This window comes from Panulirus ornatus, chromosome 1, assembly GCF_036320965.1.
Source record: "Panulirus ornatus isolate Po-2019 chromosome 1, ASM3632096v1, whole genome shotgun sequence".
In the NCBI taxonomy this organism is placed as follows: Eukaryota; Metazoa; Arthropoda; class Malacostraca; order Decapoda; family Palinuridae; genus Panulirus; species Panulirus ornatus.
In genome coordinates this window covers 47,737,218-47,809,306 of record NC_092224.1, presented here as the reverse complement: position 1 = coordinate 47,809,306, position 72,089 = coordinate 47,737,218, and positions in this window count along the sequence as shown.

Here is a 72,089-nt window from a genome sequence, read left to right as displayed (position 1 = left end):
TGACCCAACCCTACGTACCTAATATACCTGCTCTTGTTCACATTTACTCTAACATTCTTCTTTCTCACATTATCACTTTACCAAACTCACCAGCTCCTCAATTTCTTACCATGAATCAGCCCCCAGCGCTGTATCACACCGAATAACAAACCTGACTTTATTTTCCTAAGCTCTAATTATCCACAACAGAATCACTTCATACTGCACGTCCTTTCCAAAACTCTTTCTATCACCTCCCAAAACCCCATCCATAAACAAATTAACAACCATGGAGGCATCACACAAGGTCAAGTCCCCTGCCGCAAAACTACCATTCACGAAAAGCAATCACTCTCCTCACTTCCTACACTAACACATTCGTTACATCCTCTGATAAAACGTTTCACTGGCTTATCTCACGAGTCAAGATTTGCCTATTCCCACACCAATCTAGTTCGGCTCAATACCTTCCACAGAGCATTTCTATCCAACTCTAACATATGCCATCCATGCAGAGCGTTGCGATAAAGGAACATACAAAACCATTTGCATTTCTAAGATTTCCTCTCACATACATTCTCCAAAGGAAAACAACCTGATCCTCACATCCTCCACCACCTTCTGAAACAACACTTCTTCCCCATCTGATGCTCGGTAAATGCTCACCCTCACAATCAATACCCTCCCATACAATTACCAGAATGCACAAACAAACGTATACCTCTGTAATTTTTGAGCACTCAACTCCTACCCCCCTTTGCTTTGTACATATGGCACTAGCAAGCATACCGCAATCCGAAGGCACTCACCATGAATTTTACATACATTAATTAACCTTAACCACCAGTCCAACAATACATTCACCCCATTTTTCTAACAAATTAAACTGTAATACCAGCCAAAACCTCTGCCTTGCCCGGCTTCATCATCTTCCCGCTAAGCTTTTACTACCTCTTCTCTGTTTACCAAATCTATATCCCTAACCCTCTCACTTTGCACACCACCTCGACCAAAACACCCTATATCTGCCACTCTATCATCAAACACATTCAACAAACCTCCAAAATACTCACTCGATTTCCTCATATCACCACTACTTGTTATCACCTCCCCATTAGCCCCCCTTCACTGAGCTGTGGTTTCGGGCATTATTCCATGACAGCTAGAGATTGAGTGTGAACGAATGGGGCCTTTGTTGTCTTTTCCTAGCGCTACCTGGCACACATGAGGGGGGAGGGGATGGTATTCCACGTGTGGCGAGGTGGCGATGGGAATGAATAAAGACAGACAATGTGAATTGTGTACATGGGTATATAGGTATGTGTCTGTGTGTGTATATATATGTGTACATTGAAATGTATAGGTATGTATATCTGCGTGTGTGGACGTTTATGTATATACATGTGTATGGGGATGGGTTGGGCCATTTCTTTCGTCTGTTTCCTTGCCCTACCTCGGAAACGCGGGAGACAGCGACAAAGCAAAATAGATAAATATAAATATGTGTGTATATATATATATATATATATATATATATATATATATATATATATATATATATATATATATATATATATATATATATATATATATATATATATATAAATAAATATATATATATATATATATATATATATATATATATATATATATATATATATATATATATATATATATATATATATATATATATATATATATATATATATATATATATATATATATATATATATATATATATATATATATATATATATATATATATATATATGGCCCAACCCACCCACATACGCATGTATATACATACACGTCCACACGCGCAAATACACATACCTATACATCTCAATGTACACATATATATACACACACAGACATATACATATATACGCATGTACATAATTCATACCGTCTGCCTTTATCTATTTCCATCGCCACCTCGCCACACATGGAATAACAACCCCCTCCCTCCCCCCCTCCTGTGTGCGAGGTAGCGCTACGAAAAGACAACAAAGGCCCCATTCGTTAACAATCAGTCTCTAGCTGTCATGTAATAATGCACAGAAATCATAGCTCCCTTTCCACATCCAGACCCCACACAACTTTTCATGGTTTACCCCAGACGCTTCATATACCCTGGTTCAATCCAGTGACACACGTCGACCCCGGTATACCACATCGATCCAATTCATTCTATTCCTTGCACGCCTTTCACCCTCCTGCATGTTCAGGCCCCGATCACTTAAAATCTTTTTCACTCCATCTTTCCACCTCCAATTTGGTCTCCCACTTCTCCTCGTTCCCTCCACCTCCGACACATATATCCTCTTGGTCAATCTTTCCTCACTCATTCTCTCCATGTGACCAAACCATATCAAAACACTCTTTTCTGCTCTCTCAACCACACTCTTTTTATTTCCACACATATCTCTTACCCTTACATTACTTACTCGATCAAACCACCTCACAACACGTATTGTCGTAAAACATCTTATTTCCAGCACATCCACCCTGCTGCGCACATATCTATCCGTACCCCACGCCTCGCAATCATACAACATTGTTCGAACCACTATTCCTTCAAACATACCCATTTTTGCTTTCCGAGATAATGTTTGCGACTTCCAAACATTCTTCAACGCTCTCAGAATTTTTGCCCTCTCGCCCACCCTATGATACACTTCCGCTTCCATGGTTCCATCCGCTGCCAGATCCACTCCCAGATATCTAAAACACTTTACTTCCTCCAACTAATCTCCATTCAAACTTACCTCCCAGCTGACTTGACCCTCAACCCTACTGTACCTAATAACCTTGCTCTTGTTCACATTTACTCTTAACATTCTTCTTTCACACACTTTACCAAACTCACCAGCTTCTGCAATTTCTTACATGAATCAGCCACCAGCGCTGTATCATCAGCGAACAACAACTGACTTATTTTCCTAAGCTCTATTATCCACAACAGACTTCATACTTGCACGTCTTTCCAAAACTCTTTCTTTCACCTCCCTAAGAACCCCATCCATAAACAAATTAAACAACCATGGAGGCATCACACACCCCTGCCGCAAACCTACATTCACTGAAAAGCAATCACTCTCCTCACTTCCTACACTTACACATGCCTTACATCCTCGATAAAAACTTTTCACTGCTTCTAACAATTTGCCTCCCACACCATATATTCTTAATACCTTCCACAGAGCATTTCTATCAACTCTATCATATGCCTTCTCCAGATCGATAAATGGTACATACAAAACCATTTGCATTTCTAAGTATTTCTCACATACATTCTCCAAAGGAAACACCTGATCCTCACATCCTCCACCACTTCTGAAACAACACTGCTCTTCCCCAGTCTGATGCTCTGTATATGCCTTCACCCTCTCAATCAATACCCTCCCATACAATTTACCAGGAATGCTCAACAAACGTATACCTCTGTAATTTGAGCACTCACTCCTATCCCCTTTGCCTTTGTACAATGGCACTATGCAAGCATTCCGCCAATCCTAAGGCACCTCACCATGAATTTTACATACATTAATTAACCTTACCAACCAGTCAACAATACATTCACCCCCTTTTCTAACAAATTAAACTGTAATACCATCCAAACCTGCTGCCTTGCCGGCTTTCATCTTCCGCAAAGCTTTTACTACCTCTTCTCTGTTTACCAAATCATATTCCCTAACCCTCTCACTTTGCACACCACCTCGACCAAAACACCCCACATCTGCCACTCTATCATCAAACATATTCAACAAACCTTCAAAATTCTCACTCCATCTCCCTCTCACATCACCACTACTTGTTATCACCTCTCCATTAGCCCCCAGCACTGAAGTTCACATTTGCTCCCTTTTCTTACGACCACTTTATTTACCTCCTTCCAAACAACTTTTTATTCTCCCTAAAATTTATTGATACTCTCTCACCCCAGCTCTAATTTGCCCTCTTTATTCGACTCTTGCACCTTTCTCTTGACCTCCTGCCTCTTTCTTTTATACATCTCCCACTCATTTGCATTTTTTCCCTGCAAAAATCGTTCAAATGCCTCTCTCTTCTCTTTCACTAATAATCTTACTTCTTCAACCCACCACTCACTACCCTCTCTAATCAACCCACCTCCCACGCTTCTCATGCCACAAGCGTCTTTTGCGCAAGCCATCACTGATTCCCTAAATACATCCCATTCCTCCCCCACACCCCTTACCTCCTTTGTTCTCACCTTTTTCCATTCTGTCCTCAGTCTCTCTTGGTACTTCCTCACACATGTCTTCTTCCAAAGCTCACTTACTCTCACCACTCTCTTCACCCCAACATTCTCTCTTCTTTTCTGAAAACCCCTACAAATGTTCACCTTTGCCTCCACAAGATAATGATCAGACATCCCTCCAGTTGCACCTCTCACCACATTAACATCTAAAGGTCTCTCTCTCGCGCGCCTATCAATTAATACGTAATCCAATAACGCTCTCTAGCAATCTCTCCTACTTACATACGTATGCTTATGTATATCTCGCTTTTTAAACCAGGTATTTCCAGTCATCAGTCCTTTTTCAGCACATAAATCTACAAGCTCTTCACCATTTCCATTTACAACACTGAACACCCCATGTATACCAATTATTCCCTCAACTGCCGTATTACTTACCTTTGCATTCAAATCACACATCACTGTAACCCGGTCTTGTGCATCAAAACCAGTTCTTATACTATATTTCTTTTGCTTAAGTCTAACAGAGAGATCCTTACCAGACTGAGCAACATAAAATTTATCACAGTTTCCACAAGGCACTCTATAGATACATCGAAGAGAATTTTCTGGTGAATTCCTGATTAAGATATTCTTTATAGTATTATTGTTGCTAAAGGCAACATTTACATTAAAGGATTTAAGGAACATGGGAAGCAAAGTGAAATTATTATCAAAAGGGAGGACTAAAAGATTCTTGGTGTCAATGGGAGATTTCTTTGGTAACTTAAGGGATTTATCAAAGAAAGGTCTAGGGTGCTTTAACTTAGATCCAATAGAATATATCTTTTCAAACTCATCATCAATAAACTCTGGACTGCAAATACGTAATGCCCTAAGGAACATAGATTGAAATGATGATAATTTAACTCTGTCATGTTGAGATGAGTAATAATGAATATATGAGCATACATTGGTGGGTTTTGTGTATATCCTAAACTTAAACTTGTTTCCTTGTCTATGGATCATGCAATCTTATAATGGTAACATGCCATTACTTTCATTTTCTACAGTAAATTTGATGGAAGGTACTAGATTGTTAAATAAGGGGAAAGATATTTATAAATTTTCATTTGTTGGCCAACACAAAGAACATCATCTACATACCTAAACCAAATTACATTAGAAGGTAAAATATCATTTAGTAATTTTGTTTAAAAAAATTCCATGTAAAGATTACTTAGTACAGGTGAAAGAGGGTTACCCATTGCCATACCAAATTTTTGAGCACAATAATATCCATTAAATTGAAATACACAGTCTTTTATACACAATTGTATCAATTTAATGAAATTAGACTTTGAAACAGGTAAATGAACATCATCCAAGATATCAAATAAATATTCTAAAAGGTCGTCAACTAGAACTTTACTGAAAAGTGAGGAAGCATCAAAGCTAACTAGTTTGAAATCAAAATTAACATTGATATTCTTTAGCTTGTTGACTAAATCTACATTCTTCATGATATTAGAATATGATACCTTACCCACTAAAGGGCTTAACAAAGAAACTAACCATTTTGACAATTTATATATGATGGAGCCTACTGCACTCACTATAGGTCTTGCTGGAAAATTCTGTTTATGTGTTTTGATAAGTCCATACATATATGGCAATAAAGGGGAAAAGATGACAAACTTTTGATAAGAGAAATGTTACTTTTCAACAACAATTTCATTTCTTTATTGAAATGAGAATTAACTGCTTCTAAGGGATTTTTACTAAGTTTAGAATATGTTGTGTCATCATTTAGAAGATCGTTCATTTTAGATAAATAGTAACTTTTGTGTAAAATCTCAACAGTGTTAGCCTTATCTGCTTTAGTAATATGTGTACCCTTGTCTTTTTTTAAAGTGTTGATAGCTCTTATGAATCTTTTAGGGCTTTAGTAATAGGTATATCCTTGTCTTTCTTTAAGGTGTTAATTGCTCTTATGAATCTTGGGGCAATTAGTGGAAGCTAATTGGTATAGATCTCTCTGTTAGACTTAAGCAACATAAATATAGTATAAGAACGGGACAAGATCAAATGCCTTGTTTTATCACTTAAAAAACTTTGATCATTGTATTGACTGGAGTAACGCCATCTCAGAAATTAACTCTAACTCTATTACCAAGAGAAATATCAATGACTCTTCTATTATCAAATACACAAAGAATTATAATCTTAATATTAGTGATGGTCTATACAAATTAGATAACTTTATTTTTGATAAAATTTGTAAAATGATAACTTTATGAACGCTCGTTGTATGGTTTGGACAATCACATGTTTACCAAATGACGTCCTAGCTTGGTCGCTTCGATGTATATCAACTGACTGTTATACATCTCACTGTCTTCCCTGATGATGTGATTATTACACGTATGTGCACTTGGGAACTTACAGTGTTTCATTTTCCTGATGGACTCATAGGAATATATTTTTATTTATTTATTTATTTTGCTTTGTCGCTGTCTTCCGCGTTAGCGAGGTAGCGCAAGGAAACAGACGAGAGAATGGCCCAACCCACCCACATACATATGTATATACATACACGTCCAAACACGCAAATGTACATACCTGTACATCTCAGTGTATACATATATATACACACACAGACATGCATATATACACATGTACAAAATTCATACAGTCTGCCTTCATTTATACCCATTGCCACCTCGCCACACATGGAATAACAACCCCCTCCCGCCTCATGTATGCGAGGTAGCGCTAGGAAAAGACAACGAAGGACCCATTCGTTCACACTCAGTCACTAGCTGTCATGTAATAATACACCGAAACCACAGCTCCCTTTCCACATCCACGCCCCACAGAACTTTCCATGCTTTACCCCAGGTACTTCACATTCCCTGGTTCAATCCAGTGACAGCACGTCGACCCCGGTATACCACATCGTTCCAATTCACGCTATTCCATTCACGTCTTTCACCCTCCTGCATGTTCAGGCCCCGGTCACTCAAAATCTTTCTCACTCTATCTTTCCACCACCAATTTGGTCTCCCGCTTCTCCTCGTTCCCTCAACCTCTGACACATATATCCTCTTGGTCAATCTTTCCTCACTCATTCTCTCCATGTGACCAAACCATTTCAAAACACCCTCTTCTGCTGTCTCAACCACACTCTTTTTATTTCCACACATCTCTCTTCCCCTTACATTACTTACTCGATCAAACCACCTCACACCATATATTGTCCTCAAACATCTCATTTCCAGTACATCCACTCTCCTCCGTACAACCCTATCAATAGACCACGCCTCGCAACCATGCAACATTGTTGGAACCACTATTCCTTCAAACATACCCATTTTTGCTTTCCGAGATAATTTTCCCGACTTCCAAACATTCTTCAAGGCTCCCAGAATCGTCGCCCCCTTCCCCATCCTATGATTCATTTCCTCTTCCATGGCTCCATACGCTGCCAGATCAACTCCCAGATATCTAAAACACTTTACTCCCTCCAGTTTTTCTCCATGCAAACTTACCTCCCAGTGGACTTGACCCTCAACCCTGCTGTAACTAATAACCTTGCTCTTGTTCACATTGATTCTTAACATTCTTCTTTCGCACGCTTTACCAAACTCGGTCCCCAGCTTCTGCAGTTTCTCACATGAATCAGCCACCAGCGCTGTATCATCAGCGAACAACAACTGACTGACTTCCAAAGCTCTCTCATCCACAACAGACTGCATATTTGCCCCTCTCTCCAAAACACTTGCATTCACCTCCCTAACAACCCCATCCAGAAACAAATTAAAAAACAATGGAGACATCAAACATCCCTGCAGGAAACCTATATTCACTGAGAACCAATCACTTTCCTCTCTTCCTACACGTACATCTGCCGTACATCCTCGATAAAAAATTTTCACTGCTTCTAACACCACATATATTCTTAACACCTTCCACAGAGCACCTCTATCAACTCTATCATATGCCTTCTCCAGATCCATAAATACTACATACAAATCCATTTGCTTTTCTAGGTATTTCTCACATACATTCTTCAAAGCAAACACCTGATCCACACATCCTCTACCACTTCTGAAACCACACTGCTCTTCCCCAATCTGATGCTCTGTACATACCTTCAACCTCTTAATCAATACCCTCCCATATAATCTACCAGGAATACTCAACAAACCTATACCTCTGTAATTTGAGCACTCACTCTTATCCCCTTTCATTTTGTACAATGGCACTATGCAAGCATAGGAGGAGGGTGGATGTGCTGGAAATGAGATGTTTGAGGACAATATGTGGTGTGAGGTGGTGTGATCGAGTAAGCAATAATAGGGTAAGAGAGATGTGTGGTAATAAAAAGAGTGTGATTGAGAGAGCAGAAGAGTGTGTTTTAAAATGGTTTGTTCACATGGAGAGAATGAGTGAGGAAAGATTGACCAAGGGGATATATGTGTCAGAGGTGGAGGGAACGAGGAGAAGTGGGAGACCAAATTGGAGGAGGAAAGATTGAGGGAAAAAGATTTTGAGCGATCGGGGCCTGAATATGCAGGAGGGTGAAAGGCGTACAAGGAATGGAGTGAAACGGAACGATGTGGTATACCGGGGTCGAAGTTCTGTCAATGGATTGAACGTTTGCATGCGAAGAGTCTGGATGTGGAAAGGGAGCTGTGGTTTCGGTGCATTATTACAAGACAGCTAGAGAATGAGTGTCAACGAATGGGGCCCTTGTTGTCTTTTCGTAGCGCTACCTCACACACAAGACGGGGAAGGGGGATGATATTTCATGTATGGCGAGGTGGCGATGGGAATAGATAAAGGCACACTATGAATTATGCACATGTGTATATATGTATATGTCTGTGTGTGTATGTACATGTATAAGTTGAGATATATAAGTATGTATATTTGCGTGCGTGGACGTGTATGCACATACATTTGTAAGTGGGTGTGTTGGGCCATTCTTTCGTCTGTTCCCTTGCGCTACCTCACTAACGCAGGAGACAGCGACAAAGCAAAATAGATAAAATAATTAAATAAATGAATATATATATATATATATATATATATATATATATATATATATATATATATATATATATATATATATATATATATATATTTATATATATATATATATATTTATATATATATATATATATATATATATATATATATATATATATATATATATATATATATATATATATATATATATATATATATATATATATATATATATATCCCTGGGGATAGGGGAGAAAGAATACTTCCCACGTATTCCCTGCATGTCATAGAAGGCGACGAAAAGGGGAGGGAGCGGGGAGCTGGAAATCCTCCCCTCTTGTTCTTTTTTTTTTCATTTTCCAAAAAAAGGAACAGAGAAGGGGCCAGGTGAGGATATTCCCTCAGAGGCCCAGTCCTCTGTTCTTAACGCTACCTTGCTAATGCGGGAAATGGCGAATAGTTTGAAAGAAACAAAGATATATATATATATATATATATATATATATATATATATATATATATATATATATATATATATATATATATATATATATATATATATATATATATATATATATATATATATATATATATATATATATATATATATATATATAAATATATATATATATATATATATATATATATATATATATATATATATATATATATATATATATATATATATAAATATATATATATATATATATATATATATATATATATATATATATATATATATATATATATATATATATATATATATATATATATATATTCTCTTTTTTTTTCTTTTTTCTTTTTTTGGCTTTGTCGCTGTCTCCCGCGTTTACGAGGTAGCGTAAGGAAAACAGACGAAAGAAATGGCCCAACCCACCACCATACACACATATATATACATACACGTCCACACACGCAAATATAAATACCTACACAGCTTTCCATGGTTTACCCCAGACGCTTCATATGCCCTGATTCAATCCACTGACAGCACGTCAACCCCGGTATATCACATCGATCCAATTCACTCTATTCCTTGCCCTCCTTTCACCCTCCTGCATGTTCAGGCCCCGATCACACAAAATCTTTTTCACTCCATCTTTCCACCTCCAATTTGGTCTCCCACTTCTCCTCGTTCCCTCCACCTCCGACACATATATCCTCTTGGTCAATCTTTCCTCACTCATTCTCTCCATGTGCCCAAACAATTCAAAACACCCTCTTCTGCTCTCTCAACCACGCTCTTTTTATTTCCACACATCTCTCTTACACTTACTCTGCTTACTCGATCAAACCACCTCACACCACACATTGTCTTCAAACATCTCATTTCCAGCATAGTGCCATTGTACAAAGGCAAAGGAAATAAGAGTGAGTGCTCAAATTACAGAGGTATAAGTTTGTTGAGTATTCCTGGCAAATTGTATGGGAGGGTATTGATTGAGAGGGTGAAGGTATTTACAGAGCATCAGATTGGGGAAGAGCAGTGTGGTTTCAGAAGTGTTAGAGGATGTGTGGATCAGGTGTTTGCTTTGAAGAATGTATGTGAGAAATACTTAGAAAAACAAATGGATTTGTATGTAGCATTTATGGATCTGGAGAGGGCATATGATAGAGTTGATAGAGGTGCTCTGTGGAAGGTATTAAGAATATATGGTGTGGGAGGCAAGTTGTTAGAAGCGGTGAAAAGTTTTTATCGAGGATGTAAGGCATGTGTACGTGTAGGAAGAGAGGAAAGTGATTGGTTCTCAGTGAATGTAGATTTGCGGCAGGGGTGTGTGATGTCTCCATGGTTGTTTAATTTGTTTATGGATGGGTTTGTTAGGGAGGTGAATGCAAGAGTTTTGTAAAGAGGGGCAAGGATGAAGTCTGTTGGGGATGAGAGAGCTTGGGAAGTGAGTCAGTTGTTGTTCGCTGATGATACAGCGCTGGTGGCTGATTCATGTGAGAAAATGGAGAAGCTGGTGACTGAGTTTGGTAAAGTGTGTGAAAGAAGAAAGTTAAGAGTAAATGTGAATAAGAGCAAGGTTATTAGGTACAATAGGGTTGAGGGTCAAGTCAATTGGGAGGTGAGTTTGAATGGAGAAAAACTGGAGGAAGTGAAGTGTTTTAGATATCTCGGAGTGGATCTGGCAGCGGATGGAACCATGGAAGCGGAAGTGGATCATAGGGTGGGGGAGGGGGCGAAAATTCTGGGAACCTTGAAGAATGTGTGGAAGTCGAGAACATTATCTCGGAAAGCAAAAATAGGTATGTTTGAAGGAATAGTGGTTCCAACAATTTTGTATGGTTGCGAGGCGTGGACTATGGATAGAGTTGTGCGCAGGAGGATGGATGTGCTGGAAATGAGATGTTTGAGGACAATGTGTGGTGTGAGGTGGTTTGATCGAGTAAGTAACGTAAGGGTAAGAGAGATGTGTGGAAATAAAAAGAGCGTGGTTGAGAGAGCAGAAGAGGGTGTTTTGAAATGGTTTGGTCACATGGAGAGAATGAGTGAGGAAAGATTGACCAAGAGGATATATGTGTCGGAGGTGGAGGGAACGAGGAGAAGTGGGAGACCAAATTGGAGGTGGAAAGATGGAGTGAAAAAGATTTTGTGTGATCGGGGCCTGAACATGCAGGAGGGTGAAAGGAGGGCAAGGAATAGTGAATTGGAGCGATGTGGTATACCGGGGTTGACGTGCTGTCAGTGGATTGAATCAAGGCATGTGAAGCGTCTGGGGTAAACCATGGAAAGCTGTGTAGGTATGTATATTTGCGTGTGTGGACGTATGTATATGTATGTGTATGGGGGTGGGTTGGGCCATTTCTTTCGTCTGTTTCCTTGCGCTACCTCGCAAACGCGGGAGACAGCGACAAAAAAAAAAAAAAATAAAGAAGAGGTAGTAAAAGCTTTACGGAAGATGAAAGCTGGTAAGGCAGCAGGTTTGGATGTTATTGCAGTGGAATTTATTAAAAAAAGGGGGTGACTGTATCGTTGACTAGTTGGTAAGGTTATTCACTGTATGTATGATTCGTGGTGAGTTTAATGTGGATTGGCGCAATGATTGCATAGTGCCATTGTACAAAGGCAAAGGGGATAAGAGTGAGTGCTCAAATTACAGAGGTATAAGTTTGTTGAGTATTCCTGGTAAATTATATGGGAGGGTATTGATTGAGAGGGTGAAGGCATGTACAGAACATCAGATTGGGGAAAAGCAGTGTTGTTTCAGAAGTGGTAGAGGATGTGTGGATCAGGTGTTTGCTTTGAAGAATATATGTGAGAAATACTTAGAAAAGCAAATGGATTTGTATGTAGCATTTATGGATCTGGAGAAGGTATATGATAGAGTTGATAGAGATACTCTGTGGAAGGTTTTAAGAATATATGGTATGGGAGGCAAGTTGTTAGAAACAGTGAAAAGTTTTTATCGAGGATGTAAGGCATGTGTACGTGTAGGAAGAGAGGAAAGTGATTGGTTCTCAGTGACTGTAGGTTTGCGGCAGGGGTGTGATGTCTCCATGGTTGTTTAATTTGATTATGGATGGGGTTGTTAGGGAGGTGAATGCAAGAGTTTTGGAAAGAGGGGCAAGTATGTAGTCTGTTTTGGATAAGAGAGCTTGGGAAGTGAGTCAGTTGTTGTTCGCTGATGATACAGCGCCTCTGGCTGATTCATGTGAGAAACTGCAGAAGCTGGTGACTGAGTTTCGTAAAGTGTGTGAAAGAAGAAAGTTAAGAGTAAATGTGAATAAGAGCAAGGTTATTAGGTACAGTAGGGTTGAGGGTCAAGTCAATTGGGAGGTAAGTTTGAATGGAGAAAAACTGGAGAGGCATGGATCATGAGAGGCAAGTGTTTTGGGGGCAGCTGAGTGTGTGTTAGTAGTTTTGATGCACAAGACCCGGTTATAGTGGCTGGTGATTTGAATACAAAGGTGCGTAATGTGACAGTTGAGGCAATAATTGGTGTACATGGGGTGTTCAGTGTTGTAAATGAAATGGTGAACAGCGTGTAAATTTGTGTGCTGAAAAAGGACTGGCGATTGGGAATAACTGGTTTAAAAAGAGAGATATACATAAGTATACGTATGTAAGTAGGAGAGATGACCGGGGAGCGTTATTGGATTACGTGTAAATTGATCGTTTCGGGAAAGAGAGAATTTTGGATGATAATGTGCTGAGAGGAGCAGCTGCAGGGATGTCTGATCATTATTCTGTGGAGGCGAAGGTGAAGATTTCTAAAGGTTTTCAGAAAAGAAGGGAGAATGTTGGGATGAAGAGAGTGGTGAGAGTAAGTGAGCTTGGGAAGGAGACTTATGTGAGGAAGTACCATGAGAGACTGAGTGCAACATGGAAAAAGGTGAGAACAAAGGACGTAAGGGGAGTGGGGGTAGAATGGGATGTATTTAAGGAAATAGTGATGGCTTGCACAAAAGATGCTTGTGGCATGAGAAGCGTGGGAGGTGGGCAGATTAGAAAGGGTAGTGAGTGGTGGGATGAAGAATTTAGATTATTAGTGAAAGAGAAGAGAGAGGCATTTGGAGGATTTTTGCAGGGAAATAATTCAAATGACTGGGAGATGTATGAAAGAAAGAGGCAGAAGGTCAAGAGAAAGATGCAAGAGTCGAAAAAGAGAGCAAATGAGAGTTAGGGTGAGAGAGTATCAGTAAGTTTTAGGGAGAATAAAAAGATATTTCGGAAGGAGGTAAATAAATTGCATATGACAAGGGAAGAAATGGGAACATCAGTGAAGTGGGCTAATGGGGAGGTGATAACAGGGAATGGTGATTTGAGGAGATGGAATGAGTATTTTGAAGTTTTTTTTTCAATGTGTTTGATGATAAAGTGGCTGATGTAGGGTGTTTTGGTCGAGTTGGTGTGCAAAGTGAGAGGGTTAGGGAGAATGATTTGGTAAACAGAGAAGAGGTAGTAAAAGCTTTGCGGAAGAAGAAAACTGTCAAGGCAGCGGGTTTGGATGGTATTGCAGTGGAATTTATTAATAAAGGTAGTGACTGTATTGTTGACTGGTTGGTAAGGTTATTTTGTGAATGTATGACACATGGTGAGGTGCCTGAGGACTAGTGCAATGCTTACATTGTGGCATAGCACAAAGGCAAAAGGGATAAGAGTGAGTGCTCATATTACAGAGGTATAAGTTTGTTGAGTATTCCTAGGAAATTATATGGGAGGGTATTGATTGAGAGGGTGAAGGCATGTACAGACCATCAGATTGGGGAAGAGCAGTGTGGTTTCAGAAGTGGTAGAGGGTGTGTGGATCAGATGTTTGCTTTGAAAAATATATGTGAGAAATATTTAGAAAAGAAAATGGATTTATTATGTAGCATTTATGGATCTGGAGAAGGCATATGATAGAGTCGGTAGAGATGCTTTGTGGAAGGTATTATGAATATATGGTGTGGGAGGTAAGTTGCTAAAGGCACAGAAAAGTTTTATCGAGGATGTAAGGCATGTGTACGTGTAGGAAGAGAGGAAAGTGATTGGTTCTCAGTGAATATTGGTTTGTGGCAGAGGTGCGTGATGTCTCCATGGTTGTTTAACTTTATGGATGGGTTTGTTAGGGAGGTGAATGCAAGAGTTTTGGAAAGAGGGGCAAGTATGCAGTCTGTTCTGAATGACAGAGCTTGGGAAGTGAGTCAGTTGTTGTTCGCTGATGATACAGCGCTGGTGGATGATTCGTGTGAGAAACTGCAGAAGCTGGTGACTGAGTTTGATAAAGTGTGTGAAAGAAGGAAGATGAGAGTAAATGTGAATAGGAGCAAAGTTATTAGGTACTGTAGGGTTGAGGGAGAAGTCATTTGGGATGTGTGTTTGATTGGAGGGAAACTGGAGGAACTTTTTGCTTTCGGAGATAATGTTCTCGACTTCCACACATTCTTCAAGGCTCCCAGAATTTTCGCCCCCCTCCCCCACCCTTTGATCCACTTCCACTTCCATGGTTCCATCCGCTACCAGATCCACTCCCAGATATCTAAAACACTTCACTTCCTCCAGTTTTTCTCCATTCAAACTTACCTCCCAGTTGACTTGACCCTCAACCCTACTGTACCTAATAACCTTGCTCTTATTCACATTTACTCTTAACTTTCTTCTTTCACACACTTTACCAAACTCAGTCACCAGCTTCTGCATTTTCTCACATAAATCAGCCACCAGCGCTGTATCATCAGCGAACAACAACTGACTCACTTCCCAAGCTCTCTCATCCACAACAGACTTCATACTTGCCCCTCTTCTCAAAACTCTTGCATTCACCTCCCTAACAACCCCGTCCATAAACAAATTAAACAACCATTGAGACATCACACATCCCTGCCGCAAACCTACATTCACTGAGAACAAATCACTTTCCTCTCTTCCTACACGTACACATGCCTTACATCCTCGATAAAAACTTTTCACCGCTTCTAACAACTTGCCTCCCACACCATATATTCTTAATACCTTCCACCGAACATCTCTATCAACTCTATCATATGCCTTCTCCAGATCCATAAATGCTACATACAAATCCATTTGCTTTTCTAAGTATTTCTCACATACATTCTTCAAAGCAAACACCTGATCCACACATCCTCTACCACTTCTGAAACCACACTGCTGTCTCCCGCGTTTGCGATTTAGCGCAAGGAAACAGACGAAAGAAATGGACCAACCCACCCCCATACAAAATGTATATACATACACGTCCACACACGCAAATATACATACCTATACATCTCAATGTACACATATATATATACACACACAGACACATACATATATACCCATGCACACAATTCACACTGTCTGCCTTTATTTATTCCCATCGCCACCTCGCCACACATGGAATACCATTCCCCTACCCCCTCATGTGTGCGAGGTAGCACTAGGAAAAGAAAACAAAGGCCCCATTCGTTCGAACTCAGTCTCTAGCTGTCATGCAATAATGCCCGAAACCACAGCTCCCTTTCCACATCCATGCCCCACACAACTTTCCATGGTTTACACCAGACGCTTCACATGCCCTGATTCAAATTCACTGACAGCACATCAACCCCGATATACCACATCGATCCAATTCACTCTATTCCTTGCCCTCCTTTCACCCTCCTGCATGTTCAGGCCCCGATCACACAAAATCTTTTTCACTCCATCTTTCCACCTCCAATTTGGTCTTCCACTTCTCGTTCCCTCCACCTCCGACACATATATCCTCTTGGTCAATCTTTCCTCACTCATTCTTTCTATGTGCCCAAACCATTTCAAAACACCCTCTTCTGCTCTCTCAACCACGCTCTTTTTATTTCCACACATCTCTCTTACCCTTACATTACTTACTCGATCAAACCGCCTCACACCACACATTGTCCTCAAACATCTCATTTCCAGCACATCCACCCTCCTACGCACAACTCTATCCATAGCCCACGCCTCGCAACCATACAATATTGTTGGAACCACTATTCCTTCAAACATATCCATTTTTGGCTCTGAGTGAAACGAAGCTCAAGGGTGAAGGGGAAGAATGGTTTGGGAATGTCTTGGGAGTAAAGTCAGGGGTTAGTGAGAGGACAAGAGCAAGGGAAGGAGTAGCAGTACTCCTGAAACAGGAGTTGTGGGAGTACGTGATAGAATGTAAGAAAGTAAATTCTCGATTAATATGGGTAAAACTGAAAGTTGATGGAGAGAGATGGGTGATTATTGGTGCATATGCACCTGGGCATGAGAAGAAAGATCATGAGAGGCAAGTGTTTTGGGAGCAGCTGAATGAGTGTGTTAGTGGTTTTAATGCACGAGACCGGGTTATAGTGATGGGTGATTTGAATGCAAAGGTGAGTAATGTGGCAGTTGAGGGAATAATTGGTATACATGGGGTGTTCAGTGTTGTAAATGGAAATGGTGAAGAGCTTGTAGATTTATGTGCTGAAAAAGGACTGATGATTGGGAATACCTGGTTTAAAAAGCGAGATATACATAAGTATACTTATGTAAGTAGAAGAGATGGCCAGAGAGCGTTATTGGATTACGTGTTAATTGACAGGCGTGCGAAAGAGAGACTTTTGGATGTTAATGTGCTGAGAGGTGCAACTGGAGGGATGTCTGATCATTATCTTGTGGAGGCTAAGGTGAAGATTTGTATGGGTTTTCAGAAAAAAAGAGTGAATGTTGGGGTGAAGAGGGTGGTGAGAGTAAGTGAGCTTGGTAAGGAGACTTGTGTGAGGAAGTACCAGGAGAGACTGAGTACAGAATGGAAAAAGGTGAGAACAATGGAAGTAAGGGGAGTGGGGGAGGAATGGGATGTATTTAAGGAATCAGTGATGGATTGCGCAAAAGATGCTTGTGGCATGAGAAGAGTGGGAGGTGGGTTGATTAGAAAGGGTAGTGAGTGGTGGGATGAAGAAGTAAGAGTATTAGTGAAAGAGAAGAGAGAGGCATATGGACGATTTTTGCAGGGAAAAAATGCAGTTGAGTGGGAGATGTATAAAAGAAAGAGACAGGAGGTCAAGGGAAAGGTGCAAGAGGTGAAAAAAAGGGCAAATGAGAGTTGGGGTGAGAGAGTATCATAAATTTTAGGGAGAATGATAAGATGTTCTGGAAGGAGGTAAATAAAGTGCGTAAGACAACGGAGCAAATGGGAACTTCAGTGAAGGGCGCAAATGGGGAGGTGATAACAAGTAGTGGTGATGTGAGAAGGAGATGGAGTGAGTATTTTGAAGGTTTGTTGAATGTGTTTGATGATAGAGTGGCAGATATAGGGTGTTTTGGTCGAGGTGGTGTGCAAAGTGAGAGGGTTAGGGAAAATGATTTGGTAAACAGAGAAGAGGTAGTAAAAGCTTTGCGGAAAATGAAAGCCGGCAAGGCAGCAGGTTTGGAAGGTATTGCAGTGGAATTTATTAAAAAAGGGGGAGACTGTATTGTTGACTGGTTGGTAAGGTTATTTAATGTATGTATGACTCACGGTGAGGTGCCTGAGGATTGGCGGAATGCGAGCATAGTGCCATTGTACAAAGGCAAAGGGGATAAGAGTGAGTGCTCAAATTACAGAGGTATAAGTTTGTTGAGTATTCCTGGTAAATTATATGGGAGGGTATTGATTGAGAGGGTGAAGGCATGTACAGAGCATCAGATTGGGGAAGAGCAGTGTGGTTTCAGAAGTGGTAGAGGATGTGTGGATCAGGTGTTTGCTTTGAAGAATGTATGTGAGAAATACTTAGAAAAGCAAATGGATTTGTATGTAGCATTTATGGATCTGGAGAAGGCATATGATAGAGTTGATAGAGATGCTCTGTGGAAGGTATTAAGAATATATGGTGTGGGAGGCAAGTTGTTAGAAGCAGTGAAAAGTTTTTATCGAGGATGTAAGGCATGTGTACATGTAGGAAGAGAGGAAAGTGATTGGTTCTCAGTGAATATAGGTTTGCGGCAGGGGTGTGTGATGTCTCCATGGTTGTTTAATTTGTTTATGGATGGGGTTGTTAGGGAGGTGAATGCAAGAGTTTTGGAAAGAGGGGCAAGTATGAAGTCTGTTGGGGATGAGAGAGCTTGGGAAGTGAGTCAGTTGTTGTTCGCTGATGATACAGCGCTGGTGGCTGATTCATGTGAGAAACTGCAGAAGCTGGTGACTGAGTTTGTAAAGTGTGTGAAAGAAGAAAGTTAAGAGTAAATGTGAATAAGAGCAAGGTTATTAGGTACAGTAGGGTTGAGGGTCAAGTCAATTGTGAGGTGAGTTTGAATGGAGAAAAACTGGAGGAAGTGAAGTGTTTTAGATATCTGGGAGTGGATCTGGCAGCGGATGGAACCATGGAAGCGGAAGTGGATCATATGGTGGGGGAGGGGGCGAAAATTCTGGGAGCCTTGAAGAATGTGTGGAAGTCGAGAACATTATCTCGGTAAGCAAAAATGGGTATGTTTGAAGGAATAGTGGTTCCAACAATGTTGTATGGTTGCGAGTCGTGGGCTATGGATAGAGTTGTGCGCAGGATGGTAGATGTGGTGGAAATGAGATGTTTGAGGACAATGTGTGGTGTGAGGTGGTTTGATCGAGTAAGTAACGTAAGGGTAAGAGAGATGTGTGGAAATAAAAGGAGCGTGGTTGAGAGAGCAGAAGAGGGTGTTTTGAAATGGTTTGGGCACATGGAGAGAATGAGTGAGGAAAGATTGACCAAGAGGATATATGTGTCGGAGGTGGAGGGAACGAGGAGAAGAGGGAGACCAAATTGGAGGTGGAAAGATGGAGTGAAAAAGATTTTGTGTGATCGGGGCCTGAACATGCAGGAGGGTGAAAGGAGGGCAAGGAATAGAGTGAATTGGAGCGATGTGGTATACCGGGGTTGACGTGCTGTCAGTGGATTGAATCGGGGCATGTGAAGCGTCTGGGGCAAACCATGGAAAGCTGTGTAGGTATGTATATTTGCGTGTGTGGACGTATGTAATACATGTGTATGGGGTGGGTTGGGCCATTTCTTTCGTCTGTTTCCTTGCGCTACCTCGCAAACGCGGGAGACAGCGGGAAAAAAAAAAAAAAAAAAAAATATATATATATATATATATATATATATATATATATATATATATATATATATATATATATATATATATATATATATATATATATATATATATATATATATATATATATATATATATACATATATATATATATTTATGTATATATATATATATATATATATATATATATATATATATATATATATATATATATATATATATATATATATATATATATATATATATATATATATATATATATATATATATATATATACGAAAAAGGACTGATGATTGGGAATACCTGGTTTAAAAAGCGAGATATACGTAAGTATACTTATGTAAGTAGGAGAGATGGCCAGAGAGCGTTATTGGATTACGTGTTAATTGACAGGCGCGCGAAAGAGAGACTTTTGGATGTTAATGTGCTGAGAGGTGCAACTGGAGGGATGTCTGATCATTATCTTGTGGAGGCGAAGGTGAAGATTTGTATGGGGTAAACCATGGAAAGCTGTGTAGGTATGTATATTTGCGTGTGTGGACGTATGTATATACATGTGTATGGGGGTGGGTTGGGCCATTTCTTTCGTCTGTTTCCTTGCGCTACTTCGCAAACGCGGGAGACAGCGACAAAAAAAAAAAAAAAATATATATATATATATATATATATATATATATATATATATATATATATATATATCTATATCTTTCTTTCTTTCTTTCATACTATTCGCCATTTCCCGCGTTAGCAAGGTAGCGTTAAGAACAGAGGACTGGGCCTCTGAGGGAATATCCTCACCTGGCCTCGTTCTCTGTTCCCTCTTTTGGAAAATCAAAAAAAAATGAGAGGGGAGGATTTCCAGCCCCCCGCTCCCTCCCCTTTTAGTCGTCTTCTACGACACGCAGGGAATACGTGGGAAGTATTCTTTCTCCCCTATCCCCAGGGATAATACAAACATATATATATATATATATATATATATATATATATATATATATATATATATATATATATATGTTTGTATTATCCTTGGGGATAGGGGAGAAAGAATACTTCCCACGTATTCCCTGCGTGTCGTAGAAGGCGACTAAAAGGGGAGGGAGCGGGGGGCTGGAAATCCTCCCCTCTCATTTTTTTTTGATTTTCCAAAAGAAGGAACAGAGAACGAGGCCAGGCGAGGATATTCCCTCAGAGGCCCAGTCCTCTGTTCTTAACGCTACCTTGCTAACGCGGGAAATGGCGAATAGTATGAAAGAAAGAAAGAAAGATATAGATAGATAGATAGATAGATGTGGCCCAACTTGGGGTGTCTAAAAGAGTGTGGATATAACCAAGTTGAGAGATAGGTAGTATGTTTGAGGAAAGGAACCTGGATATTCTGGCTCTGAGTGAAACGATGCTCAAAGTTAAAGAAAAGAGGTTTGGGAATGTCTTGGGAGAAAAATCAATTGATAGTGAGAGGAGATCAAGGGAAGTAGTAGCACCACTCCTAAAACAGGAGCGGTAGGAGTATGTGATAGAGTGTACGAGAGGAAACTCTAGACTGATAGGGGTAAAACTGAAAGTGGATGGAGAGAGATGGGGAATTAATGGTGATATGCACCTGATCATGAAACGAATGATCATGAGAGGCAACTGTTTTGGAGGTAGCTGAGAGAATGTGTTAGTAGTTTTGATACACAAGACCGGGTTATGATGATGGGTGATTTTAATGCAAAGGTGAGTAATATGGCACTTGAGGCAATAATTGGCTTACATGAGGTGTTAAGTGTTGTAAATGGAAATGGTGAAGAGCTTCTAGGTTTATGTGCTGAAAAAGGACTGGTGATTGTGACTATCAGGTTTAAAAAAAGAGATATACATAAGTATACTTATGTAAATAGAAGAGATGGCCAAAGAGCGTTATTGGATTACGTGTTAATTGATATGCTTGCCAAAGAGAGACTTTTGGATGTTAATGCGCCGAGAGGTGCAACTGGAGGGATGTCTGATCATTATCTTGTGAAGGTAAAGGTGAGGATTTGTAGAGGTTTTCAGAAAAGACGAAAGAATGTTGGGGTGAAGAGAGTGGTGAGAGTAAGTGAGATTGGGAAGGAGACTTGTGTGAAGAAGTACCAGGAGAGACTGAGTACAGAATGGAAAAAGGTGAGAATAAAGGACGTAAGGTGAATGGGGAAGGAATGGGATGTACTTAGGAAAGCAGTGATTGCTTGCGCAGAAGATGCTTGTGGCTTGAGAAGCGTAGGTGGGTAGATTTAAAACGGTGATGAGTGATGGGATGAAGAACTAAGATAATTAGTAAAAGAGAAGAGAGAGGCATTTGGTGATGTAGGTATGTGAGAAGGAGATGGAGTGAATGATTTGAAGGTTTGTTGAATGAGTTTGATGATAGAGTGGCAGATATAGGGTGCTATTGTCTAGGTGGTGTGAAAAGTGAGATGGTTAGGGAGAGTGATTTGGTAAACAGAAGAGGTGGTAAAAGCTTTGTAGAGGATGAAAGTCGGCAAGGCGGCGGGATAGATGGTATTCCAGTGAAATCTATTAAAAAAAGGAGTGACTGTGTTCTTGACTGGTTGGTCAGGTTATTTGATGTATGTATGACTCACGGTGAGGTGCCTGAGGATTGGCGGAATGCTTGCATAGTGCTATTGTACAAAGGCAAAGGGGATAAAAGTGAGCGCTCAAAAAACATTGGGATAAGTTGAGTATTCCTGGGAAATTATATGAGAGGGTATTGATTGAGAGGGTGAAGACATGTGCATATATATATATATATATATATATATATATATATATATATATATATATATATATATATATAAACGATCATAAGCTTTGATGTTGCCAATGAAAGACGGGCTAAAAAGGCCAGGCCTTCACACCCACCTCACTGAATATCTCTCTCTTTCTCTCTCTCTCTATATATATATATGTATATATATTTTTTTTTCATACTATTCGCCATTTCCCGCGTTAGCGAGGTAGCGTTAAGAACAGAGGACAGGCCTTTGAGGGAATATCCTCACCTGGCCCCCTTCTCTGTTCCTTGTTTTAGAAATAAAGAAAAAAAAAAAATATATATATATATATAAATATATATATATATATATATATATATATATATATATATATATATATATATATATATATATATATATATATATATATGTATATATATATATATATATATATATATATATATATATATATATATATATATATATATATATATATATATATATATATATATATATATATATATATATATGTATATATATATATATATATATATATATATATATATATATATATATATATATATATATATATATATATATATATATATATATATATATATATATATATATATATATATATACATATATATATATATATATATATTTATTTATTTATTTATTCATTTTCCTTTGTCGCTGTCTCCCGCGTTTGCGAGGTAGCGCAAGGAAACAGACGAAAGAAATGGCCCAACCCACCCCCATACACAATGTACACACGCATGCGCAAATATACATACCTATACATCTCAATGTACACATATATATACACACACAGACACATACATATATACCCATGCACACAATTCACACTGTCTGCCTTTATTCATTCCCATCGCCACCTCGCCACACATGGAATACCATCCCCCTCCCCCCTCATGTGTGCGAGGTAGCACTAGGAAAAGACAACAAAGGCCCCATTCGTTCACACTCAGTCTCCAGCTGTCACACCATAATGCCCGAAACGAACAGCTCCCTTTCCACATCCAGGCCCCACACAACTTTCCATGGTTTACCCCAGACGCTTCACATGCCCTGATTCGATCCACTGACAGCACGTCAACCCCGGTATCACACATCGATCCAATTCACTCTATTCCTTGCCCTCTTTTCACCCTCCTGCATCTTCAGGCCCCGATCACACAAACTCTTTTTCACTCCATCTTTCCACCTCCAATTTGGTCTCCCACTTCTCCTCGTTCCCTCCACCTCCGACACATATATCCTCTTGGTCAATATTTCCTCACTCATTCTCTCCATGTGCCCAAACCATTTCAAAACACCCTCTCCTGCTCTCTCAACCACGCTCTTTTTATTTCCACACATCTCTCTTACCCTTACATTACTTACTCGATCAAACCACCTCACACCACACATTGTCCTCAAACATCTCATTTCCAGCACATCCACCCTCCTGCGCACAACTCTATCCATAGCCCACGCCTCACAACCATACAACAATGTTGGAACCACTATTCCTTCAAACATAACCATTTTTGCTCTCCGAGATAATGTTCTCGACTTCCACACATTCTTCAAGGCTCCCAGGATTTTCGCCACCTCCCCCACCCTATGATTCAATTCCGCATCCATGGTTCCATCTGCTGCCAGATCCAATACCATATATCTAAAACACTTTACTTCCTGCAGTTTTTCTCCATTCAAACTTACCTCCCAATTGACTTGACCCTCAACACTAATGTACCTAATAACCTTGCTCTTATTCACATTTACTCTTAACTTTCTTCTTTCACACACTTTACCAAACTCAGTCACCAGCTTCTGCAGTTTCTCACATGAATCAGCCACCAGCGCTTTATCATCAGCGAACAAAAACTGACTCACTTCCCAAGCTCTCTCATCCACAACAGACTTCATACTTGCCTCTCTTTCCAAAACTCTTGCATTCACCTCCCTAACAAACCCATCCATAAACAAATTAAACAACCATGGAGACATCACACACCCCTGCCGCAAACCTACATTCACTGAGAACCAATCACTTTCCTCTCTTCCTACACGTACACATGCCTTACATCCTCGATAAAAACTTTTCACTGCTTCTAACAACTTGCCTCCCACACCATATATTCTTAATATCTTCCACAGAGCATCTATATCAACTCTATCATATGCCTCCTACAGATCCATAAATGCTACATACATATCCATTTGCTTCTCTAATTATTTCTCACATACATTCTTCAAAGCAAACACCTGATCCACACATCCTTTACCACTTCTGAAACCACACTGCTCTTCCCCAATTTGATGATCTGTACATGCCTTCACCCTCTCAATCAATACCCTCCCATATAATTTACCAGGAATACTCAACAAACTTATACATCTGTAATATGAGCACTCACTCTTATCCCCTTTGCTTTTGTACAATGGCACTATGCACGCATTCCGCCAATCCTCAGGCACCTCACCATGAGTCATACCAGTCAACAATACAGTCACTCCCTTTTTTAATAGATTCCACTGCAATACCATCCAAACCTGCTGCCTTGCCGGCTTTCATCTTCCGTAAAGCTTTTACTACCTCTCCTCTGTTTACCAAATCATTTTCCCTAACCCTCTCACTATGCACACCACTTCGACCAAAACACACTATATCTGCCACTCTGTCATCAAATACATTCAACAAATCTTCAAAATACTCACTCCATCTCCTTATCACATCACCACTACTTGTTATCACCTCCCCATTAGCGCCCATCACTGAAGTTCCCATTTGCTCCCCAGTCTTACGCACTTTATTTACCTCCTCCCAGAACATCTTTTTATTCTCACTAAAATTTAATGATACTCTCTCACCCCAACTCTCATTTGCCCTCTTTTTCACCTCTTCCACCTTTCTCTTGACCTCCTGTCTCTTTTATACATCTCCCACTCAATTGCATTTTTTCCCTGCAAAAATCGTCCAAATGCCTCTCTCTTCTCTTTCACTAATAATCTTACTTCTTCATCCCACCACTCACTACCCTTTCTAATCAACCCACCTCCCACGCTTCTCCTGCTACAAGCATCTTTTGCGCACTCCATCACTGATTCCCTAAATAAATCCCTTTCCTCCCCCACTCCCCTTACTTCCATTGTTCTCACCTTTTTCCATTCTGTACTCAGTCTCTCCTGGTACTTCCTCACACAAGTCTCCTTCCCAAGCTCACTTACTCTCACCACCCTCTATATGTATATATATATGTATGTATATATATATATATATATATATATATATATATATATATATATATATATATATATATATATATATATATATATATATATATATATATATATATATATATATATATATATATATCTTTTCTTTCATACTACTCGCCATTTTCCGCATTAGCGAGGTAGTGTTAAGAACAGAGGACTGGGCCTTTGAGGGAATATCCTCACCAGGCTCTCTTCTCTGTTCCTTCCTTTGGAAAATTAAAAAAAAAAAAAAAAAAAAAAACGAGAGAGGAGGATTTCCAGCCACCCGCTCCCTCCTCTTTTAGTCGCCTTCTACGACACGCAGGGAACACGTGGGAAGTATTCTTTCTCCCCTATCCCCAGGGGGATATATATATATATATATATATATATATATATATATATATATCCCTGGGGATAGGGGAGAAAGAATACTTCCCACGTATTCCCTGCGTGTCGTAGAAGGCGACTAAAAGGGGAGGGAGCGGGGGGCTGGAAATCCTCCCCTCTCGTTTTTTTTTTATTTTCCAAAAGAAGGAACAGAGAACGAGGCCAGGTGAGGATATTCCCTCAGAGGCCCAGTCCTCTGTTCTTAACCCTACCTTGCTAACGCGGGAAATGGTGAATAGTATGAAAGAAAAAAAGATATATATATATATATATATATATATATATATATATATATATATATATATATATATATATATATATATATATATATATATATACATATATATATGTATATATATATATATATATATATATATATATATATATATATATATATATATATATACATATATATATATGTATATATATATACATATATATATATATATATATATATATATATATATATATATATATATATATATATATATATATATATATTTATATCTATATATATATATATATATATATATATATATATATATATATATATATATATATATATATATATATATATATATATATATAAATATACATGTATATACATATATAAATATGTATATATATGTATATATATGTATACATATATATATATATATATATATATATATATATACATATATATATATATATATATATATATATATATATATATATATATATATATATATATATATATATATATATATATATATATATATATATATATATATATATATATATATATGTATATATATATATATATATATATATATATATATATATATATATATATATATATATATATATGTATATATACATATTATCCCTTGGGATAGGGGAGAAAGAATACTTCCCACGTATTCCATGCGTGTCGTAGAATGCGACTTAAAGGTGAGTGAGCGGGGGGCTGGAAATCCTCCCGCTCGTTTTTTTTTAAATTTTCCAAAAGAAGGAACAGAGAAGGGGGCCAGGTGAAGATATTCCCTCAAAGGGCCAGTTTTCATCCTCTGTTCTGAACGCTCCCTCGCTAATGCGGGAAATGGCGAATAGTATGAAAGAAAAGAAATATATATATATATATATATATATATATATATATATATATATATATATATATATATATATATATATATATATATCCTCCCATCTCATTTTCTTTTAATTTTCCAAAAGAAGGAACAGAGAAGGGGGCCAGGTGAGGTTATTCCCTCAAAGGCCCAGTCCTCTGTTCTTAGCGCTACCTCGCTAACGCGGGAAATGGCGAATTATATGAAAAAAACATATATATATATATATATATATATCTATCTATATATATATATATATATATATTTTTTTTTTTTTTTTTTTTTTTTTTTTACTTTGTCGCTGTCTCCCGCGTTTGCGAGGTAGCGCAAGGAAACAGACGAAAGAAATGGCCCAACCCCCCCCCCCATACACATGTACATACACACGTCCACACACGCAAATATACATACCTACACAGCTTTCCATGGTTTACCCCAGACGCTTCACATGCCTTGCTTCAATCCACTGACAGCACGTCAACCCCTGTATACCACATGACTCCAATTCACTCTATTTCTTGCCCTCCTTTCACCCTCCTGCATGTTCAGGCCCCGATCACACAAAATCTTTTTCACTCCATCTTTCCACCTCCAATTTGGTCTCCCTCTTCTCCTCGTTCCCTCCACCTCCGACACATATATCCTCTTGGTCAATCTCTCCTCACTCATTCTCTCCATGTGCCCAAACCATTTCAAAACACCCTCTTCTGCTCTCTCAACCACGCTCTTTTTATTTCCACACCTCTCTCTTACCCTTACGTTACTTACTCGATCAAACCACCTCACACCACACATTGTCCTCAAACATCTCATTTCCAGCACATCCATCCTCCTGCGCACATCTCTATCCATAGCCCACGCCTCGCAACCATACAACATTGTTGGAACCACTATTCCCTCAAACATACCCATTTTTGCTTTCCGAGATAATGTTCTCGACTTCCACACACTTTTCAAGGCTCCCAAAATTTTCGCCCCCTCCCCCACCCTATGATCCACTTCCGCTTCCATGGTTCCATCCGCTGACAGATCCACTCCCAGATATCTAAAACACTTCACTTCCTCCAGTTTTTCTCCATTCAAACTCACCTCCCAATTGACTTGACCCTCACCCCTACTGTACCTAATAACCTTGCTCTTATTCACATTTACTCTCAACTTTCTTCTTCCACACACTTTACCAAACTCAGTCACCAGCTTCTGCAGTTTCTCACATGAATCAGCCACCAGCGCTGTATCATCAGCGAACAACAACTGACTCACTTCCCAAGCTCTCTCATCCAGAACAGACTTCATACTTGCCCCTCTTTCCAGGACTCTTGCATTTACCTCCCTTACAACCCCATCCATAAACAAATTAAACAACCATGGAGACATCACACACCCCTGCCGCAAACCTACATTCACTGAGAACCAATCACTTTCCTCTCTTCCTACACGTACACATGCCTTACATCCTCGATAAAAACTTTTCACTGCTTCTAACAACTTGCCTCCCACACCATATATTCTTAATACCTTCCACAGAGCATCTCTATCAACTCTATCATATGCCTTCTCCAGATCCATAAATGCTACATACAAATCCATTTGCTTTTCTAAGTATTTCTCACATACATTCTTCAAAGCAAACACCTGATCCACACATCCTCTACCACTTCTGAAACCACACTGCTCTTCCCCAATCTGATGCTCTGTACATGCCTTCACCCTCTCAATCAATACCCTCCCATATAATTTACCATATATATATATATATATATATATATATATATATATATATATATATATATATATATATATATATATATATACATATATATATATATATATATATATATATATATATATATATATATATATATATATATATATATATATATATATATATATATATATATATATTATTTATGGGGTGCCTAAATGTGTGTGGATGTAACCAAGATGTGAAAAAAGGAGAGATAGGTAGTATGTTTGAGGAAAGGAACCTGGATGTTTTGGCTCTGAGTAAAACGAAGCTCAAGGGCAAAGGGGAAGAGTGGTTTGGGAATGTCTGGGGAGTAAAGTCAGGGGTTAGTGAGAGGACAAGAGCAAGGGAAGGAGTAGCAATACTCCTGAAACAGGAGTTGTGGGAGTATGTGATAGAGTGTAAGAAAGTAAATTCTCGATTAATATGGGTAAAATTGAAAGTTGATGGAGAGAGGTGGGTGATTATTGGTGCATATGCACCTGGGCATGAGAAGAAAGATCAAGAGAGGCAAGTGTTTTGGGAGCAGCTGAATGAGTGTGTTAGTGGTTTTGATGCACGAGACCGGGTCATAGTGATGGGTGATGTTGAATGCAAAGGTGAGTAATGTGGCAGTTGAGGGAATAATTGGTGTACATGGGGTGTTCAGTGTTGTAAATGGAAATGGTGAAGAGCTTGTAGATTTATGTGCTGAAAAAGGACTGATGATTGGGAATACCTGGTTTAAAAAGCGAGATATACATAAGTATACTTATGTAAGTAGAAGAGATGGCCAGAGAGCGTTATTGGATTACGTGTTAATTGACAGGCGTGCGAAGAGAGACTTTTGGACGTTAATGTGCTGAGAGGTGCAACTGGAGGGATGTCTGATCATTATCTTGTGGAGGCTAAGGTGAAGATTTGTATGGCTTTTCAGAAAAGAAGAGTGAATGTTGGGGTGAAGAGGGTGGTGAGAGTAAGTGAGCTTGAGAAGGAGACCTGTGTGAGGAAGTACCAGGAGAGACTGAGTACAGAATGGAAAAAGGTGAGAACAATGGAAGTAAGGGGAGTGGGGGAGGAATGGGATGTATTTAGGGAATCAGTGATGGATTGCGCAAAAGATACTTGTGGCATGAGAAGAGTGGGAGGTGGGTTGATTAGAAAGGGTAGTGAGTGGTGGGATGAAGAAGTAAGAGTATTAGTGAAAGAGAAGAGAGAGGCATTTGGACGATTTTTGCAGGGAAAAAAATGCAATTGAGTGGGAGATGTATAAAAGAAAGAGACAGGAGGTCAAGAGAAAGGTGCAAGAGGTGAAAAAAGGGCAAATGAGAGTTGGGGTGAGAGAGTATCATTAAATTTTTAGGGAGAATAAAAAGATGTTCTGGAAGGAGGTAAATAAAGTGCGTAAGACAAGGGAGCAAATGGGAACTTCGGTGAAGGGCGCAAGTGGGGAGGTGATAACAAGTAGTGGTGATGTGAGAAGGAGATGGAGTGAGTATTTTGAAGGTTTGTTGAATGTGTTTGATGATAGAGTGGCAGATATAGGGTGTTTTGGTCGAGGTGGTGTGCAAAGTGAGAGGGTTAGGGAAAATGATTTGGTAAACAGAGAAGAGGTAGTGAAAGCTTTGCGGAAGATGAAAGCCGGCAAGGCAGCAGGTTTGGATGGTATTGCAGTGGAATTTATTAAAAAAGGGGGTGACTGTATTGTTGACTGGTTGGTAAGGTTATTTAATGTATGTATGACTCATGGTGAGGTGCCTGAGGATTGGCGGAATGCGTGCATAGTGCCATTGTACAAAGGCAAAGGGGATAAGAGTGAGTGCTCAAATTACAGAGGTATAAGTTTGTTGAGTATTCCTGGTAAATTATATGGGAGGGTATTGATTGAGAGGGTGAAGGCATGTACAGAGCATCAGATTGGGGAAGAGCAGTGTAGTTTCAGAAGTGGTAGAGGATGTGTGGATCAGGTGTTTGCTTTGAAGAATGTATGTGAGAAATACTTAGAAAAGCAAATGGATTTGTATGTAGCATTTATGGATCTGGAGAAGGCATATGATAGAGTTGATAGAGATGCTCTGTGGAAGGTATTAAGAATATATGGTGTGGGAGGAAAGTTGTTAGAAGCAGTGAAAAGTTTTTATCGAGGATGTCAGTCATGTGTACGTGTAGGAAGAGAGGAAAGTGATTGGTTCTCAGTGAATGTAGGTTTGCGGCAGGGGTGTGTGATGTCTCCATGGTTGTTTAATTTGTTTATGGATGGGGTTGTTAGGGAGGTAAATGCAGGAGTTTTGGAAAGAGGGGCAAGTATGAAGTCTGTTGGGGATGAGAGAGCTTGGGAAGTGAGTCAGTTGTTGTTCGCTGATGATACAGCGCTGGTGGCTGATTCATGTGAGAAACTGCAGAAGCTGGTGACTGAGTTTGGAAAAGTGTGTGGAAGAAGAAAGTTAAGAGTAAATGTGAATAAGAGCAAGGTTATTAGGTACAGTAGGGTTGAGGGTCAAGTCAATTGGGAGGTGAGTTTGAATGGAGAAAAACTGGAGGAAGTGAAGTGTTTTAGATATCTGGGAGTGGATCTGGCAGCGGATGGAACCATGGAAGCGGAAGTGGATCATAGGGTGGGGGAGGGGGCGAAAATCCTGTGGGCCTTGAAGAATGTGTGGAAGTCGAGAACATTTTCTCGGAAAGCAAAAATGGGTATGTTTGAAGGAATAGTGGTTCCAACAATGTTGTATGGTTGCGAGGCGTGGGCTATGGATAGAGTTGTGCGCAGGAGGATGGATGTGCTGGAAATGAGATGTTTGAGGACAATGTGTGGTGTGAGGTGGTTTGATCGAGTGAGTAACGTAAGGGTAAGAGAGATGTGTGGAAATAAAAAGAGCGTGGTTGAGAGAGCAGAAGAGGGTGTTTTGAAGTGGTTTGGGCACATGTAGAGGATGAGTGAGGAAAGATTGACCAAGAGGATATATATGTCGGAGGTGGAGGGAACAAGGAGAAGAGGGAGACCAAATTGGAGGTGGAAAGATGGAGTGAAAAAGATTTTGTGTGATCGGGGCCTGAGCATGCAGGAGGGTGAAAAGAGGGCAAGGAATAGAGTGAATTGGAGCGATGTGGTATACCGGGGTTGACGTGCTGTCAGTGGATTGAAGCAGGGCATGTGAAGCGTCTGGGGTAAACCATGGAAAGCTGTGTAGGTATGTATATTTGCGTGTGTGGACGTATGTATATACATGTGTATTGGGGGGGGGTTGGGCCATTTCTTTCGTCTGTGTCCTTGCGCTACCTCGCAAACGCGGGAGACAGCGACAAAGTATAATAAATAAATAAATATATATATATATATATATATATATATATATATATATATATATATATATATATATATATATATATATATATATATATATATATATATATATATATATATATATATATATATATATGTTCAGTGTTGCAAATGGATATGGTGAAGAGCTTTTAGATTTCTGTGCTGATAAAGGTTGGTGATTGGGAATACCTGGTTTAAAAAGAGAGATACACATAAGTGTACGTATGTAAGTAGGAGAGATGGCCAGAGAGCGTTATTGGATTACGTGTTAAATGACAGACGCGCGAAAGAGAGACTTTGGATGTTAATGTGCTGAGAGGTGCAACTGGAGGGATGTCTGATCATTATCTTGTGGAGGCTAAGGTGAAGATTTGTATGGGTTTTCAGAAAAGAAGAGAGAATGTTGGGGTGAAGAGGGTGGTGAGAGTAAATGAGCTTGGGAAGTAGACTTGTGTAAGGAAGTACCAGGAGAGACTGAGTAGAGAATGTAAAAAGTGAGAACAAAGGAGGTAAGGGGAGTGGGGGAGGAATGAGATGTATTTAGGGAAGCAGTGATGGACTGCGCAAAAGATGCTTGTGGCATGAGAAGCGTGAGAGGTGGGTTGATTAGAGAGGGTAGTGAGTGGTGGGATGAAGAAGTAAGATTATTAGTGAAAAAGAAGAGAGGCATTTGGACGATTTTTGCAGGGAAAAGATGCAAATGAGTGGGAGATGTATAAACGAAAGAGGCAGGAGGTCAAGAGAAAGTTGCAAGAGGTGAAAAAAGAGGGCAAATGAGAGTTGGGGTAAGAGAGTATCATTAAATTTTAGGGAGAATAAAAAGATGTTCTGGAAGGAGGTAAATAAAGTGCGTAAGAAAAGGGAGCAAATCGGATCTTCAATGAAGGGGGCTGATGGGGAGGTGATAAGAAGTAGTGGTGATGTGAGAAGGAGATGGAGCGAGTATTTTGAAGGTTTGTTGAATGTGTTTGATGGTAGAGTGGCAGATATAGGGTGTTTTGGTCGAGGTGGTGTGCAAAGTGAGAGGGTTAAGTAAAATTATTTGGTAAACAGAGAAGAGGTAGCAAAAGTTTTGCGGAAGATTAAAGCCAGCGAGGCAGCAGGTTTGGATGGTATTGCAGTGGAATTTATGAAAATAGGGCGTGACTGTATTGTTGACAGGTTGGTAAGGTTATTCAATGTATTTATGATTCATGGCGAGGTGCCTGAGGATTAGCGGAATGCTTGCATAGTGCAATTGTACAAAAGTAAAGGGGATAAGAGTAAGTGCTCAGATTACAGAGGTATAAGTTTGTTGAGCATTCTTGGTAAATTATTTGGGAGGGTATTGATTGAGAGGGTGAAGGCATGTACAGAGTATCAGATTGGGGAAGAGCAGTGTGGTTTCAGAAGTGGTGGAGGATGTGTGGATCAAGTGTTTGCTTTGAAGAATGTATGTGAGTAATACTTAGAAAAGCAAATGGATTTGTAGGTAGCATTTATGGATCTGGAGAAGGCATATGATAGAGTTGATAGAGATGCTCTGTGGAAGGTACTAAGAATATATGGTGTGGTAAGCAAGTTGTTAGAATCAGTGAAAAGTTTTTTATCGAGGATGTAAGGCATGTGTACGTGTAGGAAGAGAGGAAAGTGATTGGTTCTCAGTGAATGTAGGTTTGCGGCAGGGGTGTGTGATGTCTCCATGGTTGTTTAATTTGTTTATGGATGGTTTTGTTAGGGAGGTAAATGCAAGAGTTTTGCCGTCTGTTGTGGATGAGTGAGCTTGGGAAGTGAGTCAGTTGTTGTTCGCTGATGATACAGCGCTGGTGGCTGATTCATGTGAGAAACTGCAGAAGCTGGTGACTAAGTTTAGTAAAGTGTGTGAAAGAAGAAAGTTAATAGTAAATATGAACAACAGCAAGGTTATTAGGTACAGTAGGGTTGAGGGTTAAGTCAAATGGGAGGTAAGTTTGAATGGAGAAAAACTGGAGGAAGTAAAGTGTTTTAGATATCTGGGAGTGGATATGGCAGCGGATAGAACGATGGAAGCGGAAGTAAATCATAGGGTGGGGAGGGGGCAAAAATTCTGGGAGCCTTGAAGAATGTGTGGAAGTCGAGAACATTATCTCGGAAAGCAAAAATGGGTATGTTTGAAGGAATAGTGATTCTAATAACGTTGTATGGTTGCGAGGCGTGGGCTATGGATAGAGTTGTGCGCAGGAGGGTGGATTTGCTGGAAATGAGATGTTTGAGGACAATATGCCGTGTGAGGTGGTTTGATCGAGTAAGTAATGAAAGGGTAAGAGAGATGTGTGGAAATAAAAAGAGCGTGGTTGAGAGAGCAGAAGAGGGTGTTTTGAAATGGTTTGGGCACATGCAGAGAATGAGTGAGGAAAGATTGACCAAGATGATATATATGTCAGAGGTGGAGGGAACGAGGAGAAGTGGGAGACCAAATTGGAGGTGGAAAGATGGAGTGAAAAAGATTTTGAGTGATCGGGGCCTGAACATGCAGGAGGGTGAAAGGCGGTCAAGGAATAGACTGAATTGGATCGATGTGGTATACCAGGGTCGACGTGCTGTCAATGGATTGAATCAGGGCAAGCGTCTGGTGTAAACAATGGAAATTGTGTGGGCCTGGATGTGGAAAGGGAACTGTGGTTTCGGGTATTATTTGCATGACAGCTAGAATTTGAGTGTGAACGAATGGGGCCTTTGTTGTCTTTTACTGGCGCTGCCTCTCGCACATGACGGGGGAGGGGGATGTTATTCCGTGTGTGGCGGGGTGGCGATGGGGGTGAGTAGGGGCAGAGAGTGTGAATTGTGTGCATGTGTGTATATGTGTGTGTCTGTGTGTGTATATATATGTGTGTACGTTGGGATGTGTGGGTGTGTATGTTTGCGTTTGTGGACGTGTGTGTGTGCATGTGTGTGTGGGTGGGTTGGGCCATTTCTTTCGTCTGTTATATATATATATATATATATATATATATATATATATATATATATATATATATATATATATATATATATATATATATATATATATATATATCTATATATATATATATATATATATATATATATATATATATATATATATATATATATATATATATATATATATATATATATATATATATATATATATATATATATATATATATATATATATATATATATATATATATATATATATATATATATATATATATATATATATATATATATATATATATATATATATATATATATATATATATATATATATATATATATATATATATATATATATATATATATATATACAGTACAGAATGGAAAAAGGTGAGAACAAAGGAGGTACGGTGAGTGGGGGAGAAATGGGATGTATTTAGGGAAGCAGTGATGGATTGCGCAAAAGATGCTTGTGGCATGAGAAGAGTGGGAGGTGGGTTGATTAGAAAGGGTAGTGAGTGGTAGGATGAAGAAGTAAGATTATTAGTGAAAGAGAAGAGAGAGGCATTTGGACGATTTTTCAGGGAAAAATTGAAATTGAGTGGGAGATGTATAAAAGAAAGAGACAGGAGGTCAAGAGAAAGGTGCAAGAGGTGAAAAAGAGGGCAAATGAAAGTTGGGGTGAGAGAGTATCATTAAATTTTAGGGAGAATAAAAAGATGTTCTGGAAGGAGGTAAATAAAGTGCGTAAGACAATGGAGCAAATGGGAACTTCAGTGAAGGGCGCAAATGGGGAGGTGATAACAAGTAGTGGTGATGTGAGGAGATGGAGTGAGTATTTTGAAGGTTTGTTGAATGTGTTTGATGATAGAGTGGCAGATATAGGGTGATTTGGTCGAGGTGGTGTGGAAAGTGAGAGGGTTAGGGAAAATGATTTGATAAACAGAGAAGAGGTATTAAAAGCTTTGCGGAAGATGAAAGCCGGCAAGGCAGCAGGTTTGGAAGGTATTGCAGTGGAATTTATTAAAAAAGGGGGTGCTGTATTATTGACTGGTTGGTAAGGTTATTTAATGTATGTATGACTTATGTTGAGGTGCCTGAGTATTGGCGGAATGCGTGCATAGTGCCATTGTACAAAGGCAAAGGGGATAAGAGTGAGTGCTCAAATTACAGAGGTGTAAGTTTGTTGAGTATTCCTGGTAAATTATATGGGAGGGTATTGATTGAGAAGGTGAAGGCATGTACAGAGCATCAGATTTGGGAAAAGCAGTGTGGTTTCAGAAGTGGTAGAGGATGTGTGGATCAGGTGTTTGCTTTGAAGAATGTATGTGAGAAATACTTAGAAAAGCAAATGGATTTGTATGTAGCATTCATGGATCTGGAGAAGGAATATGAGAGAGTTGATAGAGATGCTCTGTGGAAGGTATTAAGAATATATGGTGTGGGAGGCAAGTTGTTAGAAGCGGTGAAAAGCTTTTATCGAGGATGTAAGGCATGTGTACGTGTAGGAAGAGAGGAAAGTGATTGGTTCTCATTCAATGTAGGTTGCGGCAGGGGTGTGTGATGTCTCCATGGTTGTTTAATTTGTTTATGGATGGGGTTGTTAGGGAGGTGAATGCAAGAGTTTTGGATAGAGGGGCAAGTATGAAGTCTGTTAGGTATGAGAGAGCTTGGGAAGTGAGTCAGTTGTTGTTCGCTGATGATACAGCGCTGGTGGCTGATTTATGTGAGAAACTGCAGAAGCTGGTGACTGAGTTTGGTAAAGTGTGTGAAAGAAGAACGTTAAGAGTAAATGTGAATAAGAGCAAGGTTATTAGGTACAGTAGGGTTGAGGGTCAAGTCAACTGGGAGGTAAGTTTGAATGGAGAAAAACTCTAGGAAGTAAAGTGTTTTAGATATCTGGGAGTGGATCTGGCAGTGGATGGAACCATGGAAGCGGAAGTGGATCATAGGGTGGGGGAGGGGGCGAAAATTCTGGGAGCCTTGAAGAATGTGTGGAAGTCGAGAACATTATCTCGGAAAGCAAAAATGGGTTTGTTTGAAGGAATAGTGGTTCCAACAATGTTGTATGGTAGCGAGGCGTGGGCTATGGATAGAGTTGTGCGCAGGAGGATGGATGTGCTGGAAATGAGATTTTTGAGGACAATGTGTGGTGTGAGGTGGTTTGATCGAGTAAGAAACGTAAGGGTAAGAGAGATGTGTGGAAATAAAAAGAGCGTGGTTGAGAGAGCAGAAGAGAGTGTTTTGAAATGGTTTGGGCACATGGAGAGTATGAGTGAGGAAAGATTGACCAAGAGGGTATATGTGTCGGAGGTAGAGGGAACGAGTGGAAGTGGGAGACCAAATTGGAGGTGGAAAGATGGAGTGAAAAAGATTTTGTGTGATCGGGGCATGAACATGCAGGAGGGTGAAAGGAGGGCAAGGAATAGAATGAATTGGATCGATGTGGTATACCAGGGTTGACGTGCTGTCAGTGGATTGAATCAGGGCATGTGAAGCGTCTGGGGTAAACCATTGAAAGCTATGTAGGTATGTATATTTGCGTGTGTGGACGTATGTATATACATGTGTATGGGGGTGGGTTGGGCCATTTCTTTCGTCTGTGTCCTTGCGCTACCTCGCAAACGCGGGAGACAGCGACAAAGCAAAAAAAAAAAAAACATATATATATATATATATATATATATATATATATATATATATATATATATATATATATATATATATATATATATATATATATATGCCTGGGGATAGGGGAGAAATAATACTTCCTTGGCATTCCTCACGTGTCGTAGAAGACGACTAAAGTGGACGGGGCCGGGGGATTGGAAACCCTCTCCTCCATGTATTTAACTTTCTATAAGGGGATACAGAGGAAGGAGTCACGCATGGAGTGCTCATCCTCATCGAAGGCTCAGATTGGGGTGTCTAAATGTGTGGATGTAAATAAGATGAGAAAAAAAGGAGAGATAGGCAGTATGTTTGAGGAAAGGAACCTTGATGTTTTGGCTCTGAATGAAACGAAGCACAAGGGTAAAGAGAAGACTGGTTTGGGAATGTCTTGGGACTAATGTTAGGGGTTAGTGAGAGGACAAGAGCAAGGAAAGGAGAAGCACTACTACTGAAACAGGATTGGTGGGAGTATGTGATAGAGTGTAAGAAAGTAAACTCTAGATTGATATGGGTAAATCTGAAAGTGGATGGAGAAAGATGTGTGATTATTGGTGCATACGCACCTGGGCATGAGAAGAAAGATCATGACAGGCAAGTGCTTTGGGAGCAGCTGAGTGAGTGTGTTAGTAGTTATGAAGCACGAGACCGGGTAATAGTGATGTGTGATTTGAATGCAAAGGTGGGTAATGTGGCAGTTGAGGGAATAATTGGTGTACATGGGTTGTTCAGTGCTATAAATGGAAATGGTGAAGAGCTTGTAGATTTATGTGCTGAAAAAGAATTGGTGATCTTCAATACCTGGTTTAAAAAGCGAGATATACATAAGTATACGTAGGTAAGTAGGAGAGATTGCCAGAGAGTGTTGTTGGATCACGTGTTAATTGACAGACGCGCGAAAGAGAGACTTTTGGATGTGAATATTCTTAGAGATGCAACTGGAGCGATGTCTGATCATTATCTTGTGGAGGCGAAGGTGAAGATTTGTAGAGGTTTTCAGAAAAGAAGAGAAGATGTTGGCGTGAAAAGAGTAGTGAGGGTAATTGAACTTGGGAAGGAGACTTGTGTGATGAAGTACGTGGAGAGACTGAGTACAGAATGGAAAAATGTGAAAACAAAGGAGGTAAGGGGAGTGGGGGAGGAATGGGATGTATCTAAGGAAGCAGTGATAACTTGCGCAAAAGATGCTTGTGGCATGAGAAGCGTGGGAGGTGGGCAGATTAGAATGGTTTGTGAGTGGTGGGATGAAGAAGTAAGATTATTAGTGAAAGTGAAGAGAGAGGCCTTTAGACGATTTTTGCAGGGAAATAATGCAAATGAGTGGGAGATGTATAAAAGAAAGAGGCAGGAGGTCAAGAGAAAGGTGCAACAGGTGAAAAAGAGGGCAAATGAAGGTTGAGGTGAGACAGTATCATCAAATTTTAGGGAGAATAAAAAGATGTTTTGAAAGGAGGTAAATGGAGTGCGTAAGACAAGGGAACAAATTGGAACTTCAGTAAAGGGAGCAACTGGGGAGGTGATAAAAAGTAGTGGTGATGGGAAAAGGAGATGGAGTGAGTATTTTGAAGGTTTGTTGAATGTGTTTGATGATAGAGTGGCAGATATAGGGTGTTTTTGTCGATGTGGTGTGCAAAGTGAGAGGGTTAGAGAAAATGATTTGGTAAACAGAAAAGAGGTAATAAAAGCTTTGCGGAAGATGAAAGACGGCAAGGCAGCGGGATTGGATGGTATTGCAATGGAATTTCTTAAAAAAGGGGGTGACTGTATTGTTGACCGGTTGCAAGGTTATCTCATGTATGCATGGCTCATTGTGAAGTGCCTGAGGATTGGCGCAATGTTTGCATAGTGCCACTTTACGAAGGCAAAGGGGATAAAAGTGAGCACTCAAATTACAGAGACATAAGTTTGTCGAGTATTCCTGGGGATTTATATGGGAGGGTGTTGATTGAGAGAGTGAAGGCATGTACTGAGCATGAGACTGGGGAAGAGCAGTGTGGTTTCAGAAGTGGAAGAGGATGTGTGGATCAGGTGTTTGCTTTGAAGAATGTATATAAGAAGTACTTAGAAAAGCAAATGTATTCGTATGTAGCATTTATGGATCTAGAGAAGGCATATGATAGAGTTGATAGAGATCCTCTGTGGAAGGTATTAAGAATATATGGTGTGGGAGTCAAGTTGTTAGAAGCAGTGAAAAGTTTTTATCGAAGATATAAGGAATGTGTTCGTGTAGGAAGAGAGGAAAGTGATTGGTTCTCATTCAATGTAGGTTTGCGGTAGGGATGTGTGATGTCTCCATGGTTGTTTAATTTATTCATGGATGGGGTTGTTAGGGAGGTGAATGGAAGAGTTTTTGAAAGAGGGGCAAGTATGCAGTCTGTTGTGGATGAGGGAGCTTGGGAAGTGAGTCAGCTGTTATTCGCTGATGATACAGCGCTGGTGGCTGATTCTTGTGAGAAACTGCAGAGGCTGGTGACTGAGTTTGGTAAAGTGCGTGAAAGAAGAAAGTTAAGAGTAAATGTGAACAAGAGCAAGTTTATTAGGTACAGTAGGGTTGAGGGTCAAGTCAATTGGGAGGTATGTTTGAATGGAGAAAAACTGGAGGAAGTAAAGTGTTTTAGATATCTGGGAGTGGATTTGGCAGAGGATGGAACCATGGAAGCGGAAGTGAATCATAGGGTTGGGGAGGGGGCGAAAATCCTGGGAGCATTGAAGAATGTGTGGAAGTGGAGAACATTATCTCCGAAAGCAAAAATGGGTATGTTTGAAGGAATAGTGGTTCGAATAATGTTGTATGGTTGCGAGGCGTGGGCTATTAATACAGTTGTGCGCAGGAGGGTGGATGTGCTGGAAATGAGATGTCTGAGGACAATATGTGGTGTGAGGTGGTTTGATCGAGTAAGTAATGTATGGGTAAGAGAGATGTGTGGAAATAAAAAGAACGTGGTTGAAAGAGCAGAAGAGGGTGTTTTGAAATGGTTTGGACACGTGCAGAGAATGAGTGAGGAAATATTGACCAAGAAGATATATATGTCGGAGGTGGAGGGAACGAGAAGTGGGAGATCAAATGGGAGGTGGAAAGACGGAGTGAAAAAGATTTTGTGTGATCGGGGCCTAAACATGCAGGAGGGTGAAAGGCGGTCAAGGAATAGAATGAATTGGATCGATGTGGTATACCGGGGTCGTCTTGCTGTCAATGGATTGAATCAGGGCATGTGAAGCGTCTGGGGTAAACCATGGAAAGCTGTGTGGGGCCTGGATGTGGAAAGGGAGCTGTGGTTTCGGGCATTATTGCATGACAGCTAGAGACTGAGTGTGAACGAATGGGGCCTTTGTTGTCTTTTCCTAGCGCTACTTCGCACACATGAGGAGGGAGTGGGATGTTATTAAATGTGTGGCGAGGTGGCGATTGGAAGACAGTGGCAGACAGTGTGAATTGTGTGCATGTGTATATAAGTATGTGTCTGTGTGTATATATATATGTGTACATTGAGATGGATGTATGGGTATGTATATTTGCGTGTTTCATTTTCCCCGTGGACTCATAGGAATATATATATATATATATATATATATATATATATATATATATATATATATATATATATATATATATATATATTCTTTTTTTTCACACTATTCGCCATTTTCCGCGTTAGCGAGATAGCGTTAAGAACAGAGGACTGAGCCTTTGAGGGAATATCCTCACTTGGCCCCCTTCTTTGTTCCTTCTTTTTAAAAATTAAAAGCGAGAGGGGAGGATTTCCAACCCCTCGCTCCCTTCCCTTTCAGTCGGCTTCTACGACACGCAGGGAATATGTGAGAAGTATTCTTTCTCCCCTATCCCCAGGGATAATATATACATATATACATATACATATTTATATATATATATATATATATATATATATATATATATATATATATATATATATATATATATATATATATATATATATATATATATATATATATATATATATATATATATATATATATATATATATATATATATATATATCCCTGGGGATAGGGGAGAAAGAATACTTCCCACGAATTCCCTGCGTGTCGTAGAAGACGACTAAAAGGGGAGGGAGCGGGAGGCTGGAAATCCTTCCCTCTTGGTTTTTTAATTTTCCAAAAGAAGGAATTTTCCAAAAGAAGGAATAGAGAAGGAGGCCAGGTGAGGATATTCCCTCAGAGGCCCAGTCCTCTTTTCTTAACGCTACCTTGCTAATGCGGGAAATGGCGAATAGTTTGAAAGAAAAGAAATATATATATATATATATATATATATATATATATATATATATATATATATATATATATATATATATATATATATATATATATATATATATATATATATATATTATTATTATTATTATTTTTTATTTTGCTTTGTCGCTGTCTCTCGTCTTTGCGAGGTAGCGCAAGGAAACAGATGAAAGAAATGGCCCAACCCACCCCCATACACAATGTATACACAAACACGTCCACACACGCAAATATACATACCTATACATCTCACTGTACACATATGTATACATACACAGACACATACATATATACCCATGCACACAATTCACACTGTCTGTCCCCATTCACTCCCATCGCCACCTCGCCACACATTGAATACCTTCCCCCTCCCCCCTCATGTGTGCGAGGTAGCACTAGGAAAAGACAACAAAGGCCCCATTCGTTCACACTCAGTCTCTAGCTGCCACGCAATAATGCCCGAAACGACAGCTCCCTTTCCACATCCAGGCCCCACACAACTTTCCATGGTTTACCCCAGACGCTTCACATGCCCTGATTCAATCCACTGACAGCACGTCAACCCCGGTATATCACATCGATCCAACTCACTCTATTCCTTGCCCTCCTTTCACCCTCCTGCATGTTCAGGCCCCGATCACTCAAAATCTTATTCACTCCATCTTTCCACCTAAAATTTGGTGTTCCACTTCTCGTTCCCTCCACCTCCGACACATATATCCTCTTGGTCAATCTTTCCTCACTCATTCTCTCCATGTGCCCAAACCATTTCAAAACACGCTCTTCTGCTCTCTCAACCACGCTCTTTTTATTTCCACACATCTTTCTTACCCTTACATTACTTACTCGATCAAACCACCTCACACCACACATTATCCTCAAACATCTCATTTCCACCACATCTACCATCCTGCGCACAACTCTATCCATAGCCCACGACTCGCAACCATACAACATTGTTGGAACCACTATTCCTTCCAACATACCCATTTTTTCTTTCCGAGATAATGCTCTCGACTTCCACACATTCTTCAAGGCTCCCAGGATTTTCGCCCCCTCCCCCACCCTATGATCCACTTCCGCTTCCATGGTTCAATCCGCTACCAGATCCACTCCCAAATATCTAAAACACTTTACTTCCTCTAGTTTTTCTCCATTCAAACTTACCTCCCAATTGACTTGACCCTCAACCCTACTGTACCTAATAACCTTACTCTTATTCACATTTACTCTTAACTTTCTTCTTTCACACACTTTACCAAACTCAGTCACCAGCTTTTGCAATTTCTCACATGAATCAGCCACCAACGCTGTATCATCAGCGAACAACAACTGACTCACATCCCAAGCTCTCTCATCCACAACAGACTTCATACTTGCCTCTCTTTCCAAAACTCTTGCATTCACCTCCCTAACAACCCCATCCATAAACAAATCAAACAACCATAGAGACATCACACACCCCTGCCGCAAACCTACATTCACTGAGAACCAATCACTTTCCTCTCTTCCTACACGTACACATGCTTACATCCTCGATAAAACTTTTCACTGCTTCTAACAACTTGCCTCCCACACCATATATTCTTAATACCTTCCACAGAGCATCTCTATCAACTCTATCATATGCCTTCTCCAGATCCATAAATGCTACATACAAATCCATTTGCTTTTCTAAGTATTTCTCACATACATTCTTCAAAGCAAACACCTGAATCACACATCCTCTACCACTTCTGAAACCACACTGCTCTTCCCCAATCTGATGCTCTGTACATGCCTTCACCCTCTCAATCAATACCCTCCCATATGATTTACCAGGAATACTCAAAAACTTATAAATCTGTAATTTGAGCACTCTTCTTATCCCCTTTCCCTTTGTACAATTTCACTATGCACGCATTCCGCCAATCTTCAGGCACCTCACCATGAGTCATACATACATTAAATAACCTTACCAACCAGTCAATAATACAGTCAACCCATTTTTTAATAAATTCCGCTGCAATACCATCCAAACCTGCTGCCTTGCCGGCTTTCATCTTTCGCAAAGCTTTTACTACCTCTTCTCTGTTTACCAAATCATTTTCCCTAACCCTCTCACTTTGCACACCACCTCGACCAAAACACCCTATATCTGCCACTCTATCATCAAACACATTCAACAAACCTTCAAAATGCCCAATCTATCTCTTTCTCACATCACCACTACTTCTTATCACCTCCCCATTTGCGCCCTTCACTGAAGTTCCCATTTGCTCCCTAGTCTTACGCACTTTATTTACCTCCTTCCAGAACATCTTTTTATTCTCACTAAAATTTAATGATACTCTCTCACCCCAAGTCTCATTTGCCCTCTTTTTCACCTCTTGCACATTTCTCTTGACCTTCTGTCTCTTTCTTTTATACATCTCCCACTCAATTGCATTTTTTCCCTGCAAAAATCGTCCAAATGCCTCTCTCTTCTCTTTCACTAATAATCTTACTTCTTCATCCCACCACTCACTACCCTTTCTAATCAACCCACCTCCCACTCTTCTCATGCCACAATCATCTTTTGCGCAATCCATCACTGATTCCCTAAATACATCCCATTCCTCCACCACTCCCCCTACTTCCATTGTTCTCACCTTTTTCCATTCTGTACTCAGTCTCTCCTGGTTCTTCCTCACCCAAGTCTCCTTCCCAAGCTCACTTACTCTCACCACCCTCTTCACCCAACATTCACTCTTTTTTTCTGAAAACCCATACAAATCTTCACCTTAGCCTCCACAAGATAATGATCAGACATCCCCCACAGTTACACCTCTCAGCACATTAACATCCAAAAGTCTCCCTTTCGCGCGCCTGTCAATTAACACGTAATCCAATAACGCTCTCTGGCCATCTCTCCTACTTACATAGGTATACTTATGTTTATCTCGCTTTTTAAACCAGGTATTCCCAATCACCAGTACTTTTTTAGCGCATAAAACTACAAGCTCTTCACTATTTCCATTTACAACACTGAACACCCCATGTATACCAATTATTCCCTCAACTGCCACATTACTGACCTTTGCATTCAAATCACCCATCACTATAAACCGGTCTCGTGCATCGAAACCACTAACACACTCATTCAGCTGCTCCCAAAACACTTGCCTCTAATGATCTTTCTTCTCATGCCCAGGTGCATAAGCACCAATAATCACCCATCTCTCTCCATCAACTTTCATTTTTACCAATATTAATCGAGAATTTACTTTCTTACATTCTATCACATACTCCCACAACTCCTGTTTCAGCAGTACTGCTACTCCTTCCCTTGCTCTTGTCCTCTCACTAACCCCTGACTTTACTCCCAAGACATTCCCAAAGCACTCTTCCCCTTTACCCTTGAGCTTCGTTTCACTCAGAGCCAAAACATCCAGGTTCCTTCCTCAAACATACTACCTATCTCTCGTTTTTTCACATCTTGGGTACATCCACACACATTTAGACACCCCAGTCTGAGCCTTCGAGGAGGATGAGCACTCCCCGCGTGACTCCTTCTTCTGTTTCCCATTTTTAGAGAGTTAAAAGGGGATTAGAGTGAGTGCTTAAATTTCAGAGGTATAAGTTTGTTGAGTATTCCTGGTAAATTATATGGGAGGGTATTGATTGCGAGGGTGAAGGCATGTACAGAGCATCATATTTGGGAAGAGCAGTGTGGTTTCAGAAGTGGTAGAGGATGTGTGGATCAGGTGTTTGCTTTGAAGAATTTATGTGAGAAATACTTAGAAAAGCAAATGGATTTGTATGTAGTATTTATGGATCTCGAGAAGGCATATGATAGAGTTGATAGAGATGCTCTGTGGAAGGTATTAAGAATAAATGGTGTGGGAGGCAAGTTGTCAGAAGCAGTGAAAAGTTTTTATCGAGGATGTAAGGCATGTGTACGTGTAGGAAGAGAGGAAAGTGATTGGTTCTCAGTGAATGCATGTTTGCGGCAGGGGTTTGTGATGTCTCTATGGTTGTTTAATTTGTTTATGGATGGGGTTGTTAGGGAGGTGAATGCAAGAGTTTTGGAAAGTGGGGCAAGTATGAAGTCTCTTGTGGATGAGAGAGCTTGGGAAGTTAGTCAGTTGTTGTTCGCTGATGATACAGCGCTGGTGGCTGATTCATGTGAGAAACTGCAGAAGCTGGTGACTGAGTTTGGTAAAGTGTGTGAAAGAAGAAAGTTAGGAGTAAATGTGAATAAGAGCATGGTTATCAGGTACAGTAGGGTTGAGGGTCAAGTCAATTGGGAGGTAAGTTTGAATGAAGAAAAACTAGAGGAAGTAAAGTGTTTTAGATATCTGGAAGTGGATCTGGCAGCGGATGGAACCATGGAAGCGGAAGTGGATCATAGGGTGGGGGAGGGGGCGAAAATCCTGGGATCCTTGAAGAATGTGTGGAAGTCGAGAACATTATCTCGGAAAGCAAAAATGGGTATGTTTGATGGAATAGTGGTTCCAACAATTTTGTATGGTTGCGAGGCGTAGGCTATGGATAGAGTTGTGCGCAGGAGGGTGGATGTGCTGAAAATGAGATGTTTGAGGACAATATGTGGTGTGAGGTTGTTTGATCGAGTAAGTAATGTAAGGGTAAGAGAGATGTGTGAAAATAAAAAGAGAGTGGTTGAGAGAGCAGAAGAGGGTGTTTTGAAATGGTTTGGGCACATGGAGAGAATGAGTGAGGAAAGATTGACCAAGAGGATATATGTGTCAGAGGTGGAGGGAACGAGGAGAAGTGGGAGACCAAATTTTAGGTGGAAAGATGGAGTGAAAAAGATGTTGTGTGATCGGGGCCTGAACATGCAGGAGGGTGAAAGGAGGGCAAGGAATAGAGTGAATTGGATCGATGTGGTATACCGGTGTTGACGTGCTGTCAGTGGATTGAATCAGGGCATGTGAAGCGTCTGGGGTAAACCATGGAAAGCTGTGTAGGTATGTATATTTGCGTGTGTGGACGTGTGTATATACATGTGTATGGGGGGGGGTTGGGCCATTTCTTTCGTCTGTTTCCTTGCGCTACCTCGCAAACGCGGGAGACAGCGACAAAGTATAATAAATAAATAAATAAATATATATATATATATATATATATATATATATATATATATATATATACATATATTATCCCTGGGGATAGGGGAGAAAGAATACTTCCCACGTATTCCCTGTGTGTCGTAGAAGGCGACTGAAATGGGAGGGAGCGGGGGGCTGGAAATCCTCCCCTCTCATTATTTTTTTTCTAATTTTCCAAAAGAAGGAACAGAGAACGGGGCCAGGCGAGCATATTCCCTCAAAGGCCCAGTCCTCTGTTCTTAACGATACCTCGCTAACGCGGGAAATGGCAAATAGTTTGAAAGAAAAATGAAATAAAAATATGTATATATATATTGATGTATTCCTATGAGTCCACGGGGAAAATGAAACACGAAAAGTTCCCAAGTGCACTTTCGTATAATAATCGCATCATCAGGGGAGACACAAGAGAAAAATATATCAGTCAGTTGATACATATCGAATAGACGAAGCAAGTACGCCATTTGGTAAATATGTAATTGCATAAAACATAGAACCAGTGTTCCTAAACTATAATCATTTTACAAATCTTATCAACAATAAAGTTATCTAATTTGTACAGACCATCACCAATATTAAGATAATCATTCTTTGTAAATTTATTAATAGAAGATTCAATGTAATTTCTCTTGGTAATAGAGTTAGAGTTGATAACTGAGATGGCGTTACTCCAGTCAATACAATGATCAGAGTTTTTAACATGATTAAACAAGGCACTTGATTCTTGTCCCGTTCTTATACTATAGTTATGTTGCTTAAATCTAACAGAAATATCCTTACCAGCCTGACCAATATAAAATTTATCACAGTTTCCACCTGGCACTTTATAGATGCATCCACGAGAGTTTTCTGGTGAATTCCTGATTAAGATGTTCTGTATAGTATTATTGTTGCTAAAGACAACATTTCCATTAAAGGATTTAAGCAATTTGTGAAGGAAAGTGAAATTATTATTAAAAGGGAGAACAAAAAGGTTCTTGGTGTCAATGGGAGGTTTGGGCTCAACTGTATAAAATGATTTGTTTGCTAACTTAAGGGATTTATCAATGAAAGATCTAGGGTACTTTAACTTAGATCCAATAGAATATATCTTCTCAAACTCATCATCAATAAACTCTGGACTGCCAATACGTAATGCCCGAAGGAACATAGATTGAAATGATGATAATTTAACTCTGTCATGATGAGATGAGTAATAATGGATGCATTATCATACATTGGTGGGTTTTCTGTATATGCTAAACTTAAACTTGTTTCCTTGTCTATAGATCATGCAATCTAAAAATGGTAACATACCATCATTTTCATTTTCTACAGTAAATTTGATGAAAGGTACTAATTAAGTAAGGGGAGAAATATTTGTAAAATTTCATTTGTTGGCCAAACACAAAGAACATCATCTACGTACCTAAACCAAAGTGTATTAAAAGGTAAGATATCCTGTAGTAATTTTGTTTGAAAAAATTCCATATAAAGATTACTTAGTGCAGGTGAAAGAGGGTTACCCATTGACATACCAAATTTTTGAGCGTAATAATCTCCATTAAATTGAAATACACTGTCTTTTATACACAATTTTATCAGTTCAATGAAATTAGACTTTGAAACAGGTAAATAAATATCATCCAAGACATCAAATAAATATTCTAAAAGGTCATCAACTGGAACTTTAGTGAAAAGTGAGGAAACATCAAGGCTAACTAGATTGAAATCAAAATTAACATTGATATTGTTTAGCTTGTTTGCTAAATCTACATTGTTCATGATATTAGAATTTGATACCTTACCCACTAAAGGGCTTAACAAAGAAACTAACCATTTTGACAATTTATATGTGATGGAGCCTACTGAACTCACTATAGGTCTTGCTGGACAATTCTGTTTATGTGTTTTGATAAGTTCATACAAATATGGCAATAAAGGGGTCAAAGATAACAAACTTTAGATAAATGTTACCTTTCAACAACATCTTCATTTGTTTATTGAAATGAGAATTAACTGCTTCTAATGGAATTTTACTAAGTTTAGAATATGTTGTGTCATCATTTAGAAGATCATTCATTTTAGATAAATAGTTACTTTTGTCTAAAATCACAACAGTGTTAACGTTATCTGCTTTAGTAGTATGTATATCCTTGTCTTTTAAGTAACGATTTGCATTCCTTAAGAAATGCCTTGATGAACAAGTGATGCCAAGATCTGTCCTACCTCAACGTTTGTTGCAGCTGTCTGGTCGACCATTTGACCAATATCAAAATATTATTTTAAAGAAAAACATTGAATTAAAGAAACTTGAAATGGAGAAGGCTTTTCGCATTTCAAGAGAGAAGAAACGTGCCCTTCTAATGGCAATACCGACACACTGGAAGAACCGGATGTTGGACTATTGCTATGATGAATTAAGGAGAGAACGCAATAACCTACAAGTGTCACTAAATCGTAAGTTGGACCATCTTATTGAAAACAGCGACTGGGCCAAGAACATAAACCCATCTTTTGTGGTTAACCTATCTAATAAACAACTAGATAAAGATTCCCTGTGTGCATTAGGCTATGGTTTAAGTTTTGCGTGTTCTAACAGAGAAGCCACCTGTGTTGATGTCACAAAGTCTTTTTGTAATTTAGAAAAATACAGTAATTTAAGTAATGACGATATCAATATCTGTAAGGGTTTAGTGTATGCCAGTTTGTCAAAACCAGTGGAAGCTAACTGCCCTAAAAGATTCATAAGAGCCATTAACACCTTAAAAAAAGACAAGGATATACATATTACTAAAGCAGATAAGGCTAACACTGTTGTGATTTTAGACAAAAATAACTATTTATCTAAAATGAATGATCTTCTAAATGATGACACAACATATTCTAAACTTAGTAAACATCCCTTAGAAGCAGTTGATTCTCATTTCAATAAAGAAATGAAGGTGTTGCTGAAAGGTAGCATTTCTCTCATGTAAAGTTTGTCATCTTTGTCCCCTTCATTGCCATATATTTATGGACTTATAAAAACACATAATCAAAATTTTCCAGCAAGTCCTATAGTGAGTTCAGTAGGCTCCATCACATACAAATTGTCAAAATGGTTAGTTTCTTTATTAAGCCCTTTAGTGGGTAAGGTATCAAATTCTAATATCATGAACAGTGTAGATTAAGTCAACAAGCTAAACAATATCAATGTTAATTTTGATTTCAAACAAGTTAGCTTTGATGTTTCTTCACTTTGAACCAAAGGTCCAGTTGATGACCTTTTAGAATATTTATTTGATGTCTTGGATGATATGTATTCACCTGTTTCAAAGTCTAATTTCATTGAACTGATGAAATTGTGTAATAGAAACTGTGTCCATCAATTTAATGGAGATTATTATGCTAAAAAATTTGGTATGGCACCTGTACTAAGTAATCTTTATATGGAATATTTTGAAAATAAAATTACTAAAGGATATCTTACCTTCTAATGCAATTTGGTTTAGGTATGTAGATGATGTTCTTTGTGTTTGGCCAACAAATAAAGATTTACAAATATTTCTCCCCTTACTTAATAATTTAGTACCTTCCAACAAATTTACTGCAGAAAATGAAATTAATGGTATGTTACCATTTTTAGATTGCATGATCCATAGACAAGGAAACAAGTTTAAGTTTAGCATATACAGAAAACCCACCAATGTATGATAATACATCCATTATTACTCATCTCAACATAACAGAGTTAAATTACCATCATTTCAATCTATATTCCTTAGGGCATTACGTATTTGCAGTCCGGAGTTTATTGATGATGAGTTTGAAGAGATATATTCTATTGGATCTAAGTTAAAGTACCCTAGACCTTTCATTGATAAATCCCTTAAGTTAGCAAACAAATCATTTTATACAGTTGAGCCCAAACCTCCCATTGACACCAAGAATCTTTTAGTTCTCCCTTTTAATAATAATTTCACTTTGCTTCCCATGTTGATTAAATCCTTTAATGTAAATGATGCCTTTAGCAACAATAATACTATAAAGAACATCTTAATCAGGAATTCACCAGAAAAATCTCATGGATGGATCTACAAAGTGCCTTGTGGAAACTGTGATAGATTTTATGTTGGTCAGACAGGTAAGGATCTTTCTGTTAAACGTAAGCAACATGAATATAGAATAATAAAGGGACAAGAATTAAATGCCTTGTTTAATCATGCTAAAAACTATGACCATTGTATTGACTGAAGCAACGCCATCTCAGTTATTAACTCACTGAATCTTCAATTATTAAATAGACAAAGAATTATAATCTTAATATTAGTGATGGTCTATACACATTACATAATTTTATTGTTGATAAGATTTGTAAAATGATAAGTTTATGAACGCTCTTTGTATGTTTTGGACATTCACATATTTACCAAATGACGTCCTAGCTTCGTCTCTTCGATGTATATCAACTGACTGTTATATTTCTCTCTTGTGTCTCCCCTGATGATGTGATTATTACACGAAAGTGCACTTAGGAACATATCGTGTTTCATTTTTCCGTGGACTCATAGGAATATCTTGATCACGCGCAAAATCGTGATCCTCTCTAATATAAATATATATATATATATATATATATATATATATATATATATATATATATATATATATATATATATATATATATTCTTTCTTTTCTTTCATACTATTCGCCATCTCCCGCATTAGCGAGGTAGCGCTAAGAACAGAGGACTAGGCCCTTGAGGGAATATCCTCACCTGGGCCCCTTCTCTGTTCCCTCTTTTGGAAAATTAAAAAAAAAAGTGAGAGGGGAGGATTTCCAGCCCCCCGCTCCCTCCCCTTTTAGTCGCCTTCTACGACACGCAGGGAATACGTGGGAAGTATTCTTTCTCCCCTATCCCCAGGGTACTTCCAACTATATTATGAGGTTGCAAGGCATGGGCTATAGATAGGGTTGTACAGAGAAGGGTGGAAGTGTTGGAAATGAAATGCTGGAGGACAAAATGTGGTGTGAGGTGGTTTGATCGAGCAAGTAATGAAAGGGTAAGAGAGATGTGCGATTATAAAAAGAGTGTGGTTGAGAGAGGAGAAGCGGGTTTGATGAAATAGTTTGGACATATGGAGAGAATGAGTGAGAAAAGGTTTATAAAGAGGATATATGTGTCAGAAGTGGCAGGAACATGGAGAAGCAGGAGACCAAATTGGAGGTGGAAGGATGGAGTGAAAAATATCTTAAGTGACTGGGGCAGGAGGGTAAGAGGCATGCATGGAATAGAGTGAATTGGAACAATGTGGTATACTGGGGTTGACGTGCTATCAATGAACTGAACTAGGGCATGTGAAACATCTGGGGTAAACCATGGTAAGGTCTGTGGGGCCTGGATGTGGATAGGGAGCTGTGGTCCTGGTGCATTACACATTACAGCTAGAGACTGAGTGTGAATGGATGTGGCCTTTTTTGTCTGTTTTCCTGGCATAACCTCGATGACACGGGTTGGTCATAATGTTTCCTGTGGGGCGGGGTGGCACTGGAAAGGGAAAAAGGCAAACAAGTATGAATATGTACATGTGTATATATGGCTATGACTGTGTATGTGTACATATATGTGTGTATATGTGTATATGCTATGTATATATGTATATGCACACATATGAGCGTGTATGTACGTGTATATAAAACGGAATACAAAGGAATTCATACAGCAACAGACCACTGGGTCCTTTCGAGGCTGTTTAAAATTGAAAGTGGCAAGATAGTGAAAGCAAATTGTGAAACTGACTTAAAACAAGGATTTCCAAATGCATATATATATATATATATATATATATATATATATATATATATATATATATATATATATATATATATATATATATATATATATATCTTTTGCTTTGTCGCTGTCTCCCGCGTTTGCGAGGTAGCGCAAGGAAACAGACGAAAGAAATGGCCCAACCCACCGCCATACACATGTATATACATACGTCCACACACGCAAATATACATACCTACACAGCTTTCCATGGTTTACCCCAGACGCTTCACATGCCCTGATTCAATCCACTGACAGCACGTCAACCCCGGTATACCACATCGATCCAATTCACTCTATTCCTTGCCCTCCTTTCACCCTCCTGCATCTTCAGGCCCCGATCACACAAAATCGTTTTCACACCATCTTTCCACCTCCAATTTGGTCTCCCACTTCTCCTCGTTCCCTCCACCTCCGACACATATATCCTCTTGGTCAATCTTTCCTCACTCATTCTCTCCATGTGCCCAAACCATTTCAAAACACCCTCTTCTGCTCTCTCAACCACGCTCTTTTTATTTCCACACATCTCTCTTACCCTTACGTTAATTACTCGATCAAAACACCTCACACCACACATTGTCCTCAAACATCTCATTTCCAGCACATCCATCCTCCTGCGCACAACTCTATCCATAGCCTACGCCTCGCAACCATACAACATTGATGGAACCACTATTCCTTCAAACATACCCATTTTTGCTTTCCGAGATAATGTTCTCGACTTCCACACATTCTTCAAGGCTCCCAGGATTTTCGCCCCCTCCCCCACCCTATGATTCACTTCCGCTTCCATGGTTCCATCCGCTGCCAGATCCACTATTAGATATCTAAAACACTTTACTTCCTCCACTTTTGCTCCATTCAAACTTACCTCCCAATTGACTTGACACTCAACCCTACTGTACCTAATAACCTTACTCTTATTCACATTTACTCTTAACTTTCTTCTTTCACACACTTTACCAAACTCAGTCACCAGCTTCTGCAGTTTCTCACATGAATCAGCCACCAGCGCTGTATCATCAGAGAACAACAACTGACTCACTTCCCAAGCTCTCTCATCCCCAACAGACTTCATACTTGCCCCTCTTTCCAAAACTCTTGCATTTACCTCCTTAACAACCCCATCCATAAACAAATTAAACAACCATGGAGACATCACACACCCCTGCCGCAAACCTACATTCACTGAGAACCAATCACTTTCCTCTCTTCCTACACGTAAACATGCCTTTCATCCTCGATAAAAACTTTTCACTGCCTTTAACAACTTGCCTCCCACACCATATATTCTTAATACTTTCCACAGAGCATCTCTATCAACTCTATCATATGCCTTCTCCAGATCCATAAATGCTACATACAAATCCATTTGTTTTTCTGAGTATTTCTCACATACATTCTTCAAAGCAAACACCTGATCCACACATCCTTTACCACTTCTGAAACCACACTGCTCTTCCCCAATCTGATGCTCTGTACATGCCTTCACCCTCTCAATCAATACGCTCCCATATAATTTACCAGGAATACTCAACAAACTTATACCTCTGTAATTTGAGCACTCACTCTTATCCCCTTTGCCTTTGTACAATGGCACTATGCACGCATTCCGCCAATCATCTGCCACCTCACCATGAGTCATACATACATTAAATAACCTTACCAACCAGTCAATAATACAGTCACCCGCTTTTTTAATGAATTCCACTGCAATACCATCCAAACCTGCTGCCTTGCCGGCTTTCATCTCCCGCAAAGCTTTTACTACCTCTTCTCTGTTTACCAAATCATTTTCCCTAACCATCTCACTTTGCACACCACCTCGACCAAAACACCCTATATCTGCCACTCTATCATCAAACACATTCAACGAACCTTCAAAATACTCACTCCATCTACTTCTCACATCACCACTACTTGTTATCACCTCCCCATTTGCGCCCTTCACTGAAGTTCCCATTTGCTCCCTTGTCTAACGCACTTTATTTACCTCCTTCCAGAACATCTTTTTATTCCCCCTAAAATTTAATGATACTCTCTCACCCCAACTCCCATTTGCCATCTTTTTCACCTCTTGCACCTTTCTCTTGACCTCCTGTCTCTTTCTTTTATACATCTCCCACTCAATTGCATTTTTTCCCTGCAAAAATCGTCCAAATGCCTCTCTCTTCTCTTTCAGTAATAATCTTTCTTCTTCATCCCACCACTCACTACCCTTTCTAATCAACCCACCTCCCACTCTTCTCATGCCACAAGCATCTTTTGCGCAATCCATCACTGTTTCCCTAAATACATCCCATTCCTCCCCCACTCCCGCAAATATATATATATATATATATATATATATATATATATATATATATATATATATATATATATATATATATATATATATACATATATATATATATATATATATATATATATATATATATATATATATATATATATATATATATATATATATATATATATATATATCTATATTTTCTTTTTTTTTTTCATACTATCCGCCATTTCCCGCGACAGCGAGGTAGCGTTGAGAACAGAGGACTGGCCCTTTGAGGAAATATCCTCACCTGGCCCTCTTCTCTGTTCCTTCTTTTGGAAAATTATATATATATATATATATATATATATATATATATATATATATATATATATATATATATATATATATATACATATATATATATATAATTATATATATACATAATTATATATATATATATATAATTATATATATATATATATATATATATATATATATATATATATATATATATAAATATATATATATATATATATATATATATATATATATATATATATATATATATATTTTTTTTTTTTTCTTTTTCGCTGTCTCCCGCGTTTGCGAGGTAGCGCAAGGAAACAGACGAAAGAAATGACCCAACCTACCCCCATACACATGTATATACATACGTCCACACACGCAAATATACATACCTACACAGCTTTCCATGGTTTACCCCAGACGCTTCACATGCCCTGATTCAATCCACTGACAGCACGTCAACCACATCGATCCAATTCACTCTATTCCTTGCCCTCCTTTCACCCTCTTGCATGTTCAGGTCCCGATCACTCAAAATCTTTTTCACTCCATCTTTCCACCTCCAATTTGGTCTCCCACTTCTCGTTACCTCCACCTCCGACACATATATCCTCTTGGTAAATCTTTCCTCACTCATTCTCTCCATGTGCCCAAACCATTTCATAACACCCTCTTCTGCTCTCTCAACCACGCTCTTTTTATTTCCACACATCTCTCTTACACTTACGTTACTTACTCGATCAAACCACCTCACACCACACATTGTCCTCAAACATCTCATTTCCAGCACATCCATCCTCCTGCGCACAACTCTATCCATATCCCACGCCTCGCAACCATACAACATTGTTGGAACCACTATTCCTTCAAACGTACCCATTTTTGCTTTCCGAGATAATGTTCTCGACTTCCACACATTCTTCAAGGCTCCCAGGATTTTCGCCCGCTCCCCAACCCTATGATTCACTTCCGCTTCCTTGGTTCCATCCGCTGCCAGATCCACTCCCAGATATCTAAAACACTTCACTTCCTCCAGTTTTTCTCCATTCAAACTCACCTCCCAATTGACTTGACCCTCAACCCTACTGTACCTAATAACCTTGCTCTTATTCACATTTACTCTTAACTTTCTTCTTTCACACACTTTACCAAACTCAGTCACCAGCTTCTGCAGTTTCTCACATGAATTAGCCACCAGCGCTGTATCATCAGCGAACAACAACTGACTCACTTCCCAAGCTCTCTCATCCACAACAGACTTCATACTTGCCCCTCTTTCCAAAACTCTTGCATTCACCTCCCTAACAACCCCATCCATAAACAAATTAAACAACCATAGAGACATCACACACCTCTGCCGCAAACCTACATATATAAATATATATATATATATATATATATATCTTGGTTAAATCCACACACATTAAGGCACCCCACTCTGAGCCTTCGAGGAGGATGAGCACTCCCCGCGTGACTCCTTCTTCTGTTTCCCATTTTAGAAAGTTAATACAAGGAGGGGAGGATTTCTGGCCCCCCGCTCCCGTCCCCTCTAGTCGCTTTCTACGACACGCGAGGAATACGTGGGAAGTATTCTTTCACCCCTATCCCCAGGGATAATATACATATATATATATATATATACATATACACATACACACACATACACATACATACGCACATATACACACACACACACATACATATATATACATATGAAAAATGTAAGAAACAATTTAGAAAACTGAAACTTCTAGCTTGAAATGAATGAACAAATGAATGTCACATAATGGTTCAACCTCTGGCTATGGAAAAAGGAAATGTATAACTTATTTACACAAACGTCAATAGCAGTTCTCATCAATTTAACCACTGTATGAATAAGGTTCAATGTCTAAGCTACATTTTTCTCCAATTTCACTATTTTCTTGTCAAAACACAATGTATGAAAACTATCACTCCAGTAACACAACTATAAACATTTACTTCCCCTTCAGTGAAGGGCGCAAATGGGGAGGTGATAACAAGTAGTGGTGATGTGAGAAGGAGATGGAGTGAGTATTTGGAAGGTTTGTTGAATGTGTTTGATGATAGAGTGGCAGATATAGGGTGTTTTGGTCGAGGTGGTGTTCAAATGATTAGGGAAAATGATTTGGTAAACAGAGAAGAGGTAGTGAAAGCTTTGCGGAAGATGAAAGCCGGCAAGGCAGCAGGTTTGGATGGTATTGCAGTGGAATTTATTAAAAAAGGGGGTGACTGTATTATTGACTGGTTGGTAAGGTTATTTAATGTATGTATGACTTATGGTGAGGTGCCTGAGGATTGGCGGAATGCGTGCATAGTGCCATTGTACAAGGGCAAAGGGGATAAGAGTGAGTGCTCAAATTACAGAGGTATAAGTTTGTTGAGTATTCCTGGTAAATTATATGGGAGGGTATTGATTGAGAGGGTGAAGGCATGTACAGAGCATCAGATTGGGGAAGAGCAGTGTGGTTTCAGAAGTGGTAGAGGATGTGTGGATCAGGTGTTTGCTTTGAAGAATGTATGTGAGAAATACTTAGAAAAGCAAATGGATTTGTATGTAGCATTTATGGATCTGGAGAAGGCATATGATAGAGTTGATTGAGATGCTCTGTGGAAGGTATTAAGAATATATGGTGTGGGAGGAAAGTTGTTAGAAGCAGTGAAAAGTTTTTATCGAGGATGTAAGGCATGTGTACGGGTAGGAAGAGAGGAAAGTGATTGGTTCTCAGTGAATGTAGGTTTGCGGCAGGGGTGTGTGATGTCTCCATGGTTGTTTAATTTGTTTATGGATGTGGTTGTTAGGGAGATAAATGCAAGAGTTTTGGAAAGAGGGGCAAGTATGAAGTCTGTTGGGGATGAGAGAGCTTGGGAAGTGAGTCAGTTGTTGTTCGCTGATGATACAGCGCTGGTGGCTGATTCATGTGAGAAACTGCAGAAGCTGGTGACTGAGTTTGGTAAAGTGTGTGGAAGAAGAAAGTTAAGAGTAAATGTGAATAAGAGCAAGGTTATTAGGTACAGTAGGGTTGAGGGTCAAGTCAATTGGGAGGTGAGTTTGAATGGAGAAAAACTGGAGGAAGTGAAGTGTTTTAGATATCTGGGAGTGGATCTGGCAGCGGATGGAACCATGGAAGCGGAAGTGGATCATAGGGTGGGGGAGGGGGCGAAAATTCTGGGGGCCTTGAAGAATGTTTGGAAGTCGAGAACATTATCTCGGAAAGCAAAAATGGGTATGTTTGAAGGAATAGTGGTTCCAACAATGTTGTATGGTTGCGAGGCGTGGGCTATGGATAGAGTTGTGCGCAGGAGGATGGATGTGCTGGAAATGAGATGTCTGAGGACAATGTGTGGTGTCTGGTGGTTTGATCGAGTGAGTAACGTAAGGGTAAGAGAGATGTGTGGAAATAAAAAGAGCGTGGTTGAGAGAGGAGAGGAGTGTTTTTTGAAGTGGTTTGGGCACATGGAGAGAATGAGTGAGGAAAGATTGACCAAGAGGATATATGTGTCGGAGGTGGAGGGAACGAGGAGAAGAGGGAGACCAAACTGGAGGTGGAAAGATGGAGTGAAAAAGATTTTGTGTGATCGGGGCCTGAACATGCAGGAGGGTGAAAGGAGGGCAAGGAATAGAGTGAATTGGAGCGATGTGGTATACCGGGGTTGACGTGCTGTCAGTGGATTGAATCAAGGCATGTGAAGCGTCTGGGGTAAACCATGGAAAGCTGTGTAGGTATGTATATTTGCGTGTGGACGTATGTATATACCTGTGTATGGGGGGGGGGGGTTGGGCCATTTCTTTCGTCTGTTTCCTTGCGCTACCTCGCAAACGAGGGAGACAGCGACAAAGTATAATAAAAATAAATAATATATATATATATATATATATATATATATATATATATATATATATATATATATATATATATATATATATATATATATATATATATATATTTATTTATTTATTCATTTATTTATATATTTCATTTATTTTACTTTGGCTCTCTCTCCCGCGATAGCGAGGCAGCGCAAGGAAACAGACGGAAGAATGGCCCAACTCACCCACATACACATGCATATACATTCCCGTCTACACACGAAAACATACATACCTATTCATTTCAACGAATTCATATATATACACACACACAGATATATACATATATATACACACGCACATAATTCATATTGCCTACCTTTACCCATTCCCATCGCCTCCACGCCACACCCTCTCCCTCGCATATGCGCGAGGTAGCAATAGGAAAAGACAACAAAGACCACATTCGTTCACATTCAGTCTCTATTTCTCATGTCATAAGGCACCGAAACCACAGCTCCCTTTCCACATCCAGGCCCTACAGAACTTTCCATGGTTTAGCCCAGACGCTTCCTATGCCCTGGTTCAATCCACTAACAGCACTTCGACCCCGGTATATCACATCGTTCCAATTCAATCTATTCCTTACACGCCTTTCACCCTCCAGCATGTTCAGTCCCCGATCACTCAAAATCTTTTTCACTCCATCTTTCCACCTCCAGTTTGGTCAATCTTTCCGCACTCTTTCTCTCCATGTGACGAAACAATTTCCAAACACCCTTTTCTGTTCTCTCAACCACACTCCTTTTATTACCACACATCTTTCTTACGCTATTATTACTTACTCGATGAAACCACCTCACACCACATATTGTCCTCAAACATCACATTTAAGCACATCCACCCTCCTCTGCACAACTCTATCTTTATTACCCACCCCTCGCAACCCTATAACATTTTTTGAACCACTATTCCTTCAAACATACCCATTTTTGCCCTCCGACATAATGTTCTCGACTTCCTCACATTCTTCAACGCTCCCAATATTTTCGCCCCTTCCCCCACCCTATGATTCACTTCCGCTTCCATGCATCCATCCGCTGCCAAATCCATTCCCAGATATCTCAAACACTTCACTTTCTCCAGTTATTCTCCATTCATACCTACCTCCCAATCGACTTATCCCTCAACCCTACCGTACCGTCTCACTTTGGACACCACCTCGACTAAAACACCCTATATCTTTCAATCTATTATCAAACAAATTCAACAAACCTTCAGAATACTCACTCCATCTCCTTCTCATATCACCACTACTTGTTATCACCTTCCCATTAGCCCCCTTAATTGATGTTTCCATTTGGCCCTTTGTCTTACGCACTTTATTTAACTCCTTCCTAAACATCTTTTCATTCTCCCTAAAATTTAATGATACTGTCTCACCCCAACTCTCATTTACCCTCCTTTTCACCACATGCACCTTTCTCTTGACCTCCTGCCCCTTTCTTTTATGTATCTCTCAGTCATTTGCATTATTTCCCTGCAAAAAACATCCAAATGCCTCTCTCTTCTCTTTCACCAATAATCTTACTTCATCATCCGACCACTCACTACCCTTTCTAATCTGCCCACCTCCAACGCTTCTCATGCCAAAAGCATCTTTTACACAAGCCATCACTGCTTCCCTAAATACATCCCAGTCCTCCCTCAATCCACTTACGTCCTTTCTTCTAACATTTTTCCATTCTGTACTCAGTCTCCCTTGGTACTTACTCACACAAGCTTCCTTCCTAAGATCACTTACTCTCACCACTCTCTTCACTCCGTTATTCTCTCTCCATTTCTGAAAACCTCTACAAATCTTCACCTTTGCCTCCATAAGATAATGATCAGACATCCCTCCAGTTGCACCTCTCAGCACATTAACATCCAAAAGTATCTCTTTCGCGCGCCTATCAATTAACACGTAATCCAATAACGTTTTCTGGCCATTTCTCCAACTTACATACGTATACTTGTGTATATCTCTCTTTTTAAAACAGGTATTTCCAATTACCAGTCCTTTTTCAGCACATAAATCTACAAGCTCTTCACCATTTCCATTTACAACACTGAACACCCCATGTACACCAATTATTCCGTCAACTGCCACATTACTCACCTTTGCATTCAAGTCACCCATCAAGATAACCCGGTCTCGTGCATCAACACGACTAACACACTCACTCAGCTGCTCCCAAAACACTTGCCTCTCATGATCTTTCTTCTTCTGCCCAAGTGCTTATGCACCAATAAGCACCCATCCCTCTCCATCCACTTAAAGTTAATCTATAGCAAACTTGAGTTTACTTTCTTACACTCTATCACATACTCTCACTACTCGTGTTACAGGAGTAGTGCTACTCCTTCCCTTGCTCTTGTCCTCTCAATAACCCCTGACTTTACTCCCATGACATTCCCAAAACAATATTTCCATTTACCCTTGAGCTTCGTTTCACTCAGAAACAAAACATCTAGGTTCCTTTCCTCAAACATACTAACTATCTCTCCTTTTTTCTCATCTTGGTTACATCTACACACATTTAGACCCCCAATATATATATTTTTTTTCTTTCAACCTATTCGACATTTCCCGCGTTAGCGAGGTAGCGTTAAGAACAGAGGACTGTGCCATGGAGGGAATATCCTCACCTGGCCCCCTTCTCTGTTCCTTGTTTTAGAAAAAAAAAAAGAAAACGAGAGGGGAAGATTTCCAGCCCCCCGCTCCCTCCCCTTTTAGTCGCCTTCTACGACACGCAGGGAATACGTGGGAAGTATTCTTTCTCCCCTATCCCCAGGGATACCTGCAATCTTTGGATATATATATATATATATATATATATATATATATATATATATATATATATATATATATATATATATATATATATATATATATATATATATATATATATATATATATATATATATATATATATATATATATATATATATATTATCCCTGGGGATAGGGGATTAAGAATACTTCCCACGTATTCCCTGCGTGTCATAGAAGGCGACTAAAAGGGGAGGGAGCGGGGGGCTGGAAATCCTCCCCTCTCTTTTTTTTTTTTTTCCAAAAGAAGGAACAGAGGGGGCCAGGTGAGGATATTCCAAAAAAGGCCCAGTCCTCTGTTCCTAACGCTACCTCGCTAACGCGGGAAATGGCGAATAATTTAAAAGAAAGAAAAGAATATATATATATATATATATATATATATATATATATATATATATATATATATATATATATATATATATATATATTGGGCATATGTTTGGGCACATGGAGAGAATAAGTGAGGAAAGATTGACCAAGAGGATATATGTGCCGGAGGTGGAGGGAACGAGGAGAAGTGGGAGACCAAACTGGAGGTGGAAAGATGGAGTGAAAAAGATTTTGTGTGATCGGGGCCTGAACATGCAGGAGGGTGAGATATATATACATATATATATATATATATATATATATATATATATATATATATATATATATATATATATATATATATATATTTATATATATATATATATATATATATATATATATATATATATATATATATATATATATATATATATATATATATATATATATTTATTTTTTATTTATTTTGCTTTGTCGCTGTCTCCCGCGTTTGCGAGGTAGCGCAAGGAAACAGACGAAAGAATGGCCCAACCCACCCCCATACACATGTATATACATACACATCCACACACGCAAATATACCAACCTATACATCTCAATGTACACATATATATACACACACAGACACATACATATATACCCATGCACACAATTCACACTGCCTTTTATTTATTCCCATCACCACCTCGCCACACATGGAATACCATCCCCCTCTCCCCTCATGTGTGTGAGGTAGCGCTAGGAAAAGACAACAAAGGCCCCATTCGTTCACACTCAGTCTCTAGCTGTCATGCAATAATGCCCGAAACCACAGCTCCCTTTCCACATCCAGGCCCCACACAACTTTCCATGCTTTATCCCAGACGCTTCACATGCCCTGATTCAATCCACTGACAGCACGTTAACCCCGGTATACCACATTGATCCAATTCACTCTATTCCTTGCACTCCTTTCACCCTCCTGCATGTTCAGGCCCTGATCACTCAAAATCTTTTTCACTCCATCTTTCCACCTCCAGTTTGGTCTCCCACTTCTCCTCGTTCCCTCCACCTCCGACACATATCATTAGGTGAAGAGGGTGGTGAGAGTAAGTGAGCTTGGGAAGGAGACTTGTGTGAGGAAGTACCAGGAGAGACTGAGTACAGAATGGAAAAAGGTGAGAACAATGGAAGTAAGGGGAGTGGGGGAGGAATGGGATGTATTTAGGGAATCAGTGATGGATTGCGCAAAAGATGCTTGTGGCATGAGAAGAGTGGGAGGTGGGTTGATTAGAAAGGGTAGTGAGTGGTAGGATGAAGAAGTAAGAGTATTAGTGAAAGAGAAGAGAGAGGCATTTGGACGATTTTTGCAGGGAAAAAAATGCAGTTGAGTGGGAGACGTATAAAAGAAAGAGGCAGGAGGTCAAGAGAAAGGTGCAAGAGGTGAAAAAAAGGGCAAATGAGAGTTGGGGTGAGAGAGTATCAATAAATTTTAGGGAGAATAAAAAGATGTTCTTGAAGGAGGTAAATAAAGTGCGTAAGACAAGGGCGCAAATGGGGAGGTGATAACAAGTAGTGGTGATGTGAGAAGGAGATGGAGTGAGTATTTTGAAGGTTTGTTGAATGTGTTTGATGGTAGAGTGGCAGATATAGGGTGTTTTGGTCGAGGTGGTGTGCAAAGTGAGAGGGTTAGGGAAAATGATTTGGTAAACAGAGAAGAGGTAGTAAAAGCTTTGCGGAAGATGAAAGCCGGCAAGGCAGCAGGTTTGGATGGTATTGCAGTGGAATTTATTAAAAAAGCGGGTGACTGTACTGTTGACTGGTTGGTAAGGTTATTTAATGTATGTATGACTCACGGTGAGGTGTAAGAGGATTGGCGGAATGCGTGCATAGTGCCATTGTACAAAGGCAAAGGGGATAAGAGTGAGTGCTCAAATTACAGAGGTATAAGTTTGTTGAGTATTCCTGGTAAATTATATGGGAGGGTATTGAATTAGAGCAAGGGAAGGAGTAGCAATACTCCTGAAACAGGAGTTGTGGGAATATGTGATAGAATGTAAGAATGTAAATTCTCGATTAATATGGGTAAAACTGAAAGTTGATGGAGAGAGATGGGTGATTATTGGTGCATATGCACCTGGGCATGAGAGGCAAGTGTTTTGGGAGCAGCTGAATGAGTGTGTTAGTATTTTTGATGCACGAGACCGGGTTATAGTGATGGGTGATTTGAATGCAAAGGTGAGTAATGTGGCAGTTGAGGGAATAATTGGCATACATGGGGTCTTCAGTGTTGTAATTGGAAATGGTGAAGAGCTTGTAGATTTATGTGCTGAAAAAGGACTGATGATTGGGAATACCTGGTTTAAAAAGCGAGATATTCATAAGTATACGTATGTAAGTAGGAGAGATGGCCAGAGAGTGTTATTGGATTACGTGTTAATTGACAGGCGCGCGAAAGAGAGACTTTTGGATGTTAATATGCTGAGAGGTGATACTGGAGGGATGTCTGATCATTATCCTGCATGTTCAGGCCCCGATCACACAAAATCTTTTTCACTCCATCTTTCCACCTCCAATTTGGTCTCCCTCTTCTCCTCGTTCCCTCCACCTCCGACACATATATCCTCTTGGTCAATCTTTCCTCTCCATGTGCCCAAACCACTTCAATACACCCTCTTGTGCTCTCTCAACCACGCTCTTCTTATATCCACACATCTCTCTTACCCTTACGTTACTCACTCGATCAAACCACCTCACACCACACACTGTCCTCAAACATATCATTTCCAGCACATCCATCCTCCTGCGCACAACTCTATACATTGCCCACGCCTCGCAACCATAGAACATTGTTGGAACCACTATTGCTTCAAACATATATACATATATATATATATATATATATATATATATATATATATATATATATATATATATATATATATATATATATATATATATATATATATATATATATATGTATATATATATATATGTATATATATATATTAATATATATATATATATATATATATATATATATATATATATATATATATATATATATATATATATATATATATATCAATATATATATATATATATATATATATATATATATATATATATATATATTTTTTTTTTTATACTTTGTCGCGCTACCTCGCAAACGCGGGAGACAGCGACAAAGTATAAAAAAAAAAAAAAAAAAAATATATATATATATATATATATATATATATATATATATATATATATATATATATATATATATATATATAAATATACATATATATTTATTTATTTATTTATTTCCTTTGTCGCTGTCTCCCGCGTTAGCGAGGTAGTGCAAGGAAACAGACGAAAGAATGGCCCAAACCACCCACATACACATGTATATACATGTGTATGTGGGTGGTTTGGGCCATTCTTTCGTCTGTTTCCTTGCACTACCTCGCTAACGCGGGAGACAGCGACAAAGGAAATAAATAAATAAATAAATATATATGTATATTTATATATATATATATATATATATATATATATATATATATATATATATATATATATATATATATATATATTTTTTTTTTTTTTTTTTTTTTATACTTTGTCGCTGTCTCCCGCGTTTGCGAGGTAGCGCGACAAAGTATAAAAAAAAAAATATATATATATATATATATATATATATATATATATATATATATATTGATATATATATATATATATATATATATATATATATATATATATATATATATATATATATATATATATATATATTAATATATATATATATACATATATATATATATACATATATATATATATATATATATATATATATATATATATATATATATATATATATATATATATATATATATATATATATATATATATATGTATATATGTTTGAAGCAATAGTGGTTCCAACAATGTTCTATGGTTGCGAGGCGTGGGCAATGTATAGAGTTGTGCGCAGGAGGATGGATGTGCTGGAAATGATATGTTTGAGGACAGTGTGTGGTGTGAGGTGGTTTGATCGAGTGAGTAACGTAAGGGTAAGAGAGATGTGTGGATATAAGAAGAGCGTGGTTGAGAGAGCACAAGAGGGTGTATTGAAGTGGTTTGGGCACATGGAGAGGAAAGATTGACCAAGAGGATATATGTGTCGGAGGTGGAGGGAACGAGGAGAAGAGGGAGACCAAATTGGAGGTGGAAAGATGGAGTGAAAAAGATTTTGTGTGATCGGGGCCTGAACATGCAGGATAATGATCAGACATCCCTCCAGTATCACCTCTCAGCATATTAACATCCAAAAGTCTCTCTTTCGCGCGCCTGTCAATTAACACGTAATCCAATAACACTCTCTGGCCATCTCTCCTACTTACATACGTATACTTATGAATATCTCGCTTTTTAAACCAGGTATTCCCAATCATCAGTCCTTTTTCAGCACATAAATCTACAAGCTCTTCACCATTTCCAATTACAACACTGAAGACCCCATGTATGCCAATTATTCCCTCAACTGCCACATTACTCACCTTTGCATTCAAATCACCCATCACTATAACCCGGTCTCGTGCATCAAAAATACTAACACACTCATTCAGCTGCTCCCAAAACACTTGCCTCTCATGCCCAGGTGCATATGCACCAATAATCACCCATCTCTCTCCATCAACTTTCAGTTTTACCCATATTAATCGAGAATTTACATTCTTACATTCTATCACATATTCCCACAACTCCTGTTTCAGGAGTATTGCTACTCCTTCCCTTGCTCTAATTCAATACCCTCCCATATAATTTACCAGGAATACTCAACAAACTTATACCTCTGTAATTTGAGCACTCACTCTTATCCCCTTTGCCTTTGTACAATGGCACTATGCACGCATTCCGCCAATCCTCTTACACCTCACCGTGAGTCATACATACATTAAATAACCTTACCAACCAGTCAACAGTACAGTCACCCGCTTTTTTAATAAATTCCACTGCAATACCATCCAAACCTGCTGCCTTGCCGGCTTTCATCTTCCGCAAAGCTTTTACTACCTCTTCTCTGTTTACCAAATCATTTTCCCTAACCCTCTCACTTTGCACACCACCTCGACCAAAACACCCTATATCTGCCACTCTACCATCAAACACATTCAACAAACCTTCAAAATACTCACTCCATCTCCTTCTCACATCACCACTACTTGTTATCACCTCCCCATTTGCGCCCTTGTCTTACGCACTTTATTTACCTCCTTCAAGAACATCTTTTTATTCTCCCTAAAATTTATTGATACTCTCTCACCCCAACTCTCATTTGCCCTTTTTTTCACCTCTTGCACCTTTCTCTTGACCTCCTGCCTCTTTCTTTTATACGTCTCCCACTCAACTGCATTTTTTTCCCTGCAAAAATCGTCCAAATGCCTCTCTCTTCTCTTTCACTAATACTCTTACTTCTTCATCCTACCACTCACTACCCTTTCTAATCAACCCACCTCCCACTCTTCTCATGCCACAAGCATCTTTTGCGCAATCCATCACTGATTCCCTAAATACATCCCATTCCTCCCCCACTCCCCTTACTTCCATTGTTCTCACCTTTTTCCATTCTGTACTCAGTCTCTCCTGGTACTTCCTCACACAAGTCTCCTTCCCAAGCTCACTTACTCTCACCACCCTCTTCACCTAATGATATGTGTCGGAGGTGGAGGGAACGAGGAGAAGTGGGAGACCAAACTGGAGGTGGAAAGATGGAGTGAAAAAGATTTTGAGTGATCAGGGCCTGAACATGCAGGAGGGTGAAAGGAGTGCAAGGAATAGAGTGAATTGGATCAATGTGGTATACCGGGGTTAACGTGCTGTCAGTGGATTGAATCAGGGCATGTGAAGCGTCTGGGATAAAGCATGGAAAGTTGTGTGGGGCCTGGATGTGGAAAGGGAGCTGTGGTTTCGGGCATTATTGCATGACAGCTAGAGACTGAGTGTGAACGAATGGGGCCTTTGTTGTCTTTTCCTAGCGCTACCTCACACACATGAGGGGAGAGGGGGATGGTATTCCATGTGTGGCGAGGTGGTGATGGGAATAAATAAAAGGCAGTGTGAATTGTGTGCATGGGTATATATGTATGTGTCTGTGTGTGTATATATATGTGTACATTGAGATGTATAGGTTGGTATATTTGCGTGTGTGGATGTGTATGTATATACATGTGTATGGGGGTGGGTTGGGCCATTCTTTCGTCTGTTTCCTTGCGCTACCTCGCAAACGCGGGAGACAGCGACAAAGCAAAATAAATAAAAAATAAATATATATATATATATATATATATATATATATATATATATATATATATATATATATATATATATATATATATATATATATATAAATATATATATATATATATATATATATATATATATATATATATATATATATATATATATATATATATATGTATATATATCTCACCCTCCTGCATGTTCAGGCCCCGATCACACAAAATCTTTTTCACTCCATCTTTCCACCTCCAGTTTGGTCTCCCACTTCTCCTCGTTCCCTCCACCTCCGGCACATATATCCTCTTGGTCAATCTTTCCTCACTTATTCTCTCCATGTGCCCAAACATATGCCCAATATATATATATATATATATATATATATATATATATATATATATATATATATATATATATATATATATATATTCTTTTCTTTCTTTTAAATTATTCGCCATTTCCCGCGTTAGCGAGGTAGCGTTAGGAACAGAGGACTGGGCCTTTTTTGGAATATCCTCACCTGGCCCCCTCTGTTCCTTCTTTTGGAAAAAAAAAAAAAAGAGAGGGGAGGATTTCCAGCCCCCCGCTCCCTCCCCTTTTAGTCGCCTTCTATGACACGCAGGGAATACGTGGGAAGTATTCTTAATCCCCTATCCCCAGGGATAATATATATATATATATATATATATATATATATATATATATATATATATATATATATATATATATATATATATATATATATATATATATATATATATATATATATATATATATATATATATATATATATATATATATCCAAAGATTGCAGGTATCCCTGGGGATAGGGGAGAAAGAATACTTCCCACGTATTCCCTGCGTGTCGTAGAAGGCGACTAAAAGGGGAGGGAGCGGGGGGCTGGAAATCTTCCCCTCTCGTTTTCTTTTTTTTTTTCTAAAACAAGGAACAGAGAAGGGGGCCAGGTGAGGATATTCCCTCCATGGCACAGTCCTCTGTTCTTAACGCTACCTCGCTAACGCGGGAAATGTCGAATAGGTTGAAAGAAAAAAAATATATATATTGGGGGTCTAAATGTGTGTAGATGTAACCAAGATGAGAAAAAAGGAGAGATAGTTAGTATGTTTGAGGAAAGGAACCTAGATGTTTTGTTTCTGAGTGAAACGAAGCTCAAGGGTAAATGGAAATATTGTTTTGGGAATGTCATGGGAGTAAAGTCAGGGGTTATTGAGAGGACAAGAGCAAGGGAAGGAGTAGCACTACTCCTGTAACACGAGTAGTGAGAGTATGTGATAGAGTGTAAGAAAGTAAACTCAAGTTTGCTATAGATTAACTTTAAGTGGATGGAGAGGGATGGGTGCTTATTGGTGCATAAGCACTTGGGCAGAAGAAGAAAGATCATGAGAGGCAAGTGTTTTGGGAGCAGCTGAGTGAGTGTGTTAGTCGTGTTGATGCACGAGACCGGGTTATCTTGATGGGTGACTTGAATGCAAAGGTGAGTAATGTGGCAGTTGACGGAATAATTGGTGTACATGGGGTGTTCAGTGTTGTAAATGGAAATGGTGAAGAGCTTGTAGATTTATGTGCTGAAAAAGGACTGGTAATTGGAAATACCTGTTTTAAAAAGAGAGATATACACAAGTATACGTATGTAAGTTGGAGAAATGGCCAGAAAACGTTATTGGATTACGTGTTAATTGATAGGCGCGCGAAAGAGATACTTTTGGATGTTAATGTGCTGAGAGGTGCAACTGGAGGGATGTCTGATCATTATCTTATGGAGGCAAAGGTGAAGATTTGTAGAGGTTTTCAGAAATGGAGAGAGAATAACGGAGTGAAGAGAGTGGTGAGAGTAAGTGATCTTAGGAAGGAAGCTTGTGTGAGTAAGTACCAAGGGAGACTGAGTACAGAATGGAAAAATGTTAGAAGAAAGGACGTAAGTGGATTGAGGGAGGACTGGGATGTATTTAGGGAAGCAGTGATGGCTTGTGTAAAAGATGCTTTTGGCATGAGAAGCGTTGGAGGTGGGCAGATTAGAAAGGGTAGTGAGTGGTCGGATGATGAAGTAAGATTATTGGTGAAAGAGAAGAGAGAGGCATTTGGATGTTTTTTGCAGGGAAATAATGCAAATGACTGAGAGATACATAAAAGAAAGGGGCAGGAGGTCAAGAGAAAGGTGCATGTGGTGAAAAGGAGGGTAAATGAGAGTTGGGGTGAGACAGTATCATTAAATTTTAGGGAGAATGAAAAGATGTTTAGGAAGGAGTTAAATAAAGTGCGTAAGACAAAGGGCCAAATGGAAACATCAATTAAGGGGGCTAATGGGAAGGTGATAACAAGTAGTGGTGATATGAGAAGGAGATGGAGTGAGTATTCTGAAGGTTTGTTGAATTTGTTTGATAATAGATTGAAAGATATAGGGTGTTTTAGTCGAGGTGGTGTCCAAAGTGAGACGGTACGGTAGGGTTGAGGGATAAGTCGATTGGGAGGTAGGTATGAATGGAGAATAACTGGAGAAAGTGAAGTGTTTGAGATATCTGGGAATGGATTTGGCAGCGGATGGATGCATGGAAGCGGAAGTGAATCATAGGGTGGGGGAAGGGGCGAAAATATTGGGAGCGTTGAAGAATGTGAGGAAGTCGAGAACATTATGTCGGAGGGCAAAAATGGGTATGTTTGAAGGAATAGTGGTTCAAAAAATGTTATAGGGTTGCGAGGGGTGGGTAATAAAGATAGAGTTGTGCAGAGGAGGGTGGATGTGCTTAAATGTGATGTTTGAGGACAATATGTAGTGTGAGGTGGTTTCATCGAGTAAGTAATAATAGCGTAAGAAAGATGTGTGGTAATAAAAGGAGTGTGGTTGAGAGAACAGAAAAGGGTGTTTGGAAATTGTTTCGTCACATGGAGAGAAAGAGTGCGGAAAGATTGACCAAACTGGAGGTGGAAAGATGGAGTGAAAAAGATTTTGAGTGATCGGGGACTGAACATGCTGGAGGGTGAAAGGCGTGTAAGGAATAGATTGAATTGGAACGATGTGATATACCGGGGTCGAAGTGCTGTTAGTGGATTGAACCAGGGCATAGGAAGCGTCTGGGCTAAACCATGGAAAGTTCTGTAGGGCCTGGATGTGGAAAGGGAGCTGTGGTTTCGGTGCCTTATGACATGAGAAATAGAGACTGAATGTGATACGAATGTGGTCTTTGTTGTCTT